Source organism: Crocuta crocuta, unplaced genomic scaffold (assembly GCF_008692635.1).
Source record: "Crocuta crocuta isolate KB4526 unplaced genomic scaffold, BGI_CrCroc_1.0 scaffold175, whole genome shotgun sequence".
In the NCBI taxonomy this organism is placed as follows: domain Eukaryota; kingdom Metazoa; phylum Chordata; class Mammalia; order Carnivora; family Hyaenidae; genus Crocuta; species Crocuta crocuta.
The window spans coordinates 1,528,388-1,600,476 of NW_027530988.1; the positions used below are offsets into that span (position 1 = coordinate 1,528,388).

The 72,089-nt window shown below is 39.9% G+C and overlaps 2 gene segments (V, D, J or C); both read left to right on the forward strand.

Annotated features, from left to right (window-relative positions):
• The first annotated feature begins 5,426 nt into the window (after window positions 1-5,426).
• On the forward strand, window positions 5,427-6,088 carry LOC144236677 (T cell receptor alpha variable 38-2/delta variable 8-like). The segment is given in 2 exon segments: window positions 5,427-5,510; window positions 5,745-6,088. Coding segments are annotated over 2 exon segments (357 nt in total).
• Window positions 6,089-33,205: 27,117 nt separating this feature from the next.
• LOC144236791 (T cell receptor alpha variable 40-like) lies at window positions 33,206-34,846 on the forward strand. The segment is given in 3 exon segments: window positions 33,206-33,263; window positions 33,380-33,615; window positions 34,700-34,846. Coding segments are annotated over 3 exon segments (345 nt in total).
• The last annotated feature ends 37,243 nt before the right edge of the window (window positions 34,847-72,089 follow it).

Consider the following 72,089-nt stretch of genomic DNA (forward strand, 5'->3'; position numbering starts at 1 on the left):
GACTCTGATTATCATGGAGCATTGGGTTATTACACAGTGAGGGCAAAGAGGAATGTGTCATGCCCAATAAAAGCCACAAGTGGCAGTTGTGGCTTGAAAAGGACAAAGTGAACAAGAACAGAACAGAGACCCCTCAGCAATGAAGGTCTGGGTCCCCCTATCAGGCAAGCAATCTAGATCCAGTGAAGTCCCATCCAAAGGCAAGGAAACCTACAGAGTGTGGTGGGGGAGGGAGAAGAGTTTTAATTATAGCCTTGGTACCAGTTAGAGAAGCCGGGCCTGAAGGTCATATCGTACAACCCTCCAGTATTAAGTGTGTTAGATGGATTTCAGCCCACCACAACCTTGAAGACTCTGTGACACAGTGAAAATTATACAGGGTGAATCCTCACCTGAGTAGTGCAAAGAAAGCATTGTCATCAAGATCTGATGTCCTTTGTGGTCATGTCCAAATGCCCAGCTTTGATCCTATCAAGAGGTATGGTAGATAATTCCGTGGACAAGCTGATAACATCCAACATTATACGTGCACAGTGTATTTTTTACTTCTTATGCCGGAGCCCTCTCTGACTCCTCAGAAGCTCACTTAGGCTGTGGATAAACACAGGAGAATTACCACCCCCGCTGGCAAGTCTCAACCAGTGGGGAGAGAGGACCACGGCCTGCCTGCCTTCTAGCAGAGGGTCCCAGAGGGGCTTCCTGTGTGTTAACCAGGAGATCCTGGCAGAATCAAGTCCCAATTTTATGCTACCTATTTTCTCACTCCTGCTACCTCAGATCTTTTCTAAATAAACTACCTTCACTTGAGTCCTTGCTTCAGTCTCTATTTGGGGTAGAAGACAAAATTAACACATTCTTTGAAAGTTTAATAGAGAAAGAACAGAAGAGAGTTCAAGATGAACTTTACTGAGCTGGTTGCTAATAACAGCAAGTGGGTACTTGAGTGATTAATTGGAAACGTAGAAGATGTCACCTTAATTTTTCAAAAGACGGTGAAACAGATCACATATATGAAACACCAGGCCCTGCAGATGTGTGATCACATCTTTTTATTACACAAAAACTTTACATACCTAATTAAACTCTTCTCATTAACTCCTTCCCTACGTCTGCTTACCCTCTACTCTTTAAACCTCATTCTTACTTCTTCCCCAAACATAGCTCTATTCCAGTCTATTCTCCTCATGGACCCATAAACACTTCAAGCTCTTGCATTTCTTTTCTACTTGTTCCACTCACCCAAATTTCCCTTTTATGTGTATCTCAGGCTAGCTAAATCATATTAGTCCTATATAAGCACAATTTAAGGCTCTATCTCCTCCAAAGGTTCATCTCTAACAGAGAATCCTTGAATTCCTTTTCTTCTAATGTCTTGCAATTAGATATTGAATCTAAACAAAACAATTTGACTCGTAGTGATGTACTTTTTTCTTAGAGAGAGAGAGAGCACGCATGTGCATTTGCACGCAACCAGGGGAGAGGGGCAGAAGGGCAAAGGGAGAGAAAGAGAGAGAGAATCCCAAGCAGGCTGCAAACTCAGCATGGAGCCCAACCAATGCAGGCTCGATTCCACGATCCAGGGATCACGACTTGAGCCAAAATCAAGAGTCAGATGCTTAACCAACTGAGCCTCCCAGGTGCCCGTGACTTACCTTCTTAAAGCATTTGCTACTGTTTCAAGGTACCAATATTACTTCTTATTCTAGTCTCTAGGAGGACAGAATTTTGCCTTGTATAGTTCAGCATTCCTCAGTGCTCTTGACACAGTGTCAGGCACATGGTAATTGTTCGATAAAGCTAAAGATTATGCTTAGAATGTATTTCATAATCATCATATATTCATGGCAGTATATTAAGGGGGAAAATCGGTACATTCTAACCTTGTCACAGAAGGTTTCTTTGAAAAGGTAAGACAGGATTAAAGGTAGGATTTTTAAAAGCTGTGATAAAGAGGAGAATAAGGTATATTTTAAATATCAAGTTCTTATCATTGAGTGTAAACAGAATTCTGAAATTTATATAAACAGATTACTTCTAGAACAGACTTCTTGACAAAACCAAGTTCTTCCTGTGTATAGGAGTGAATCAGAGGAATTACCTCTGTTATTATTTCTTCAACCTGAAGAGGGCACCGCTTGCATTCGTTGACAACAGTTATTTGCAAAAGCTTGTCTTCCTATTCCAGAATATATGTCCCTCATATGTATGAAAACACTGGAATAAACCCTTCTTTATCTGAAAAGCCTAGGTCAGATTTCCACATTCCGGAATCACATCTTCCATGGACTTAGGAAGGCCAAATACAAAGAAGCTTCTAGGAGCCACATTTATGATTTGGTGGCTTCAGCTGGGAGAATTTATGTCATTAGGAACCCAGAGGACCCAGAAGGCTCCAAGAACTAGTGTCTATCTTTTGTAGAAGGGACTCAAAGAACACATGAATTTTTTAATCCGCCCTTCAACATTTTCTTTTAATGAACATTAATCATCAAATGAAAAAAGAGAAAAATCCTTCCTAAAATTGATCATCCAAGGAAGAAAGAATTTTAATATTTACTATAATCATGTTAACAGTGTTTCAGATCCACAGGTGTGGTATGGAAAGTATGTATAATAAATCTGCTTTTGATTTTGTTCTGGTTCAACAGGGCTTTGGAGCACAAGGGGTGATCCTGGGTTAGTCTCAGCTCCACTTCTCCCTGCACATCCAGACCGTGCACTTGAGAGACTCAGCCACCTAACTCTGTGCCAAAGGAAGCTCATGGGCCCCAGAGAGCACCTAAGTGCACTGGGACTTTCTCCCTGCATTAGGACCACCACTCGGAAGCTAGTAAATGGTCCCCATCATCTCCTCTGACAAACAAAAATTGTAAATGAATATAAAGAATATAAATAAAACTTAAAAAAAAGATTTTTACAAGTTCTTTTGTTCACTGTATTTCCAAATAAGCAAATGAGATCATGAGAATACTACGCATGAGATGGCAGAGGTGAGTGGGGTGGGAACCCTCAGTATTCTTCAGGCAAGATCCACCCCGCCAAAAGGGAGTATTTTGATGTCTGGACCAGCATCTCCCACTTGGGCCATTCGTTGTTAAAGCACCTTCGTTTCTGCCTCTGTAAAAGTTCTTCCATGAGAATGTGAGAGTAGACATGTGATGTCCACATATTTTTCTCCTAGTTTTTACTTTTTAGAGTCTAACTAGCTAACTCTTGTGAGAAATCCTACAATGGTAGTTGCCAGATGCTGTTGATAGCCCAAGGGAGCAAAGTAGACTTTCTCAGACTGCCCAGATGGGACACTGCTTTTTGTGTTTTAACCTCTTCCTCTCTTCTCTTCACCCTTCCTTTCCTTGCTTAATCACCGATAATCTGGCTTTGCTCACCACCTTGTATAGATTTCCTAAACAACCTAATCACTCTTCTTACTTAAAATAAAAAACAAGGTTTCCTAAACTACCTAATCACTGTTCTTACTTAAAATAAAAAACAAAACCCCCCAAAACAAAAGCAAGGATAATCTAGACATAATATCTATTTTTTTAAAAAAGGAAAAGGCAGCTTTTATGGGCATCCCCATATTTTGCCACTTGAAAGTCCTTTCATATGAATTATCTTATTCCATCCTTAGAGTTCAACAGCCTGATCAGCTGTGGCAGCTAGGGACTGACCAGATGATGGATAGAAGATATTAAAATTCTGATTGGTGGGGCCCAGAGGATCAGGAAAAGATCTAAAACACAGCACAATAGACCTTCTGGCTAGGGATCCCCAAATATCATTATGTGTACAGTGAACACGGGAGGAGGCAGAAAACATTCCCTCCTGAGAGCCTCGTTTGTGAATTCATAGCTTCAGTGGGACTGAGATGGAGACAAGAGACAGTCCATCATCTAGAGTCTTCTATAAAGACTAAAGAAAAAGAGGGAGAAATTGTAAAATAATCACATTTTTACAAATGTTGTATGACCTTGACCAGAAAATAGTAGTCATGGTAGAAATTTAGTCACTAGACAAACAGGAAGAAGGACCATACCAACTACAGCAATTCGCCAGGTTGTGCTTTAAGTTTTCTGATGTTAACAGCAGTGTCAGTGGCAAATGCCTACCACATTTCCCAAGTGGCACTAACAAATAGGTTGGGAGAATTATGGCCACCATGCCCTACACAGCAAGACAGCTTCAAGACAGCTTTTAACTTTCCTTTTGTTCCCCTTTCTTTTATGCAGAGGGAAAGTTTACATAAAGCTGGACAACAGAGATGGCCTTTTCTCAGATTGGATGACAAAAACTCAGGAGGAAGAGAAAATTAATGCAAATGAGTGGTTCCATACATCGTGAGTTTTCCTTTTAGCTCAATTGCCTCCTCATAGGAGAATGCGTGCATGAGGAAAAATGGCGTGCCAATGAAACATTGTCAAATGGGCAGCACAGACTGTTCCCAGGTAAATTTTATACCAATTGTTCTGATTCTTCATTCTCACGGCCATAAGTACATATGCACAAAAGTCCTTATGGGAACATTTGCCACTGGTATTTTAGAGCTCCTTGACACCACCTAAGCCAGATATTCTTTAAAAGTTGGGGAGAGGGCTTCGGTGACTCAGTCAGTTGAGCTTCAGACTCTTGATTTCTCTTGAGTCATGATCCCAAGGTCATGGGATGGAGCACCACATCAGAGTGAGCATGGAGCCTGCTTGGTATTCTCTCCCTCTGCTCCCCTCATCCACTTGCGCTCACGTCTGTGCACGTTCTCTCTCACTCTCTCTCAAATTACAAAAAAATAATTTTAATTCAATTAAATAATATTAATTAATAATAATTAATATGATTATTTAAATTATACTTAAAATAAAAATAAAAAATAAACTCTTCAAGCAAATAACAGTGCAGTTAGGCATCAAAATCCTGGTTCCAATTTCCTCTAGGCTATCTGAGCATTGCTGTTGTCTTTATCATTATTCTGAAGTTTGGAAAGATAATTAAAATATGGGATTGGTCAAAGAATAATATAACCAAAACCTGTGTATGGCAACCCAGAGACCATCAGGATATTGGCTCCAAGACTTGAAAAGAAAAGAAGAGGAGAGGAGAGGAGAGAAAGCTGGCAGAGAAAACTGAAGTCATTACATTAGTTTTGCTTGTCTTTTCTCCACCCACCCCATTCTTCCCTCCTAGAATTACATGTTCACAAAAACAATTTACCAGCTCCCTTGCTTCTTGATTGTTATCTCAGAATAAATTACTGTTCTGACATCTCTTTTTATTTGCCACTACAGCCAAACTTATTCTCTGGAGCAAAAGACAAAAAGCATTGATGAACTTCTTTAAGCAAGACAGAACCAAAGCGCATCTGTCGTACATTTCCTGTTTGGGAGCAGTGACATCACCTGCACAGCTGATACCCCAGTTTCAGATCAGAGCAGGAGACTTTTTCACCCTGCAGGAGAGAGCCGCCAGCATGGTGTGCCCGGGTTTGCTGTGGGCTTTCGTGGCTTCCACCTATCTTGGTAAGGAAGGCACACATTTGCTTTTACTATTATCCAACAGGACTGGGAAGTATGAAGAAAGATCAGATCACAGGCATCTTACCCCCTCATTGGTTCTGGCTGTTGGGGGCAAAGAAGCTGATAGATACTGCCTGAAGTTTGATCAAGAAGAGAAAAGGTGGTTGGGGATGGGATCAGCTTGTGAGTCCGCCTGCCTTATCTCTCTGGTGTGACACCTTCTCCTCTTTCCCACAGGATCCAGCACAGCCCAGACGGTCACTCAGACTCAACCACAAATGTCCGTGCAGGAGGCAGACACTGTGACCCTGGACTGCACGTTTGACACTAGTGACAGTAATTATTATTTGTTCTGGTACAAACAGCCTCCCAGCGGAGAGATGGTTCTCATTATTCGCCAAGAAGCTTATAAGCAAGAGAATGCAACAAATGATCGCTTCTCTGTGAACTTCCAGAGGGCAGACAAATCCTTCAGTCTCAGGATCTCAGACTCCCGGCTGGAGGATGCTGCGATGTATTTCTGTGCTCTCAGGGAGGCACAGTGACAGGAGCAACCGGGAGAAGCTTACAGAAACCTCAGACCTCAGCATCTGTGCAGAGGTTGGGGGAAGGGGGAGGGTGAGTGGTTGGGGTGCTAGGAACATAGAGAGGGAATCATCGACTTCTCCGGAGGAAAAGAAAAACTATTCTATAGAACCATAGGAAACACAGAAAGGATGCCTATAAGCCATAATTCTCTAAAGAGTAATAAAAATAAAAGTAACTGGTCCCTCAGCATGGAATGCCCATCCCCACTCAGCCACTTCACCAGTGTTCAAGGTGTTCTGACGTGTCTCTTCTTGAAGTCCTTGTCCCAGTCTTGCCCAGGTAGCACTGACCATTTCCTCTTTTTTACCTTCGGTTTTCAACCCTAAGCTTATTCTTTTTTTTTTTTTTTTTAAGAGCAAGCTTTACTTACTAGGGACTGAGTTTTATTCATTTCAATGGCAACAGCATTCCTTAATTCACAGATAGGATGTTTTTTTAATTTTTATTTTTTGAATGAGGTTAATTAATTGTTGTATTCCCCTCATTTCCTCAATAAACATGGTAAAAACAAAGTTGATTCTGGGCTAACTCAGAGGAAATGGGGACTATATGGTAGGCAGAAAATGACTATTAATGACAATACTATACTGATAATAATAATAGTAGTAGTAGTAGCTAATACTTACTGCGTATGTATGTGTGCCCCACAATTCTGATAGGTACAGAATATGGATTATTTCACCTAGTAGTTTGAACAAATCTATGAAGTAAGGTATTATTGATAACCCTATTTTATATGAGGAATAAATCTCAAAGAGGCTAACTTGCCTAGAATCACACATTGTATGTATGGTTCATTAATCAGTGGACATTCTGTGTCCCCAGAGGATGGCAAATGCTATAGCCTGTCAATCTTATCAATTTGACAGATACGTAGATATATTTTGAGAAAGAACTGCATAAAAATGGTGCTATAATGTGCACACACTTGTATAACGTGCCCACTGTTCTCACTTTTTCTAGAGTGTAATTGCATACTACCTGATTTCACTTATCTTTGTAGTAAAGTTAAAAGTAGAATGAACAGTATTACCATTATTGTGCTCTTACATAGAGAATTTGTGCCTTAATACTAGTTTATAAGTATTGGACTTGTGAATTTTTAATATTTTTAACTTCTCCGATTTTTCAATATTTTCACTTTTCAATAGCATTTCAAAGTCACTTATTTATTTATTAAAGTTTATTTATTTATTTTGAGAGACTGAGAGCACAAATGGGGGAGGGGCAGAGAGAATGCAGAATGTAGTTTTAAAAAACCCAAATTATCATTGGAAAACCTTTTTTGTAACTTTTTGAGCTGTTTTTCATATGACTGGGTATTGCCGTGAATGCTTTTTTTTTCTTCTGATTTTTTAACCTCTAGTGCAGAACTAATATATTCTGAATCCTTTCCAACATAAATAGTTTTTCCATTGCATGAATTCCCATGGTTATAAAATTTTACATCTTTGGGATGTACCTTAATTAACTCAATCAGTCATTTGCAGATGAGCATAAGTATATTGTTACCAAACCAGACCTATTATAAGTAAAATTGAAGTATTAAAGAAAAATACTTGTACATAAAGCTGTTTTCTAATATGAGGAACAAAGGCAGAAAGAACTGTAGATAAAATTAAATTTCCTTACAACCTGCAGCCCAATGACAAATACTTGAGGGTGGCAGCTTAGGACATTCCTCCAGGAGCTCCTACTGTCTTACCGTTAATACTCTGCTAGAGGGAAAACAACCTTGACAATGGATAGGCCTCCAGGATCCTGTGAGTCTTCTTTAGCATATGAAAGGCCTTCTCGAAACTTCCCTTTGTCTTCCATCTCCCAGCTCCCAAGGATATAATCAGTCACTCTTCACAACCTCAGTACAGCAATTTCTGCCCACAGGTCCTGTCTCTGCTTTAATAAAACTACCTTTTTGCCCTAAAGACTCCTCAAGAATGTTTTCTTAGCCATTGGCTCTAAACTCCAATATTTCCACATCATATACAAGTTAAGAAAGAGCCCAGGTCAAAGTGACTGAAGCAGAAAACAAAAAAATTGTTGGCTAAAGAAATTGAAAAACCCAAGCTAACTACCTCTTCAAGAAGTCTAGGTCCAAGTATTTAAATATTGTCACCCATAACTTGCCCCGCACTAGCCTCTTCTTTACTTCAGCTTCTGGCCAACTGATGGCAAAAACAGCCACCAGCAGCCTCAGACTAACAACCTACTGTATTGGCTCACCCAGGTGTGGTGTCTCAATGGGGTGTCTCGGGATTGGATGGAAGCCCCCAAATGCGGAGTGACAATCAGGTGGAAGCCGTAGACAGTGAAAAGATTCACCTGAGGCAGAACAAAGGCATAGAAGTTTATTGAAGACACCTCCAAGGAGCAGTGGGCAGGACAGCAGAGGAGAGCCTGTCTGCAAGGAGGCAGTGGGTAAGCACCATATTTAAAGGAGGGAGAGCTGGAGGTATGGCTCTTCCCTGTTTTGGTATCTGTGCCTGGTTGTAAGTAGCCCATTGGTCAGTTAGGGCTGATGGATATTTTGAGGTGGGTCATTTGATGGGCCTGTTTCTTTTCAGCCAGGTGGGCCCTGTGACCCTTTCTACAATCCAATGCTCCAGCCTGTTTGACTAAAAGCGGCCTCCACACCAGATATTTCAGGGTAGTCTCCTCATCCCAATACTCTTAATTTAAAACTTTAAACACTTTTTCTTCGTGTTTCTCCATTAGCCTGCATTAGCCTTCTCTCACCTACTAGACTATTTGTCATATTTGTCATGTATTGCATAGATTGTGTTTCCTTCCAGGTAGGGATGATATTAAAGGCTTTTAGCCTAATATTTAATAACCTGTTTGGATTTGGTATGAATGTTGGAATGGACACAAGTTGTGAGAAGGCAGTCATAGTGTTAGAACAGAGTCTGGTGGGGAACCCTTTCTAAGCCAGGAATTTACTGTTCAGTTGGAAATTCCAACCCTCTAATCCCGTGGTTGACTTCTCTGCCGCCAGCCCCCATCCTTAGGCGCTTTCCCTAAATCGCTCATTAACATAAACGAAGACACCTCTATCCTTTCACCAAATGAAATTCCAAGAGTTTTAGGCGCTGTGTGCCAGAAATGGGGACAAAAACCCAATATATATTTCTAATTATAAAACACAAATAGCACATGTGCCATTATTAATCTTAGTCTTTGTTCAAGAACTTGATCAGAATAGAACTTTTGGGTATGGAGACTGCATTACTTAATCCCTTTGCATATTTTGCTTCTTACTAATGTGCTTTGCTATCCCTTGTAGGCTGTTTTGTTGGGAAACAAAAACTGGCAGCATGAGGCTTTAAAGCACTCACCTTCCTCTTAACTTGGGCTTTTATTCTTAGATCTACCCCTCTCTGAACACTTTATTCTCTATACCGCCAGGAATCAGTCACTGTTTTTTTAGAAGTTTATTTATTTATTTTGAAAGACAGAGAGCACAAGCAGGGGAGTGGCAAAGAAAGAGGGAGGGAGAAAGAGTATCCCAAGCAGGCTCCAGGCCGTCAGCACAGAGCCTGAGGCAGGCCTAGAACCCACAAACTAAGAGATCATGACCTGAGCTGAAATCAAGTCAGATGCATAATGGCCTGAGCCACCCAGGTGCCCCAGGAATCAGTCATTTTAAACGTAAGTTTCAATCTCTTGACAGAAGGAAACACGTTCTGCTTAACAGGGAAGCTAAGGCAGATAACCTTACATACTAGACACAGTATCTCAGAATGACAGATTGATAATTTCTTGCACAGAATGTCTGCAAATTGAGAAGAATGAATGCTGTCAGATCTAAGAGTCCCTTGTTCTGTCTTACTTCATTCTGATTCACATTTAAGGAGAGACATTCAAAAAAACCTCATGAATTTCAGTGATATTATCCGCCAGTCTACAGAAGGTACAAATTTAAGAACAACTAGAGGATCACACATACATTTACATTGGCGGTAATTCTGCATGCCAGCAAGGTGTGTTCATGTCTGTAGATCAACCAGCACATTAGATTAATGGCAGTCAAACTTAGGGAAACTATGCGATCACACAGTTTGAAGATGACTTCTAAAATATTTGATTATTACTGTAAATGTTTAAATAGCTGTGGAGGTTATAAATTCCACTTTATTATAAATATTGACATTTTCAAGTAAAATTATAGAACAGCTTTTAAATATATGCGATGAAATCTTAATACTAAAGTAATTTGCTACCCATAAACACCCAATTAAAATTTATGAACACAGTTTCCATTAACAATTGAAGATAACAATAACAATTGCTTTTTTCCTTTCCTTAAAATCATATTTCCATTCATCTTCTGTAGATTTAATATCACACACTTTTCATTAAAAATCTCTTAACGACTCAAAATTTCTGCCGCAAAAACATGTATGAGACCAAAATTATTATTCATGGGGCACCTGGGTGGCTCAGTTGGTTGAACGTCTGACTTTGGCTCATGTCATGATCTCAGGGTTCATGAGTTCAAGCCCCATGTTAGGCTCTGTGCTGATGGCCCAGAGACTGGAGTCTGCCTCGGATTCTGTGTCTCCCTCTGTCTCTCTGTCCCTCCCCTGCCCACACTCTGTCTCTCTCTCTCTCTCAAATATAAATGAACATTTAAAAAAAAGAAATTATTATTCTTTTTATTTCCTTAGACCATATTGCTCTAATTGTTTTTTTTTCTGGGTTGAATTGTAAATACAATTATTAATAATGCACATTTGATGATAACTACTTAAATATACTACTATTTCAAAAAGAATTTTAACCTAAAAGATAAAAAGTTCTTTGCAAATACATTTCTTAATAAAATGACTGGGATCTATAATGATTTGATTGAGGGAGGCTTCACCTACACAAACAAAATGAAGTACTTCTTTCCTTAATACCCTAGAGGTGTTTAAACTGCAGTAGGAAGATTCTTTCATGTGTAATGTGGAGAAGCATGGTTGTGAAATGAGAACCACCGTCAAGTTCTCAGGCAGATCATTTTTAGGAAAGCATACATAGAGAAGTTGAGGATCTAGACATAGATTCCGTTAAAATATCTAGCTGTTCCTTTGTCTGAAGATCACTGCATTAGACTGCTCAAAATATTACTGACTCATTCTCAGTAAGTGGAAGTCTTCATTCAGGAATGAGGATTGAGGAAAATAAGCAGGGAATTTGAAGGAATACATTTCAGTACACCTAATGAATTTCCTAAAATCTGGTGGACATTTCTGAATTGGAAGAGTAGCTACTGAGGAGTTAGAAAGCAATAAGGATTTGGCTCTTGCATGACACAAAATCATTTTGCACACTAATTTGTGTTGGTTTAATATGATTTCAAATCAACTTGGTTATGACTTAAGTGAAGCTGTTTTAATCCACTAGTTTATGACAGACCAAAAAACAAAAGAAATTTTTTTGGAGGAAAGTTTTGATTGAAGAATGAAGGATGCTGTGTCAGAATGTTGTCATATTGATCATAATGACTCTATTTTCACCAATAAGAACTCAGTAGCTAAGCTACTGAGGGGACCCACTAAGGGCTTATCAACAAAAACACGAAGAAGCAACTGTGTCAAGGGTACATTTAGAATATAATTACCAAGGGTTTGTGAGGAGTATATGAGAGTGCTTGGTCTGGGCAAGGGGCCTCTGCTGATCTAAAGAGTTCTCTGAAAAAAAACATGGGGTGATTAGCTTCTGCCAAGGTAAAGACCTGTTTTACCAGCATTGGGGAAAGCCATACAGTGGCCCCGTGAAGATCATCTCATCCCTCAACACCAACTCCATTGTTCCCTAGAAACATGCTCTAGCAACAAGAGACTCTTATTCTGGGGCTTGCAGCTGGACACAGCTTTTGGTGGGCTAAGCCATCTCTCCACAAGTACCAACTCGTATTGAATGTATACCTCAGGGGGTGCCTGAATGGCACAATCGGTTAAGCTTCTGACTCTTGGTTTTGCCTTAGGTCATGATCTTGTATTTACCTGAATTTGAGCTTGTGTTGGGCTCTGCACTGGCAGCTTGGAGCCTGCTTGGGATTCTCAATCTCTGCTTCTCTCTCTCTGTCCTTCTCCCACTCACACTGTCCCTGTTTCCCTCAAAATAAATTAATTTAATTTTTAAAAAAAGGAACACCTCAACTAAATATGGACTTTATTCCTTTTATCTCCCCTTGCCTGGAACAATAGTGTGATTAATCTGTCATTGGTTTGGAGTATATTATTTCTTTATTGGCTTACTAAGAGACATTTTCTTGCAGGCTATTGGCTTGTGAAATTCCCTCCGTGAATCTGTATTAAATATATTGCTGACAAAGACAAAGGCAGTCTCTGAGCGTAATTTCCCTCCTCAAAACAAAACACACATGTATCTTTATCTTGGGAAAGGCAGTTTTAAATGCCATGGCCATTCATTAATAACTTTGTGAAAGAGAGAGTTGTTCCTATCTTGGGAGAAAAAATGATGATTGCTAGATCTTTTTTTTCCTCTATCATGCAAGAGCATTTCCCAGTAAGAACTTACCTGACACTCTTGGGGAATGCAAGTTGGTTGTCAGCATATTTACCTAGCAATCCATAACTGAGAAAGGCTCATATGGTTTACACTCCGGTGTATTGGAGGTTAACCTACAGAAATAGAAGAGGTGTTAAGAGTTCATAGCCTGGAAGAAAAATTAACCCCAAATTGTTGTATCAACCCTACCAATATTTCATTTTGCTATCTGTACATTTATATCTTTTTTCCTGTAAGCACTCGTGGAATCAGCTGTTTTTATTATTAATGTTCTCTCACCAAGAACTTTAATAAAACTTGGACACAGACTCACTCTTTATTTGTATGAGAATTTTATTTTTTTAGCACAGTTAAGGCCATTCTGGTTCTGAATCAGATAAGTACTTTCTGATACCCAAACTATAAAATCTTGGTTCCATATACATCCAGGTTGGACAAGAAGATAGTTGGCCATTTTTTATTTAGTTTGATACCTTGACATTTAAAGACTTCTTTGTGAGAGGAAATCTAATGGACCACATGTCTTGAGACATTCCTAATTATTTTTCAATAGTCTAAATTTAGCAATGAAGATAAACAAAAGTAGATGATTCATTTACAGTAACAGCATCAAATCCCACGGACTGTATACCTTTCTCTCCAACCACATGGCACATTCTGGCTTTGGACAGCAGCTTCACAAAGGCAGAATCTGCAGACATGAAGATTTTGCAAAAAGAAAACTCAAATCCATACCGTCCTTAAAGGGTTTCAGAATTCTAGGCCACGATTACTCTGGGAGAGGACGAAAGTCTATCAAATGTCAGCACAAAGTTCCCTCTTACTTGAAATGACCTCACTAGTGTTGCCCTGGTGTCTTGAATACAAAAGCCCTCACTCAACTCAGTGAGTGCATGCTGGGAATACACGTCATGAAATAACTCAAAAACATGACATCTCAAAGTTCTTCAGGTTTTTCTCCTTCCTTCTTAGCCCTCCCTCCCTTCTTCTTTTGAAGGCTGTACTTTCTCTACCAGTTTCTTGAGTTCTGGGGTTCCTAATCCTTCCAATAAAGGGGAACAGGATGCACCACCTCAAAATGTGCCACTTTAGCATGTGGATTATTATGAGCGGAAGTCAATCAAAATCCAACAGACTGAAAAACTTTTACCTTCCCCCCTTAAACTACCTAAAGGAATTTAGATAGGGGTCTGGCACAGAAGGAGAGGAATTACCAGGGATAACTTTTTATCTGAAAAATCTATTTGTATGGCAGGGCAAACATCTGACTTCCAAATATTTGCTTTTCGTATCATCCTGTGAATGCCCCTCCTCCCTGTTGAAGCCCCAGGCCCCTATCCATTTCCTTAGCTCAGGGTGGCATATGAGCCTCAACTGTTCAATTTGCCCTCGAGTCTCCTATCTTTGAAGCTCCCATGTGCACTAAATTAAATGTCCTTTCTCCTGTCAATCTTATATCAAGTTAATTATTAGACCAACCAAAGGAGCTAGAAAGGAAGAAAGGAAAAACGTTCTGCCCCTAGACTACAGATTCTAAGCCATGTCAAAAAATCCTAACCCCCCAAACACCTATTAACTGGTCTATACTGACAAGTTAGTCGCAGTGGCCCATACCTTTCTGAGTACAGACTCACCTAAGTACTTTAACTTCAAAAGGCTCCAAATCGAGCTCATTACCTCATCACTCCACCTTCTCCAGTGTCCCCATGCTGGTGAAGTTAAGGAAATTATCATTCCATCCAAGGTATTTTCCTCACTACAGCCAGTTATCATTTAAACATGCAAATGTGATCATTTCACTCTTAATATTAACCAATGATTGCCCATTTCCCATAGGACAAAATCTAAAATCATCACCAAGGCTCACAAACCTTCCTTGATCTGAGCTTACTTCTCTGGCCTCATCTCCTATCTCTCAGTGCCAGAGTCCAGCTCCAGCCAGTCCAGGGTTCCCTGAAGGACGGACGGTGTCGGCAAGAGAGTGAGAGAGCCCCAAGATTCTTTCTGATCACCAGGCAGTCATCTCTGTCCTGTCAGTTTTGGTGTCTTTATTTATAGGTCAAATGATAACATGACATCAGAAGATGGAATTTTTACAATGAATAACTCTGTGATAAGATGCTTTGGAAAGTGTACAGAAACAGTTTTTACAGAAGTATTCTTGCAGAACTACCCCAGTCATAGTGAAGTTGAGTAAATCTTTCAACTAAGAAAATAACAGGGTGTTCTTAGTGAAAAACAGGATAACATACACATTTGTTTAAGTCAATAACACTAAGATTAAGTCAAAGGTTAAGTTGTACATAGATAGGCTAGGAGTCATTCTGTCTGGCTCACAAGAAGAAGAATGTATTTGAGCTGGTTAATAAGTTGCTTGTGCAAACTTTTTGATTTGATGCTGAATGTGTAAACCTCATGGGGGCCCTAAATGTGTCAGCCTTTGTATTTGGGTTTATGTTTTAACTACTCTTATCCATCCTCATCACAGGTGCCAGGGTAAGGGAAGGTATTTGTGGAATGTAGGCCTTAGGGAAGGGATTGCTATACGTCATCAATTAGCAAAGTTATATGTATTAACTTATGTTCTGCCCTTAACTATTTCTTATCTCTAAATTAGGCTCTTTGTCTCCAGGCCAGACTTAATTGTAACTTTTGTGTTCTTAACCCCCTTTATTATCTATGCCGTGGATCTACAAGGCCCATAGGAAGAGCCTTTTGACAAACAGCTACAGTGCTTTCATCTAAAATCGCTTTGTAGGGACAGGAATATGCTTTTTCTTATGAGGTATCTGTGTGGGAAATATCGGTCTGATTTGGAATATTATGAGGCTTGGTCAATACCAGCAGACTCATTTCCAACATGAGCCAGTAGTAACAGAAGGAGATACCAGTTTTTGCTACTCATGGCAGGAGGCGGTGCAAATGCTGCCATTTCCTTGCTGTGACTGTGTCACCCAGCGAGGCCGGTGTAGCTCCCAGCATCTCAGCTTCCCCCACCTTGGACTGTGTGTTTAATATCTCCTGTTTGCCCCTCCAGGTCCTCTCTCCACCCTTCTGCACCCTGCTGTGTGCCCCAGGTGGCTCACCTGTAGGGACTGCATCAACGGGCTCTCTTGTCTGCTACTTTTTAGTTGGTTTTGGCCCAAGGGGAGCACCTGCAGAGATAAAGGGGAAGAAGAAGAGCATAAAGTAAGGTCAGGGTATCTCTTCCCCCAACATCTTCCCTATGAGCTTCACATGGGATGACATTGATCCTCTATCACAAGGTCAGCTCTTCAGATGGTCTGTCCAAACAGCCTCTCTAGCTCCAGGTTCCAGTAATCAGTCTCTCTGTTCCACTTAAGGCCTGGACTGATCCTCGTCCCAGAACACAGCAGTATCCCTTATATGTTTCACACACCCTGCTTATACTTTTATAACTAGAGCCACATTAAACTCTCCTCAAATTTTGCGATTTTTGTGTGCACAAGTTTCCTGCTAGAACCTGGACTGACACTGTCTGCTTTCACATCCTAAAATGTGCTTATTTGAACCTAAATGTTACCTCTTCAGGGAGGCCTTCCTAGCACTTTCGATTCAAGAATAAGCACCTGCTGAATCTCCTACACCACCATGTACTTCTCCTGTCACACCCCCTCCATGCTTAGTGACAGTCACTGAGTAGTGTTCATGTCACCTTCTCTAGGAGGCTGCACATTCCAGGGCATTAGGGATTGGGTCTCTCTTGCTCATTGTCTTAACCTAAGAGTTCGACCTGGGATCTGGAAGACAGTGGATTCTCAGTAGTTATTTGTTGAATTAAAAAATAGATTGGATGAATGAGGCCACTTTTAGTCAAAAACAGCACCAGAAAACTATAAAGCAAAATTTGTTGGAAATATAAGAATAATTTGACAATAATAAGTATGGGATACTTTAATATCTATTTCTCAGGGAAATAAAGAGAAAGAGGGAGATGAAAAATAAACTTGCTATATATGTATATACATATATATACAGCCATAGAACATTTACCAAAACATGACCATGTATTATGACTCAAAAAAGCAATAGGAAAGATTCATAAAAGCTACATTCTCTGAACACAGCGCAATAAAGCTAGAAATTAATAATTAAAAGATAGTCAATAAATGAGTTGGAAGGGAATTAACAACTTCCCGTATTCTAAATAATTTCCAGTTCAAAGAACTAAAAGTTAAAACTGCAGGTCATTAAAAATTAACACTAATGATAACACTACATATAAAAATCTGTGGATCTGTTCAAAGCAAAACCCATAAGAAAATGTGCAGCCTTGATACATTTATTAATAAACAGTCAAATAAAGGAGCCAAATCTTCAACTTAAGAAATTAAAAAGAGATAATAAGCAAAATAAGCTAAAATGAAGGAGGGAAAAGTCTAATAATAAAAGTAGGAATTAATTTAAAAGCAAAACAAAAGTTAGAATTTATTAAGCCTAGAGTTCTAGAAAATCTGTTAGGAAAAAAGAGAGAAAACACAAATATACATTAAGAATGAGAAAGGTGATATAAGACCATCTCAGGAAGGAATTTTTAAAATTATCAGTACTTTGTGTAAATAGACCTTGATGACATGGATAAGTTTGAGAAATCTATAACTTTTCATTTGAACTCTAACTTTCTAAACATTTATATTATTTTATAATTCCAAATTCTGCATTGAATTATAAGGGGGAAGAAAAACCCTGAATTCTGTCTCTTCTATGTTTCCCACATGACCAGCAAGTTACTGCATGCATATATATATAATTCCTCATGCCAAGTTGAAAGAAATGTTTGCCATTATTGAAGTCTTTCTTGCCCTTCACCCCATTATGCTCACTCCCAACCACCCTCTGTACCATTGCCACTCCCTTCTTTTAAAAATATCTTTTCATTATATCACTTAAGTATTCAAAATCTCATAATGGTTCCTATTTTTTACACAAACATAAGCCCCTTTGGCTAGCTTTCAGTGACCTCCATCATTCACTCTTCATTTTATCAACCCACCTCCTTTCCCAGAGGCTATTTCTTAGCCTATGTTTTCTATGTTAGTGTCCTTCTCAAGAAGAAAAATCAGTATTGAATGATTCTATCAGTTATAGAGAGTTCAGGCAGGAAAGGGAATTTTAGTGGGAATTTGCCTGAGACAGTAGAGGATTGGGTTTAGGATTTTTAAGGAGAGAAATTATATGGTGAAGCTGTTCCACATTGTCCCACACTGACTGCAGTGAGCCACCTACTTTGAGGCCATAGATACTCACTGTCCTTGATGCTTTCAGTCTGTGCCCAGTCCTGAGCTGTAGCTCTGGCCACCCCTGCTGCAGAGACTACAGTTATGAGGCTTACTGCCCTCACTCTAACTCCTCCTGCAAGGAAAATTCTAGAATGAACAAGAAAAGATAATGGCTTTCACTTTTATTTTCTTCACTGTGAAAATTTTCTTAAGAGGAAAAAGGATTCAAGGAGGGAAAAAAATCCTAATGTGTCTTTTTTGAGAGTATGAGATCTCATTCTTTATGGCCTCATAGTTAAAACCCGTTAGTCTTCCATACAGAATGATTTCGCATCAGTGCAACTGTCACAAATAATTCCTATGAAACACGGACCCATAATTTGTTTTAGATGTGAAGATAACATATAGCATTTATCAATGGATGGAGAAAATAAATAAATGCTTTATAAAAAAATATTCCATAAGAAGGTTTTGACCTAGTTTTTCCTCCCAAAGCATTGACTACAGTAGTCAGTTAATATCCATATAAGCCAGATAGCTATTTATAATGATTTGTGGAGAGATTCTTAGCGTAGGACCTTAAAAAAAAAAAAAGAAAAAGAAAGACAAGAAAAGAAAAAAGGAAAAGAAAAAGAATAATTGGAAAGAGGACACCATACACTATTAAATGAAAACATTACACATATACCTGATCTACAAACCCAGGATACAAATATCCTCAGGTCTCTTTTATTTTTCCAGCTAATTGTTAGAGCAACTCCCTGCCAAATAAGCAACAAGTTTATTTCCCTCTTGAGGCTTTCCCCACGCCTGCTCTTGACCTGTCAGAATGAATAGATTTAGGCAGTGCAGAAAAGGCTAGTCCCACTTCCACACCCACGAAATGTCCCCCCACAGTGGACTCCTGCCTTGTTTCTTGATGGCACCCAGTCTCCCCGATGGTCTTAGAAAGAATACTGGGCATCTACTGATCCAGCCCCTGAAGGGTGACTCCATTTCTTCAGGGTCAACTTGGCCAAGGGATACCTCATGCCTGGGCCCCCAAGGTTGCAGAGCCCTGTATTCATCTTCATAGACATAAAACCATCACTCAACCCCTGAAAAAACAAAGAACGCTGGGTTCAGAGTAATCCTGGCATTCATATGGCGGATCCACACAACACTGCCTTTTCTATCCTCTGAGATCCATAGCCGAGTGATAAATATCTTCTGTTTTGCATGTCTCAGCCCCTGTGAGTCTGATTACACTTACTTTCTCCAGAGTGACTATAGGGTCATGCCCTGACCCTCTTAAGGAAAGATACTCTTAAAAACCTCTGAGAATCCTACAGCTCCTCTCCAATCAAAGTTACCTTCAGAGACTCAAGGGTGATTTATCCCCAAAATGAGACTCTCCAAGGTGACCTATGCCAGTTTTCTAAGAAGGCAACTCATACGATTCCATAGTATCAATCCTTCCTTTTCTAAGGGATGATGACTTCTGCGACTATACAACAGTTTTCTAGGGTTTTCTTCCTGAGTAATAGAACTAACCCAAAGATTATCACTGGTAGACCCCCTACTATGTGCTTTTGTGAAGTGAATTGAGCACAATTTAATACAATGAAATAAAATTATACATTAAGTGCTGGAGGCCGAGCCGGCTCTGGCAGGTCCAGGGGTCCCTGAAGGATGGACGGTGTCGGCGAGAGAGAGAGAGAGAGCGCCCCGAGATTCTTTCTGATCACCAGGCAGGCATCTCTGTCCTGTCGGTTTTGGTGACTTTATTTAAAGGTTCAAAAACAATATGAGGTCAGAGAAAGGAATTTTTTTACACTGGAAGGTCTTTTGCAATGACAATTGCAGAATTATCCCAATCATAGTGAATTTATGACCAAGGAAATAACAGGATGCTCTTAGTGGAAAACAGGATAACATATAGGTTAAGTTGTATATAGATAAGCTAGGAGCCATTCTGTTTGGCTCTCAAGAGGATGAATGTTTCTGAATTGTTTGTTTGTGGAAACTACCAAGGGGGCTCTGTATGTATCAGTCTTTGCATCTGGGTTTATGTTTTAATTACTCTTATCTGTCCTCATCCCAGCTGCCAGTGTAAGGGAGGGTGTTTGTGGAGCGTACGTAGGCCTTGAGGAAGGGACTGCCATACATCACCAGTTAGTAAGTTATGTTCTGCCCTATTTGTACCTTAACTATAAATTAGGTTTTTCTGACATGGGACCAGACTCAATTGTAACTCTTGTTTTCTTTAGCCCCCTTTATTATCTAAGCCTTGGGTCTGCAAGGCCCATAGGAAGAGCCTTTCGACAATCATCCACAGAGCTTTCATCTAAAATCTCTTTTGTAAAGGCAGGAATATGCTTTTCCTTATGAGGTATCTGTGTTCAGAATATGAGTCTGATATGAAATATTGTAAGGTCTGGTCAATACCAGCAGGCTCATTTCCAACATGAGCCAGTAGTAGCAGAAGGAGATACCAGTTTTCATTTCTCATGGCAGGAACTGTGCAAACGCTGCCATTTCCTTGCTGTGACTGCCATCCAGAGAGGCCGGTGCGGCTCCCAGCAATTAAGAGTTCTATCTCCCCGCTAAGGGATTGGAGAAAGCAAATTAGTTTATTGGCCAAGAGAGTAGTATCTACTTCGATATACCCTAGGTTTACCTTTTCCCAGGTCCCATTATGCCTCTACTTGTCTTGTAATGCTCTCATTTGCATTATGCAACAGTTTGCAATCAGAGGTCACTGCCTGGTTTAAGGACCCTGTGTATGTAAACACCTTCTCAAAGTCACAATATCAGTTCTGTATTGTTTTAGAGGCTTTGCTTCCCTCTAATTGTTTTTGCAAAATGTCCATGGCTGCCTTTCCTACCACCCAGGAACATTGGCGCTGTTCACAGCTTTGCTGAGGCACATGGCAAAGTCTCTATCCTGAGTCTGGTGGTCTGTTCTGCCCCCTCTTCCCTGTTGGGTAATGCTTGTTAGTGGGTCTGGGTTAGTTACTAACAAAAACCTGAGCTCAAACAGATTCCTCCACTATGTAGAACGATAGATCCGGTGACACTTACATGAACATCAGTAAAATCCACATAGGCCATAAAAGGTCAGGGATGCTACTTCTTGGTCATTGCGTTTGCAATAATGCTTGTATCTGTAACCTGTGATCCATTTTCTTCATCATTCAGAAATGGATAAGGAGCAATGTATGGGTACAACAAATAAAAATTGAGATTTATTCATACTGTACATTGGATTTGATACTACAGTCCCGGAATATCAATTTTAAGAGAACACAGCAGGACAGCTTGATCTAAAGGCAGCAGTGCTTCTTTCTTCCTATTCTTTTCCTATTTTATCATTGGAACTTTATAGCAAAGGAATATGATTTTTTGGTGTGTAAATGAGAGGCCCTACTGGTTGATAAATACTGAGTAGGAGACCCAGCTTCTTGAGTGGGCAAATAGGAGAAAATATGCTACAAGAGAAAGAACATTATTTTAAGAGAGAGAGAGAGCAAGGAGAGAGGCAGAGGGAGAGAGAGAGAGAAAGAGAAAGAGAGACAGAGAATCTTAAGTAGGCTCCACACTCAGCATGGAGCTAAGCTCAGGACTCAATCCCATAAGCTGAAATCAAGAGTTGGATGCTCAATTGACTAAGCCACCCAGGTGCCCCAAGAAGCGCATTTTAACTAAAAGCTGCCCTGGTCATCCCAAATTCATTAATGTGAAAGTCTCAGAAATGACACAGGGCTTCAATCGTGCTGTGAGTTGCAAAGATACAGAGGTCAGTCCCATTCAGCTCAAGAATCTTATAGATGCTGTGAGAAAAGGAATAAAGCTAGATGCACAAATTACTTACTTTGCATGTTTTACTGTGGCTATTGCAGCAAGAGTGAACGTGCAGTAGGAAACAGTAAGGACACTATTATCTGCCAGAATTACTCCAGCAGCATTTTAAGTAGCTTTTGTGAAATAAAAGCCAAGGGAAAATCGTAATGGCTAATTTGGCAACTTTTTAAAAAAAGGAAGAATAAGAGAGCCGTTCATAATGAAGCTTGTCTTCTAAAGCAAATCAGATTTTTAAAAAAATGTTTTTAAAGCTTATTTTTGAGAGAGAGAGAGAGAGAAATAGAGCATGAGTGGGGGGGGGCAGAGAGAGGTAGGTACAGAATCTGAAGCAGGCATCAGGCTCTGAGCTGTCAGCACAGAACCTGATGCAGGGCTCAAACTCACAAACCATGAAATCATGACGTGAGGCAAAGTCAGATGATCAAGTGACTGAGCCCCCCAGGCACCCCATAAAGCAAAACAGATTTTTAATAACTTTTCACCTTTTTAATTGGGGTTGGTGCGGGGGAGAATGGAAAATAGAATGTATATAAGAGCCCTGAGCATGGTGGTGTCTCACCTCCGACCAGTTGAAGCTGAGGAAGATGGCGAAGTACTACATAAACAACAGTAGTGACTGTCTTTGAATGTGGAATTTATTGTTTTCTGTCCTCCATGGTTTCCACATCTATGGGATAAGGTCAGTAATTGAGCAGCTTCCTCAGTTTGAGGAGCGATTTTGGAAAAATAAGATATTCACTGCACTACTAATCAACAAAACTCTACTAAAAAAGTAGAACAAAATCTGTCAAAATTTGGCTGTTTCTTTGCCACTTGATCACTAGCAATTGTGACCCAACATGCTTGTGAGGCACTTTTCACACTGTCCCAAGCTCCCTACCACATAGAATGCCTCCTAAAGACGTTGCAGGGTGAATCTCAGAAAAATCTAATTTTTGGATCTGACCTAGATTTGCCTCAAGACTGAGTGTCCTTGCCAATCTGAAGAACATAATATTTTTTCTTATTACCCACCAGTTCCCTCTTCTTCCTCCATTTTTGTTTGTTTTAATTTTGCTAAATTGTGAAATCTACATAAACGTTGCACTTTTCTTCTAGATAAGAACAAATTTCACTGTCAGAAAAATCATCCTGTAAGAATCAGATTTACATAAAAATAATTGAAAGCAAGCTTTTCCGGTCCACAAGAGAGATGGACAAGCCTTAATCAGTACCCTCAGATACCAGTCTCATCAGATTTTCCTCCCAGAACTCCCAGAAAAATAATAGCCTTGCTTCAGTCAGGACTTTAAGTGAAAACATTCCAGAAATAACAATACAATGTAAAAGCTGATCTTAACATTTCAATATTCAGAACCTCTTAAGCAACAGCACACTTTAAAAAAATGAAAAATCTTATTTTTCCAAATAGCCCCAGAATCTTCACAGGCTAATCAGCATCCACAGCAACTTCCTGGAGGGTTAAGAAAGGTCAGCTCCAGCCATCTACCGACCCAAAGCTCTTCAAACCCCTCACAACCTACAGCACGGACTATAATAATTTCTGTATTTAGACAAAATGAAATTTCACATGAAAAACTGACTTAGTTCTATCTTCCTCTAAGCAGAGACTCCACTCTTACAGATTAGGTTAAAAGAACTTTGACCTTGAATTTATAAATGTTCATAATGCATCTTGAATTTCAAGTTTTCTGAACCGCTACCAAAGCAAGCTTCCTTATTAGTGACTTCTTTTCAGGAAATTTTTATTTTGCATTTAGGAACTCACTCTCTGCATCATTATAATCAAACAAGTGTTTTATATCAGATCTCCTATAACCTTTCTTTAACATTGAGCATCATGTCACCATGCATTGGTTTGACGTTGAAAACAGTTTCACAAGAAAACCACTTGTGACAGAAAAAAAATCATTGCTCAATCCAATTGAATTTACTGAAGGAACTTGAATTCCTTACTTGATTCACTTGAATCCTCAAACCTCATCCTTAGTATAGAGGACTTGGATTCTGAAATTAACTTTTGAGTCTTCTCAGGGTCAAGAATATAAGCAAACCCCAAAACAGATGAATATGACTCAGACATTGATTTTATTTTTTAAGGTTTATTTATTTATTTGGCGTCGGGGGGAACTCAAGCGTGCATGAGTCGGGGAAGAGCAGAGAGAGAGGGACACAGAGAGAAGGAGAATTCCTAGCAGGCTCCCCACCACCAGCGTACAGCTCTATGCGAGGCTTAAAACTAAGAACTATGAAATTGTAAGATCATGACCCGAGCCAAAATCAAAAGCCTGATGCTTAACCAACTGAGTCACCCAGGCGCCCCTGACTCAGGCATTTTAAAGATAGCCATTAATTTGATTTTTTTTTTATAGTTTATTTATTTTTGAGACAGAGCGACAGAGCATGAGTGGGAGGGGCAGAGAGAGACACACACACACACAGAATCTGAAACAGGCTCCAGGCTCCGAGCTGTCAGCACAGAGCCCAACCCAGGGCTCAAACTCAGGAACCATGAGATCATGACCTGAGCCAAAGTTGGACGCTTAACTAACTGAGCCACCCAGGGGCCCCTAATTTGAAATTTAAAACATGAAAAACTAAGCTCTTCTCACCTCCCTTACCGATCCTGCAAAATTTATGAATACACAGATTTTTAATTTTCTTTTCCCAGGATCACTTAGTTTCAATGAAAAGATATCATTACGTGTTACCAATCCAGGTGTTCCAAACAGAACCAATTGATTTTAAGGGTGTGATGGTATAAGAAGAAAATATTGTCAGAGCTGAAAACATCACCAACACAGCAGAGCATGATAAACCAAGTACGTTCACCCTGGCGGGATCTGCATAAGCGTTTCTGGTGATGTGAATCTCAGCGTCCAGTAGATGCTATCAGTGACCAGAGCTTTTACTAACAAGAAGATGCATAAAACACTCAGAACTTCATCCTGGTCAGATGCATCAGTTACCAAGTCTGCTCATTCTAAGGATTAGGAAGAGAGAAACTTTTCTCAATTATGCTATCTATGTTTTATATTCTTCCACTCTGTCCCATAGGTTTTGGTGTGAACTATTCTTTTTCTTTGTTTTCGACATTCTTGGTTATTTTTAATTTTGACTATGCTCCAAGGTTTATCTAGAGATTCATTTCTTCAAGAGTTAACATTTTTACTTTTTTATTTTTTTTTTAGATTAATTGGATTATGATCAGAGAATATGTCCATAAAACTCTACTTTTCAAAAAATGTTAAGGTTTACTTTGAGGGCAAGTACATAACCATAATTAGTTTTATCTGAAAGCTATGAATTTATAAATGCACATATAGCTGTGTACTCAACTTTTTTGATTGTATCATTAAATTCTTTTATGCCTTTGTTTTGTTTTCTATTGAATCTGTCACGTTCCTAAAGAGGGCTGTTAAAATCTTCTATCTATTTTATCAGGTTCTTCTTGCAAATTGCTTTTTTTTTTTCATTTACTGAGCTTCTGTGTTTTTGGTGAATATGGGTTATGACTTACATCTCTCCATAAAATCTATTTAGCACAATGCCCAGAAAATCATCTATTTCTTCTTCATCTTGTGTAATAAATAAAGCCTACTATTTCCCCCCTCAATATCCATTCTGCTCTCTTTCCCTCCCTTATTCAGTCCCAGAATAAAATCTGTGTGGCCATGACTTCCTGGAAGCTAGATATGGCCATGAACTAAGTTCTGGTCAATGAAATGTAAGTGTATGTGTCATGTGGCAGCCCCAGGAATTTCTCTAAGACCCAGCATGCAAGCTCTTCAGTCTCTCCCAGCTATCTTGACTCCCAATTCCTTTCTTGCTGCAGTTGCTGATCCTCTGAGATTCAACCATGTCTTCCTCTGTACCATAGTCTCTGCACTATGTACCTTACTTAATGAGGTCCCTTGACTGGCACAACAATTCTCAGTTCCCAGCTGCCTCCTATGAACTCCTTCAGGCAAGCAAAATTTTAAGAAATTTTTGAAAAACAGTATTTAAATAGACCACATGACTATTTCTACTCTACTGTGGCTGAAAATGTATTATTTTGCAGAGCTGGGTCCTCTCAGAAATCCAGACAGAAAGCAGAAAAAATTCCCTCTGCATTGGATAGCCACTACCATGTGGTTTGTTTGTTTGTTTGTTTGTTTGCTTTATCACCAGCATTACTAACTCAGGGTTTTAGACTCAGGATTCATTATAAAAGCCTCGCTGAAACTTCAAGCTTTGCTCTTGACATTTAAATTTTCAAAAGGAAAATAATCATGTACCAGCATCTCGCAACTCAAAAATGCCTTCATTTTTAGGATATCTTCTCCTCTTAAGGCTTTTAAAGTCTATTTTGAAACACGAAGTAAAAAATTTGAATCTTTGGTCTCATTGGATCATTTTGCAATCTCCCTTTCCTGGATCAATAAATTTCATCCCCAGAATTTATGACAAAAGGGTTATAGGGGGAAAAATGAATTGTAAAGAAGGAAAATATGTCAGATGATGTTTGAAACTCTTATCCCACTGCATACAGAATTGGAGATTCTAATAATACAATAGCATGAACACCAGACTTGATGTCAGAAGGAATTTGCTGATATTCAGACTTTTCTACTATCGGTTCAGTGTCCTTAGGCAAGTTACATAATATACGTAAGCCTCATTTTTCTTATCAAAATATGTGGAAAAATAATATCCACTTGCCAAAGTTTGTATGACATTTAAAATGAGATGGAATATATGTCAAGTACACAGTACAAATACCAGACCTTCTAGAACAATGTTTACTGAAGGAAACTCACAAAGAAAAGGAGCAGGTCTGTGGTTTCCCCAGCGACAGCTCACACACCCCTCCCTTGACATCCTGGGGTGCCAAATGACGTGCTAGAGTGCTAGCGGGGCCAATACCAGACTCTAAGAATGAGATCCCAGTCTTGAGCCATGCAGATTTTAAGCTGCTTTATCGGGAAGCACCAGGCCTTATCCCAGCATAGGGGTTGGGCTCCAAACTATGTAATTACAGCAATAGAAAGTGATGGAAACTGGCCTCAGTCCTCATCTATCACCCCAACACTCTTTCAAAAGCGATTGATTTAAGCGCTGGGTTGGAGCTCTTCAGGAAGCCAGCTTTCTTTCTGGAAGGGCGGCTTGCAGGGAATCCATTACCTTTACCTCTAAGTCTGTGAAATCCACATGCACCATGCCTAGCACAGAGTTGGGATAAACGGTATAAATGTAAAATGAATGTGTGTGGCCACGGGGCCAATGTGTCCAGTCCCTTCGTACTATAGGAAGTATGTTTGTTCTCAGATTAAATAATGTATCCACAAGTGATTTATGGAATGTCCACTCCATACCAGGCTTTCTTCTAGGCACTTGAGATTTACCTGTTAATGAAATGCTCAACAGTGTCAGATTTATGAAAACTTCATTCCAATAAGTACATAAAGAGTAAGTTATATAGCACTTTAAAAACATGTCTGTGGAGACAAGCATCAAGGGTAAAAGGGGAGAGGGAATGCAGGGTGGGGGTGGGGCACAGGAAGGTGATTCTCCTTGTAATTTTAGGTATGGCAGTCAGAGCAGGCTCACATGTAAAGATGAAGGAGTGAGTCTTGAAGATATCTGGGGCAAGAGCTTTCCAGGGGGAAGACAGAGTCCAGTTCTAAGTTAGAAGTTCCCAGTGTATTCAAGGACTGGTCAAATGAGGAACCACAGGAGAATTTTGAGAAAGGAACAATAGAATCTTACTTCCATTTAAAAGTCTCAGTGTGGCTGCTGGGTTGAGAATAGACTACAGGCATCAAGATGAAAGCAGGGAAGATTGCTGTGTAAACATCAGAACCAATGGTGCCTGATGTTCCCGTGAGCTCGGAGGCTTCTTCTACAAGGAAAGCTGCTTCAGGAGTGGCTGTTATTTATGCTCCTGCTGATGGAGAAGTGGAGACATGTTTGGTAGCCTCCCCGGGAATCCCCGGACTGTGGATGATCTGTGAGTTTGGAGAAAAGGATTAGAAGGAGTCCTGATTCCAGATACCAGAAGACTTGGGAAGACATCTCCTCCAGGACAAATATTAGAGTCTTCTTCTGTTGTGAAAGGCCTCTCACTCAAAGTTAGGTATGTTAAGGACCTTAGAAAATTGTCCCATGATGATGAGGGTAACACGAAACCTAAGGTGTTATGAAGCAGGGGGAAAGTAAAAATGCCTCAGTGAGTGGCTTGGTAATAAGGATTGCTGCCATCTCATTACTCTGAACTGGGGGTGGAGGGGGTGAGTGATCAAAAATGGAGAAGAATGCTCAGTCCCTGACCTTCCAGGAGATACAGGCCTGTAACAGGACTGTCTACAAAATTGGTAGGACCCAGTGCAAAGTGAAAATGCAGGGCCTCTTGTTCAAACTTCTTAAGAATCTCAAGATGGCAAAAGCAGAGCATTAAACTAAGCATGGGGCCTCCTGAGCATGGGATCCTAAGAGACTGTGCAGGTTTCACACCCATGAGGCTGGTCCTCAGCTTTAGCCTGAATTTCCATTAGTCAAACAGATTGCCCAGATACAGGTGATACAGACAGGAGCATGGGGAAGAACTTGCATTAATTTGATAATGGTTCAGCCACACAGAAGACAGAATGAAAGCAAATTAACTATGACATATGGTATGGCACATAGCCTCTTCCACATACTTCTGAGCTGGTGAGATGCCCTGTTCTCTTGGCATCTGAAGACTAATTATAATCCGTTTAACTAGGACCCCAGTGGCACAGACCAAAGTAGTAGAAGAAATATATCTGCAAAGGAAAATACTATAATAAAGGGATTATTAGTCGAAACAAACAAGAAGCTGAGTTTTACCACGAGCTTTTTTTATGACTTCCAAGTGAGAAGCATCTGCTGTCCTTCCCCACAGGAGCTTTCTAGGCAGGTGTTGGAGAAAGGTCTTTGAGAGGATCTGACTGGTGGCCCTGGGCAACTGGAGGCTCCTCATCCCCTCCTCTGTCCTTGGAATGTATGTTTTGCCCCCCCATTCCCACAGTGGGGGCCATTTTCAAGGATGCAACTTAAGAGAGCAATGAGTTGTTGAGACCATCTGGATTGTATACTTGACTGAGCCCCATTAAGACCTTTATAAATTTTAAGATTCTGACAGGTAGAGATGGAGATCTATCGTCTGTAGCCACACAAGACCAGCCTCATATGTAAATTCCCTTGCTTATTAAATCTGTCACCCACAAGCCTGGAGTGGTCTGCCTCTTTCCTCAGCCCCTCCCTGCCCTCTGAATATGATGGTTTGTGAACCACTATCAGAGTTGCCAACCTTGTCTCTCCTGATAACATTTTGGAGTTCTCCCCTCACAGAAGAAACTGCATCATCATAAAATTAATTTATCATAGCCTCCCTGGGGCTGTCTATTGAAAGTCTTGGTTGTCTTCTCTTCTAGGGCAAGGAGCAAAGATGTAAAGAAGTAACCCTTAGAAAGAGTGTATGTTCTAGTTAAACTCCCAGGCTCTGAAAACAAATATTCATTCGCTCGTTGATTGATTTATTCATTTATTTGACCAATATTGAGCTTCTACTATTTGACAGACCTGTATAATATCTGAAGCCTGGTGACTATCTATTGAATAAACTGTGAACAGATACACAAGACTTGCAGGCTCAGGGAATGGAGAAACAGATCTGGTGTTGAGCAGTGTGTGACTGTGGATGATTTATTTAGTCTCTCTGATCATTAGTTCTCTCATCTGTAAAGCAAGAATGACAATAGTATTAACATCTACTTTTTATAGCTTTATGGATTAATGTATGCAAAGCCTCTGGTTCAATGCCCAACCCTTAGAATGCCTCAGGAAATACTAGCTATTGCCATTATTATTATTTTCTATTGATTTAACTAGACACAGAGGGGGCAGCATGTGTTTTACAAACCAGAACTTCTTCCTTCTAGTCACTAAGTCAATAAAAATTATAGGAAATGCTCAAGTTCATTTCCTATCCATGGTAGGGTGCCACCCTGTTTTATTTTGTTTTGTTTCTTCCTCCAGTGCAGAAATAATCGTGTGTCTTGGCATATTTTAGATGAGGAAGATTCCTACATGGAATCACACGTCCTTGTATATTCATACCACCAAGGACCCATCAGATCTAGTGTGTCTCATATCTAAAAGAGAAATCATGGCTAAAAAGAGAAAGTCCCCAAGGTAAAAAAGAGGGATGTGCAAACACTGGTAGAAGTTAGCAGCCTTAACCCTCACATGTGCTGTGTGGCACTTCCAAGACAGCGCAGGTCTTGGGAGACAAACAATCTACCATCCTTTTTCCAAGGAGAAATTGTGGCTCACTTAAGGGCAGCCATGATCTGTGCCTCCACCTTGATGCCTGAGACGTTATTACTCTGTGGGAAGCAAAATGAGGCTTTAAAAGTCTGGCTGGTTTTGCCATTTCTCTTACCTCTCATTTTATTAATTGAATTCAATGCTGTTTCTACTCATTCTAATAAAAGCTTTGTTTAAAATGTGGGGGTGGGGGGGAAACCTTGGTTTTTCAGGAAGAACCATTGGAGACTCAGTGACCCAGACAAGGGACCTCTCTTAAGAGATACACATAACATTGAACTACACATACCAAGCCAGTGACTCCCCCTTCCTCTTTTGGTATGTCCAGTATCCCAGAGAGGCCTGACAGTGCCTTCTCTGATCCATCAGGAAAATGAAGAGAAAGATCACAAAGGTTTTCAGGTCCATCTGGTTAGAAGCAGAACTTCCTTTCAGCTACAGAAATCCTACAACTAAGTGGCAGGCTGCCGGGAGCTGCACCGGCCTGTCTGGATGGCAGTCACAGCAAGGAAACGGCAGTGTTTGCAGCTCCTGCCATGAGAAATGAAAACCGGTATCTCCTTCTGCTACTACTGGCTCATGTTGGAAATAAGCCTGCTGGTATTGACCAGGCCTCACAATATTCCATATCAGACCCATATTCTGAATATAGATACCTCATAGGAAAAGCATATTCCTGCCTTTACAAAAGAGATTTTAGATTACATATATCTTTGCTAATTGGTGAAGCATAGCAGTCCCTGCCTCAAGGCCTACATTCCACAAACACCCTCCCTTACACGGGCAACTGGGATGAGGCTAGATAAGAGTAGCTAAAACATAAACCCAGGTGCTAAGACTGACACATTTAGGGCCCCCATGATAGTTTCCACAAATAAACCAATTCAGAAACATTCATCCTCTTGAGAGCCAGACAGAATGGCTCCTAGCTTATCTATATACAATTTAACCTATATGTTATCCTGTTTTCACTAAGAGCATCCTGTTAATTCCTTGGTTGTAAATTCACTATGATTGGGATAATTCTGCAGAATATCAAAAACTTGTTATCGCAAAAGGCCTCCCATTGTAGAAATTCCTTTCTCTGACTTCATGTTGTTGCTGAACCTTTAAATAAAGACACCAAAACCGACAGGACAGAGATGCCTGCCTGGTGATCAGAAAGAATCTCGGGGCTCTCTCATTCTCTTTCGCTGACACCGTCCATCCTTCAGGGACCCCTGAACCGGTCGGAGCTGGCTCGGCCTCCGACAGCAGGGAGAGCTGGGTACTTTGTGTTTCTAATGACATAGAGAGAAGGACCAAAGGAGCAGCTAAGCACAAACCCCACGGGGGTCCAGCAGGGGCTGGGTGTGTGCAGTCATGGGTGAGCAGTTCCTTTTCCCTTGACACAGAGCCCTGTAATGTGGGGGCATTTCTGGGAAGGTGGACAAAGCTATGATTGGCTATCTCAGGTAAGAAACATTGTGAGATGATTGCTTTTTGGAAATGGGGAAAGGAAAGATTTATCACAGCCCGGCCCACGCCAGGCAGGAAACAAATTATTGTTTAATGTTAGCTCATTGATCGAACCTACAAGCCTAGCAATGCAGTAAAGGAAGTTTTTTTTTTTTTTTTTTACTATCAGTTATTTTAAAATATGCACCATGTGATTTTCTGATAATATCCTTGTAATTAAAATGTCCATATAAATCAATAATAAAAACGGTAAGATGAAAAGTACAGCATAGGGAATATAATCAATAATATTGTAATAACTTTGTATGATGACATTGTTATGTTGTACACCTAAAACTAATATAAAATTGCATATCAACTATATTTCAATAATTGTTTTAGAAACCATTAATATCCTGGGGGGAGGTGAAAATGCACTTCACAAAAAGAAGTACAAATGGCCAGTCAATCTATAAAGAGGTATGCAAATTCTTTGGCCATCAAAGAAACACAAGAAATTACAATGTGATTTATTTTTCCACCTATCAAAAGAGTGCAGATTATGTACACACACACACACACACACACACACACACACACACACACACGATCATGGAATTGCTTCTCATTCCTTCTCTGTTATTCCAAGGACCTCCCCCAACCTCTCCCTGAATGGGTACCACAAGTCTTGAATCACCCACTCTATTATCAGAAATTAAGACAGCAAATGCTCAATTCTTAAGCCCAATCACATCTAGCCTCAGTGTAGGCTTATGTACTCAAAGAACAAATTATCCAGTTTTGAGAAACTAAATTAAATGGCATCAGGGCTGAGGAAGAAAGGACAGGGAGGAAAAAGCAATTAAGAAAAACAGAACAATGTTAAGTGCACAAACCATTTCGTAGGAAGGACAACTTCAATAACGTTGCACCAACCTTCAAGTCCAGGTGAGAAGGGGATGAATGTACCATTGGCATAGCCCTCTCCTAGAAGAGCAAGCCAAAAACTATCTTACATTACTACATGTTCAATACAAAGTTTTGCAAATGTGAAATAGCGTGATAACAGCAGCAAACAATAGACAGTCCTGAAAAGTTATTCTTCCTGTACTGTATTGTTAAATTTTAAAAATTTGAATGCTAAAGCCTTTAATAATACAATTAGAATACTAATTAAATTTTGACTACAAAATTGGGTTTATTCTTGTATTATTTACAAAGTTAATTCTACTTTGTTGATGTTCCAGTTCACCTTTAGCTTTGGCCAAATACTGACGTAAACATCTCAATGTTGAGCCTCTGGCCAAAATGTGTTTCCAGTGCACCATATCTTAAGAAAATAATGGAAGGTATGAATGAAGTTCATGTAAGCATACATTTATCAGCATTGTTTATCAAAAGTGGGAAAAAGAGAAACTACTTTATCTAAAATACTGATATAGTTGTGATGTCTAAGTTCTAGTGGAAGTTATTCTCCCTTAGAATATGTATCCAGAACACAACAGATTTATTAGGGATCTAATAATTTAGATTATTAGAACGAATTTATACCCAACTGGTCCCTTAAGATGAGGATAGTAGTGAGAACAAAGAGTAGGTTTTTGAATCAAAAAGACTATTTTATAATTTGTTCATTAACGTGTCACAAGGAGGCGCTGTTCGCCAACACTGCCATCACTCAGGCATGAATTCTGAGCACAGCTGGGATCCCTTTGTATCTTCCCTCCCTCCAGTAGACCAGACACACTAACAATGAACTCTTCCCTGGGCTCTCTCATTCTGATCTTAACGTTTGGTAAGTACATTTTACTGAAATGTTTTTTTAAAATATTTCAAAATAATGAAAACTTTCTCTAAAAGATAGAACTCTGGTCAAGTTCATGAAACAAGCACTTTTTTTTCTCCTTACAGGAGGAATCAGTGGCAACTCAGTCAAACAGACAGACCAAATTACTGCCTTGGAAGGAGCATCTGTGACCATGAACTGCACATACACATCCACACAGTACCCTACGTTTTTCTGGTATGTCCAGTACCCCAACAAAGCTCTGCAATTTCTTCAGAAAGAGACGTTGGAAAACAGCAAGAACTTTGGAGCCAAAAGTATTAAAGACAAAGCCTCCCCTATTATGAAATCCTCAGTCCAGGTATCAGACTCAGCGGTGTACTACTGTCTTCTGAGAGATATGCACAGTGTTAAGGGCATCGGGGGAGCTGTACAAAAACCTCAGGGGCCCAGGTGAGGTATGTAGTGAGCCTGGGAACCCCAAGCGGAGGAGCCTTGTTCTCTCATAGTCCTGTTGGTACATTGTTAGAGGGTAAAGAAAAGCAAAATCAACTGCAACTGCCTCTAATTCCAGTGTATTCTTTAACTGAAAAAGACGTGTGGGAAAGGAAAATTATCCATCAAGCAGAATAATTTTTGTAGTGGAAAGAGAAAATGTGAAAGTATAAGTGAAAAGTTACAAAGGAAGGACTTCATTGCTTTCAATATAATCAGGTCTTCTGGATCATTTAAATTAATTTCCAAAACACAAGAAAGAATTATCAGGCATAGTGTAAGAGGTATTGGGCAAAATCTTTGAAAGCCTAAGGGGAATTAAGGAAATCCCAAGCCCATAAACAAGGAAGAAATGGATTGATATTCAGCAACAATGTTTTTGAGCATGTTATTAACAGATAATGTGCGTGCTCTTAGAAAATAATGCAGGAATCATTATGAGCTAGAATGAATTCCCTAAAAATATTTTTAAAACAAACTTGTTAAATTTAAGGTACTTCTCTAGACTAAAATTGTCTCAAATGTTTGTCAGACACTTGACTATTTTGTTTCTCATTAGATCATTAGGAAGATAAGTAATATCATACATCACTCATTGAGTGATGTATTTATCACAGACCCTATTGTACTATCAATAATAATAATAATAGCTAGCATTTATCAAGTGCCTAACATGTGTGAAGTATTGTTTTAGGTGCATCACATACATTCATTCATTTAATCTTCACTACAACCCATGAAGCAGGCACAACTATTAGTCCCAAGGAAACTAAGGTACAGAGAAATAGCCTAACTTGTCGACGAACAGAGTTAGAAGAAAGCTGACATAGAAATACAGGTAGATTAGACCAAAGCCTGTCCTCTTAACTGCTAGACTTTGTTAACTCCCAGTGTTATCAGCAATTTTCACCACAAACTACAAGTTTGGTGTTGTTATCCCCATTTTACAGGAAACCGAAGACTGGAGCATTGTGATAACGTCTCAGAACCCAGAATCCAGCAAGCGGCAGCGCTAAGACCCAAATTGAGGCCTATTAGGCTTTCCAAATCATGTCTACTTTTCCTGTTGCCCCTATGCGTAATGCTACAGTCTGTGGTCCTCGGCTGATATAAAGATTCAAGTGAGAGAACTCTCTCTATTGTTGTTTCATATGATTTTATCTTTCATCTTTCCTGTTCGTATTCATTTTATGTGAATTCATATAAAGTGTGCCCATCAAATGTGTAAATAGCACAATATAGAGATAGGTAGTTAATATGTTGGATTATATTAGATGAACTGAAATCGCCAAAATAAAATGTCATGGGGATAATTGTGTATTTCTGCATGTAGCTTTATAAAAATCTATTCTGATATGTACTATGGAGCACCATGGATTGACAGCATGCTTTGTGGAAATGATTTGGGCATGTAATTTGCTCAAACTAGCTCGAAGAAAAAGGGATTTGCTGAAAGGATACAGAGGAGTCTCATAAAATCTATTTGTGAGAAATACAGCTGAGCCTCACAAGAAGAATATCATCAATTGGCTATTCTCTCTGAATCTACTTCTCTCTGAATATATAATCAGTTCTCCTCTTAGGAGACCAGATTCCATGGTAAGCCTGTTGGTCTCTATTCCACAATAACCCGAGTTTGAACATTCCCAGCTTTGCCAAGGGATGACTCTGGTTCAAACTCCATGGGGTTTTACAGCTCTAATAACTAACACTATCTAACAACTGTTTGTATGCTCTTAGTTCAAGTTCATAAGCCCAGTGTTTACCCAGATAAGCTACAGCCAGAGAAAGGCCACCTTGATACAAACAAGACTTCTAGATGTGTTCCTTGAGGAGCACCTCTGATGGAGGAGCTAGAAAGGAGTCCCCGAATTAAAACATGACTTCAAGTTCAAAATAACTCAACAGAGGGGCGCCTGGGTGGCTTAGTCGGTTAAGCGTCCGACTTTCGCTTGGGTCATGATCTCGCGGTTCGTGGGTTCGAGCCCCGCATCGGGCTCTATGCTGACTGCCAGCTCAGAGCCTGGAGCCTGTTTCAGTCTGTATCTCCCTCTCTCTCTGACCCTCCCCTGCTCACGCTCTCTCTCTCTCTCTCTCTCTCTCTCTCTCTCCTAGAAATAAATAAAAAATATTAAAAAAAAATCCAACAGTGTAATAAAACCACTGAAACAATCATAGGTAACAATCACAGATGAATAGAAACTAGATGAACAAAGTGATACTCCAGCAGGACATCATTTGAAACATATTTGGACAGTCGTGGACAAAAAGGAAAGATCAAGATTAGGAAAGGAGTCTGCAACCATATGATATGGAGAAACAGGGCTGTCATGTGAAGAAACAAGAGATATTTATAAAGAATACCTTTAAAAAACAACAGAACGGTCCTCAGGTTTTGTAAAAAGGTATAAAGTGGCACAGACAGGTTGTCATCTACTCTACTTGATCTGGAACCACCGGCTGAAGCCAAAGAATCATCAGACTTCTCTTCCCCACCTTACCCATCCCCACCTCACCCGCTCCCCCACCCCACCGACAGGACTCCCAGCTGGGGGATGCTAACTTTGGTTCTAGATTTGTCTTGAACTTTTTTTCAGAGTTTGACCTACATAACAAATGACTGTGCATCTTGCCACTAGGTGGCAATGTGGGCATTTTAAAGATAGATCTGTTCATTGTGCGGGTAGCCCTATAAATAGTGCAGACATGTACATTTGTGCTGTCTCTGATGGGCTGGGAATCCCATTTGATTTCTAAAGTAAATGTACAGAAGTTATAATAATAAAAGATTCCTTTGACCAACTAACATATATTCCAAATCGTGTAACAGAGACCGTGTGAGCCTTAGCTGCAGCAATAATGGTGAAGACCCAGCAAGTTTTGCTGGCTACTCTGTGGCTTCAGTCCATCTGTAAGTTGGGGAGTTTGGGATATTGGGAACAGGAAGACTAAGTGGATATTTTTTCAAAATTCTGAGAAGGGGAAATAAGGGGACTCTGAGTGGCTAACCTGGAGGACCCTCTGGGAATGTGTAAAGGAAAACATTTTGTAGAAATGTTACAATAATAGTAACATTCTGTGTTTGACAATGTCTTTGAGAATAGGGGTAAGTGGCAAAAATGGAGTGGAGCACAGTCCCTGGTCCCTGACTGCCCAGGAAGGCGATTTTGTCGTAATCAACTGCAGTTACTCAATAGGAATGACCACTCTGCACTGGTTGCAACAGAATCCTGGAGGAGGTATTGTCTCCTTGTTTATACTGAGCCTAGAGATGAAGAAGAAAGGAAGAATACGAGCCACAATAAACACAAAGGAACTTCACAGCTATCTGTACATCACAGCCTCCCAGCCCAGAGACTCTGCCGTCTACCTCTGTGCTGTGGAGACACAGTGCTCCATAGTCATCCGGAGCCTGTACCCAAACTCTCAAGCTCAAAGGCATCATTTGCCCTTGTTATTGTCTTTCTAAACTTGTCTGTCTTTCTCATTGGACAGATGATGTCAGATTTAAAAAAAATTTTTAAATGTAACGTATTTCCCCCTCTAAACCATTTCTAACATGTAAAGCATCACCACCAAGTGTTTTATCCAGGACAACACATGATCTATTATATTGGAAGCAGAATATGCTTATTCTGGAGCTAAATAGCCAAGGTACAAAAACACTGATTCTGCCACTTAACTAACTGGGATGATCTTGGCCAAGTTACTCTTTCTCAGTTTTTCCTCAGCTATAAAAGACAGAAAAGAGTGTATCTAACTCCTACATGTGAGAATGACACAAGGTAATACATGTAATACATGTAAAGTGCTTAAAACAGTCCCCAGAATATAGTTAGTATTATGTAAGTGCTAACTATCATTAGTACTAGGTTTAGATGGACCATGAGTTTGCTAATACTCACTGATGGGTTAACACCTTAAATCTTCAGAGAAATAAATGGAATATAAATAACAAGCACCTAATAATATTTGTAGTTTCCAAGTTACTTACTAATAAAGCCCAGTAGTTATCAGACTTTTAAAATTGTATTAGGAAAAACATATCGTGGTTTTAGAAAATCTAGTAGAAGGAAGATACTATGATTTGGTTTCTGTATGGAGACAGATGGGTAAGAGCAGTCAAGGGGAAGTTCAGTGTCTTCCTTTGGAGAAAACACAGGTTCTAATTTTCTCCCTGGAGATCCCTAATGGAAACTTGCGTTTATAAAAATTCATGAAATGGGGCTACTGGGTGGCTCAGTTGGTTGAGCATCTGACTCTTGATTTCGGCTCAGCTCATGATCTTATGGTCATGGGATTGAGCCCCACGTTGGGTCCTGTGCTGGGTATGAAGACTGTTTAAGACTTTCTCTCTTTCTCCCTCTGCCCATCTCCTCTCTCTCTCCCTCTCCCTCTCTCTCTCTCAATCTCTTAAAAAAAAAGAACCAAAACATTCATGAAATAACATATCAACCAATGGGTTTCAATCAATGGTTCTCCACCTTTCTTTCACCAAGGATTCCTTACATTATTTCCCACCACTGGAATTCTTATGCTGAAATGTATTACTGTTATCATTGCTCTTGCTACTTAACAAAATTAATTGCACATATTAACTCATAACTAAGTCTTTTTATTTTAAAGTTAAAAGTTTTTTGATCAAACTACTACCTGCACGTATCTAAAAAGTTATTAGTGCTGCAAACGTCTGTTCCCCTATTTCTCCACCCCCCAAAACAGCAATACCTAGCTCTACTCCCACTTTCCAATGCAAGTCCATTTTTAACAATTTCTAAATTATATGTTTTTCCCTTGATTTATCAATATTAGGCATGATCTATTTACCTCCTTTTATGGTAACACTACTCTCACCTTCTTAACATAGTTATATCACAACATGGAGTTAAACCAAAGTCAGTATACATATGATTCTGACTGTGTAAACATTGTCACTTTCCAGCCTAAATGAGTATTATGATTACATTTCCTTTCTGGTACCCTTTGTGTTTAGCTAATCATTACCTCATTTTTTCATTTATTCTGTATCAATTTCCTGTTTTTTTCTGAGTTCTTTGGCAGAGTTCTAAAAATACTTGTTGATGGGGGCACCCAGGTGGCTCAGTCAGTTGAGCATCTGACTCTTGATTTCAATTCACATCATGATTCCAGTGTTGTGGGATCAAGCCCTGCTTTCAGCCCCATGTCATGCCCTGCACTGAGCCCCAATGACGAGCCCTACATGGACCCTGCTTAAGATTCTCTCTCCCTCTGTCCTGATCCTCCCACTTGGATGTGCTTTTTCTCTCTAAAATTAAAACCAAACAAGAAAACACTTGCTAATACATTTCCCCCCCAGTGCACATCAAGTTGATTATCTATTTTTTTCTTTTTTCCTTAGAGATTCCCTCTCCCTAGACCTCTATCCTTTGGCCTGTGTGAAGTGATGGCTCTTTGGACCTGGTGCATAAATGTTATTCTACGACCTTTTCGTGTCACTCACCATTTTTGCTATCTTGCATCTTGAATCTCAAATATCTTCATTTCTTGGTTTAATCCTTTCTTTTGCTAAAACATATTCTCCAAAACCTCTGTAAAAAAGCATGCAGAAGATTTTTTTTTTCAGCCAATCTTCACATATCTAAAAACATCTTTATTCTACCTTCATACTTGATTGCTATTTTGACTGAATATAAAATTATAAAATTATGGGTTGAAATCCCTCAGCATTTCCAGTATTTGAGTAGAAAAAGTATTTTTATTGGCTTTTTTTTTTTTTTTTTGAGAAGAAGTTTGGAGAGCACTCCATTCTCCCTTGGTATTTTGAGGACATCATTCCCTGATGTCCTAATACCCAGGATTGCTGTTAAGAAAGGTAATGCCATTTTGAATCATTCTCTTTTATGACCGTTTTATTCTCTCTGAACAGATTTAGGATTCTGTCTTTTATTCCTAATATTCTAAAATTTCAATTCAGCAAATATATATGAGTAACTAAGTAGAAAGCATTTCTAGGCTCCATGCATATAATATGCCTGAGACTCTGGTGTCTCAGAGGAGCTTATAACCTAGTAGGATCTACTGCTCCTCCTGTAGTTGTGTTCACTTCATACATGTCCACACTCCTTGCCCTGGATGTGACTATCACCCGGGGAGGTAGACAGGCACAACTTGCTTTTCTGAGTCTATCGCACCTATAAAAAATTTGATAAAAAAAAATATTTCCTCAACATTAAACGAGAGTTCTCTTTATTAAAAAGCCAAGTAAAGTGATGTTGAACCATTTTCCCTGAGTGGGAGTAGGAACATCCTTTTTGTTTTCTCAGAGATGCTGGGTACATAAATCATATTGTTTTATTCACTTGTTAATTTAATAAGTATTTATGGAAGGGATTATTAGGGGCTAGGTATTCTTCAAGACTTTGAGTACACACTAATGAACAAGACAAGCAAAGTCCCTCTGACCATGAAACTTATATCAATAAGGTACAGAGACATAAAAATACAGAAATAAATAAGTTCAATAATTCCACAAATATTTAGTGAGCACCTACCATCTATCAGATATGTTCCAAGTCCTGAGGACATAGCAGTGAACAAAATAAACAAAGAATCTACTCACATTGAATCAATATTCTAGTGAAAAAAAGAATAAGGTAAACCGGATATTATAAATATTCAGAGGAAAATAAAAGAGGATATTATGATGGAATGAGAGTGGGGAACACTTTCATCAAGTGGTCAGGGAAAAAAATTCCCTGAGGTGATATTTGGGCTAAAACTCAAGGAGAATAAAGTCCAGGTCATGATAAGATATGGGCAGAAAACATTCTAGGCACAGGGAAAGCAAATACAAAAAGCCTTAAGATAAGGGAAAGCCCAGTATATTCCAGGGAGAATAAGAATAAGAAGGGAGAAGCCAAAGCACAGTGAAGGAGCCAAGTGAATGAGATGGCTCCTAGAGGTGTCTTGTAGAGCCTTACAAAAAACCATGGTGAGCTGGATTTGGGATTATACCGAGTGTAATGAGAAGCTGTTCAAGAATTAGAAATAGGCCAGTGACATGGTGTTATTTATTTATTTATTTTAACAATATGACTTGGCTCCAGTATGGAAAGTAGATAAAGAGAGAAGAGTGGAGGAAAAGCAAAAAACAAAAAATAAGAACATTTAGTAGAATGTTGAAATAATCCATGCAAAAAATGATGGTGGCTTAGACTAAAATGGGAACAATGGAGACGAAGAGAAATATTCAAACATGAGATATAGTTGAGAATGAAATTAACAGGATTTGCTCATGGATTAAATGAGGGGCATGACAGAGGAAAAGGATCATAACCAAGAATGACTTCTTGCTATGTGGCCTAAGCAACTGAGTACATCTTGATATGAGTTCTTGATATGTAGAAAAGACTGGGATGTTGAAGAGAAATCAAGATGTGTGTTTTATTTTACTTTTATTTTTTGAAAGAGAGAGAGAGAAAGGGAATGTGTGCCAGAGACAGCAAAGGGAGAAGGAGAGAGAATTTAAGGAGGCTCCATGCTCAGCTCAGAGCCCAACTCAGGCTCTATCTTACAACCATGAAATCTGAAGTGAAATCAAGAGTCAGATGCTCCAGTGCCAGAGCCACCCAGGTGCCCCAAGATTTGTGTTGAGTTTATGATGTCCATTTAGAAACCCAAGTAAAGATGTCCTAGAGAAGTTAGATCAATTATTTTTTAAGCTTAATAGAGAGGCCAGGGATAGAGATAAAGCTTCAGGTGTCATTGACATGTGGGTGGTATTTAGGGCCAAGAGGCATGATGAGATAGATTTGCTAGGGAGAAAATATAGTGAAGGATGAGAGCTTGGGTCAGACTGGAGCACTCCAGAAGAAGGTGAGCAGAGAAGAGAGAGAGAGCAACACAGGGGCTTAGAAGGAGAGGCCATAAGGCAGGAGAAGGCCAGGAGAGTCAGGAGAGGAGACTGTCTAACTGTGAGAAGGTACTGATCTGCCAAGAGGTCGAGTAAGATGAGAATGGAGAGTGGTCAATTGGCTGCAAGAAGATTCTAGTGCGTATGACAAGAACGGTTTCAGTGAGTGGTGGAATGGAAGATGAATTGAAATTGGTTGAGGAGCTAATAGAAGCAGAAAAAAATAATTCATTTGAGAAGTTTTGTTGGGAAAGGAGCAGAGAAGTGGAATACTAACTGAGGAAGAACCAGAGGTGAGGGAGCAATTTGTTATTCTGTTGGTTGGTTTGTTTTAAAAATAGTTGACAACAGAGTATGCATTCAGAAGACAAAGCTATCTGAAGGTGCTACTTTATCGTTACCACTGATAGACACTCATCTCGAATTCATAAAACTGTAGATATTCAGGATTAAATCACTAAGTAAATACAAGTGATTCACTTGCAGAAGAGTGACCTCTGGGGATTGCCTAACATTCTTACTTCCAATTCAAATGTATTTTTCTGCATCAGCCCTGAGGTTTGAGCAACTCAGGTTTAAGACCTTTGTGTTGAATTAGCATATGGCCTGGATACATTCCTTATTAAGGCAGTACCTGAATCTCGGGTCAGCTAACAAATGTATGAAAAACTAAATGATGACTGCGGAAACACCAATGTTATGTCAGCCAAAATGAAGTTCTGAGGGGAAAGGAGAATTTTTAATCATTTCCCCCAAATCTCATGACATTCCTCTCTTTGTCTAACTAAATTCAAGATAACACTTCAGAACTAGATTTAGCTTCTTTGTTACCTCTGCAGTTGGAAGGAAAGATATGTAAAGAAATCATGACATAAGCAATGACAGCTACCTCAGTGTCTGTCACACAGGTGACCCAAAAACCCCAGGTCCCAAGACTCTACCAGCAGTACTTCTCCATTGCACGGCTCTGGAGGGCACTATTCTTACTTTATTCTATGTGACAGTACCTTTTAGACTTTTTCTATACAAAGGCCAAGTCAGCTAGACATTGTTTACCCTAAGAACATAGCCCATAAGCCCCAATAAGATCCTGAAAATCTATAGCATGGGTGTGTACCCATGAATTTCAGCTTGTGTTTTCCTTTCCACTGGCTCCTAGCCAGGTTTGGATTCGATTCCTGTTAAATTAGATCCTTTTTTAAAAAAAATATTCTTTCAAAACAGAAATTTGTAGGGCACCTGGGTGGCTCAGTCTGTTGAGCATCTGACACTTAGTTTCGACTCAGGTCATGATCTCACAATTTCATGAGTTAGTGAAGAGCCTGCTTGGGATTCTCTCTTTCCCTCTCTCTCTGTCCCTCCCCTGCTTGTGCTGTCTCTGTCTCTCTCAAAATAAATAAATAAATAATAAAAACAGAAATTTGTGATGACTTGAAGCATGTTTGTATGCCTGTGTATGTGAGATTCAATGATATTTTATAGCAATCAAATATTGCAAGTTTGACTTTTGAAGAAGTCAAACTTTGGCTTTTCGCAGACGACATGATACTTTACATAGAAAACCCGACAGACTCCACCAGAAGCCTACTAGAACTGATCCATGAATTCAGCAATGTTGCAAGATACAAAATCAACATATCACCACTTCTAGCTTTATTCATCACCTGGAAAACCAGGATAATAATAAAAACCTCACCTTTATCAAAAGATATTAGTTATAATGTTAGATGATGTATAAAGATTTATTTTTTTAAATGATCATGAGAGCTTTATTTAAAAGAAAAGAGAAGGAGATAGACTGTCTAAAGATAGAAGAGTTGATTTAAATTTTTCAGCACATCTGTATAATGGTTATAACCACTAAAAATCATCTTATTTGGATTTCTGCTTCTAGTCAAGATGGAATGACACAGACCAGATTTGCCCTTCCACCTGGAACAGCCAACAGAAAGCCCCAGACAAAGTACATGAAGCAACAGTTTTTAAGACACTGTGTACCAGGCAATGAATGACAGTGATCCCCAAGAGAGAGGAGACAAATGAGGTAAGTCCTAGTATTGCCCCAGATTATTGCCTTTAAGAGAGTTTCCAGACCATGGCACAGGGGGGAGAAATTGAGACAGAACCTGTTTGCTTCCCTGCATTGAGGAGACAGAGCTGAGATTGGAGGAGCTACAGTTCTGAGGACAGGATACCAGAGAAAAGAGAGGTGTGCAGAGAGGGGTCCCTGAAGGTCTGCAGAGAATCCCCTCAAGTATTTATCAGGGTTCATCAGGTCTGTGGAAACTACTTGAGGCCAGAGAAAAAGTCATCCAAAAGCATTGGAGGGAACAATGCCTCTTCAAGTATATCTAGAATTTAGAAGGGAGTTTATTGTTTGGCCATATACATCTTGAGTCTTTTTTTTTTTTAAATAGGTTTACTTAAAAGAATTTTTTAAAATTTATTTTTGAGACAAAAAGAAAGCACGAGCTGGGGAAGGCAGAGAGAGAGGGAGACAGGAACCAAAGCAGGCTCCACATTGACAGCAGAGAGCCCAACACGGGGCTCAAACTCACAAGCTGTGAGATCATGACCTGAGCCCAAGTCAGATGCTTAGCCAACTGAGCCACCCAGGCGCCTCCCTCTTAATTCTTTAGTTAAAAATTTCATACATTTCATTTTCTCTGTCTCTAGACACTAATAATTGTTGGCATTTCAAATAAAAAAATCATTTTATATAAATATTTAGAAAACAGCCCTGTTGGCTTGAGATAAAGAATAAAAGCAAAAAGAAATGATACCTATGCATGGCATTGGCAAAAACAGTTACTAGTAAACCTAACTGGTTTTTTTTTTCCTGATATCAATAATACAACTGCCTTTAAAGGCTAGTTTTTATTTCTCATCCCTGAATTCATTTACATATAATTCATGTCAAGTTAGGATAAATTTAAACTATGTAGACACTTGTAATAATGTGGTTTTGTAGGATGTAAAGTCCTTATGCTTAAATCAGCTTCAAATTTCAGCTTTACTCAGCTTTGAATGATCAAGTTCATTATACCAACTATTGTAACAATATTAAATTGTAAAGTATTTTCCATAATTTCTCTCATTCTTTATCCTGTTAAACGGAGAATTCCTAGTTCTTCAGAATCTTTCTTTTATTCCTGTAATCACCTTTGTTGTTTTGTCTCTTTGGACATTCTTTTTTACTTTTAAGAACCATCATTGATGGCTTCCACAAAGAATTCAAACGTGATCCCCACACTGACAGTTCCACATGCTATGAATTCTGCCTTCCCAAGGCAGTTATTTTTAATAACTAGATTTCCCAGGATTCCTTGCAGCTGGGGTGTGGACCTGAGCCTTTACTTGGGAGATGAGCCACGTGAAGAACAGTCTCCACAGGGACATCTTTTTCTTAGTTGGGGGCTGTAGAGGCAGTTCTGTGGCTGGTGGCACTGAAGGCAATTTCCTGATCTGGACATTTAGCATCACCATCAAGTGGTCCTGTGATTGGGACAGAGGCAGTGACCTCCTTCCCGGGCTAGTTGTACAAATGACTCTGGCTATTGCTCCTAGAAGTCAGGGCCAGAGCATTTCCCCAGCTTCCCTGTTGATTCTGTGAGTCATATAATATCCCTCCCCAAATCCCTATCTGCTTAGACAAGGCAAAGCTGATGACACTTTCTTTCTTGTCATCTATCACACAGACAGCTCACAGTGTTTAGTCTGTGGCTTTCATTCTGATATACTTCAAGCTGAGTATCAGTGCTGCTTAACCATCTCACTGGGGCACATTCAGTTCATCTTAACAAGGAACAGTTCATAATGCTTTACAGTGATTTCTGGTCCCTTTGCCTGGCAGGACTGTGACTATGCAAAGGAACAAACTCGATTTTGAGGGCTGGCCTAGGACATGTCATGGAATGAAAGCAGAGTGGCCCTCGTAAGCTCAGTTCCACAGGCACCAACCTCCTGAATGCTAGAGAGAGCCTTCCTTTGCTACAGACATGGGAATGAGATGACTGAACGCTTTCCAAAGCCTTTTCTTCTTGGAGTGTTTCTTCACAACCTCACTAAATATCTTCACTAGATTTCTTTTTGACTCCCAGAGTCAGTTAGAACCTTGGATACAAAGGACCTTTGAATTTCAAGTTTAATCAGGGAAAATTTTCCTCATCTAGTGGGAGTGAAGAGGCAATTCAAAGACTAAATTTAAAGCTTACATCATGTCTTTCTTACCAGCTGATATCAAATCGGTTTCCAGTCACTTAGCTAATCCTTACCCATTCTTGTAATCTTGAATTAAATGTCATTTCCTCAATGAGCACTTTCCTGCCCCCAATCTAAATTTGTTCCCTTTGTTTTATTGTTCCAAAAAACCCTATAATTTCTATGAAAGAGTGAAACAGGTTTTACTTTATAGGCCTTATCACAATTTCTATGTACTTCTCTGTGATTATCTGTGTAATGAATAGCTGTCTTTCCTATCAACCTCTAAGTTCCACTAAATGCCCTTTGTTCAGAATAGTGCCTGGCACAAAGGAATGTGATAGCTGATGAATGAATAAACCTGAGCCATCAGGCATCTCTCTTACTCTGCACTGGACTGTTCTGTAAGTGGGGATGCTCCCAGTGACACATCAATTAATTCAAACTCTCAAATGCCCAAAGAGGATTGGAGACACATGAAGCAGTATTTCTGGGTGTGAGGCTGTAGTTCAATATGAGTGAAGACAAAAAATAAAGAATTGAGAATTCTCAAAAAATAGAGAATACACACAAGCACAGTAAAATCTTGGATTGTGAGTAATTTGTTCTATGAGTGTTCCGCAAGATGAGCACACATTTTTAATACATTTTAACTTGATAAATGAGTGATGTCTTGCAATACGGGTAGTATATGATGCCAAACGTCACATGATCACAACTGAGCCATGGTTCTCTCTCTCTCTCATTTGCTCGCTGCGTGATTGTGGGTGATTGTCAATGCAACGTCACATTTCTGCAAAATCCTCAAAAGGAGGCAAAAACAAGTGTCACTGTATAGGTTCCTTGTTAAAGTTGCACAAAAAGAAAAAGATTCCACTGAGCCAATAGATAGCAGTGATTCCATTAGTGATAGTGAAAGTTGTCCTACACACTAACTTTCTTCTGTCTCATCTTCCTTGCAACAGCCACAAAGGTTTTCAAAGATAAATTTCAGGTTAATTTTGTATTTTTTTATATTTTATGTTTTCTTTATAATTTTGTGTTATAGTATTGTAATCATTTCTATATGAATATTTTTGCATTATGGAAAGATTCATCTGAGTTTCCATTATTTCTCACGGGGAAGTTCTCTTTGATATTCAAGTGCTTTGGATGACCAGCATGTTTCTGGGATGAATTATTCTCTCAAACAAAGATTTAAGGTAAATGTCTAAAAACACAGCGAATATGTTTATATGGAGAGGGGACACAGTATGAACGTTATACTAATCATCTCCAAACTTGAACCAGGCTAAGGTAAGAGATCACAGCTGACCAAGCCTTAAGAGACAGTGGACAACCTTGGATTACTGACAATGAGATTTGGTTACTGTTCCACTAATGGGTAAGAGGGAATTTAGCTTTGCCTAAAGATGGAACTTTGTCTCAGCTCCTGGGAAATAACTTATAAATCCTTGGATTTTCCTGAATCATAGGACTATCTTCATTATAGATGGTGGGCCTCTCAGATCACACCTGATAGTTTCTGCTAACAAGATGATTCAGCATGGGGCTGGACACACCCCATAGTCTCAGGATAGGGGGTTGACCCTGCCAAAAGGACCAACCGTATCATTTATGGTAGAGGCTTTGGGTTACATCGTATCAATTAACCCTGAGACTGAGTTCAACCACATGGGCAATCAATCAGTCCTGCCTACATAATGAGATCCTAATAAAAATTTGGGACACCAAGTTCAAGTGTTTCCTGAGTTGGCAATACTCTGTGAATATTTGTCACATAGTGATGTTGAGAGGGTAGCCCCTCTCTGAGGACAATGGAAACTTCCAAGTTTGGACATCTCCCAGACTTTCCTATGCATCTTTTACTTTGGATGTTTCAATGTATTCTTTTTCTCTTCTTTCTTTCCTTTCTTTCTTTCTTTCTTTCTTTCTTTCTTTCTTTCTTTCTTTCTTTCTTTCTTTCTTTTCTTTCTTTTTTTTTTTTTGGTAATATAAGTAAACATAAATATAATAGATTTCAAAGAGTTCTGTCAGTCTCTCTAGAGAATGATGGAACCTAAGGTGGTTTTTGGAAACTCCTAAACTTGTAGCTGTTAGAAGTAAGAATAGTCCTATGTAGATGCTTTCGTTTAACTTTGTAGTTGATTCCTAGCTCTGTGCAATTGGGGTCACAAGTTCTGGGTAGACTTGTCAGTCCGGAGGTCTATACCCTCAACCTCACAGCATGACCAAATCTGGGCAGCTTTGTTTTGTATTGAGCAATCCCATGTGGATAAAATAAGGCATCTGTGGGATGCCTAAACAACTAATCAATCATATCGAGAAAGTGAAAAAAAGTTAAAAGTTGACAATATAGGCAAAGCAACTGAAAAGGGAAGTAAATGTCTACACATGTCATTTGGAACACATGTGTATATGAGAGAATTACTTTTAAATGTTCTCAACACATGTGCTGGCAACATCTAATAATAATTAGTATTTGTCAAGTGCTTACTATTGAAAGTCTGTTCTGAATGTTCTACATATATTAACTAATTTAATTCTCAGAACAACCCCAGTTATCAGCCCAGTTTATAGAAAAGTGAGGCAGAAGGAGACTAAATAATTTGTGCTAGGTTATGTACTCCCAGGATTTGAATTCAAATCATCTGACTCTTTAGTTTGTGCTCTTAATCAGTGTCCCATATGGCTTCTCAGAAGGTAATCACTTATATTTTCTCTGATCTTATAGAAAGGTGTTAGTAAGCTGGTTATCTTAATTCCCAACTTTAATCTTCTTTGTGACAAAGTAAGATTTTCCCATGAGCAGGTGTGTATGTTATTTCTAATAATCCCCATGTGCCCCATGACCCTTCTCATGTTAGGGAGGAAGTCCTGATTTCTTGAAGGGAGGAGAAAGAGCATAATGAGCACAAAAGAAAAAAGAATAAGTAAATTATTTGCTTTCAAACTTCAAATCAAAATTTGGAAACTTTCTCTAGAAACAGTACAATGAAATAAAGGAGTTTGAGTTTGGGTTATGTCTTTCGAGTTTAAAAGAAATCTATGCCTTAAAAAGATCTCTGAGAGTACAGGTTGATACAAAGAGTAATGAATGCAGGCCCAGATGTCATGCAGACTTTTGGTCTGTGGGAATTCCTAGGGGTGATGAAAGCAAGAAAGTAAGACATTGGTGAAGATCTCTGTGTCCTGCCTCCTTACCCCTCTCCTGCCAATGGGATGGGAAGTGCAGTAATGAAGCCCCCAAAGCAGTTTGTAAGAATCTGAGAGTGAAGGACTTACAACTAATTCTTGCCAGAAAGCCTTGGTGACAATATCTTTGCAAGTTTCCGGAGATGGCTGTGTAGTAGTGCCACTGGGCTCAAAGAACCCAAGACAGCCTGGTTCTGCCAGGCTGAGGTTGGAGCAGATGAATTTTCACATGTACACAAAAAGCATGGAAATTAACTGGGAGAGACTTAGGGAATCTGGAGTGGCTTTAATTTTAGGAGAAGAAGGACACAGAACATGTGGATCGACCACCAGAAACCTACAGGGACTCACACATCTGGACAGATAGAAAGAGTAATGCCGCAAACCAGACCCAGAACTCCATCTGAGCACATGCCAATGTGGGCCAGGTGTCCCCAAGTGATGTCAGGAACATGTCAGCCCTCTAGAACTTAGATGTCATTCCAAGAAGGCGGAGTGGGGGGATGACGGGAGCTGGTGGAGAAAATCCTGCACAGCTTTCAAACATTATGATCTAATCACGAAAATCCTATATTTGCTTAAAGTAAGTTTTCCGATACCAGGCAAACGGTTGCCAGAATTAGAAACTCAGTTGTTAGAGAAAATAAAGCTGTCCTGGTTTGTACCTCAGAGTCAATTGCAAAATGTTTACCCACTACATCTGTACTTATCAGATCAGCCATAGTCAATAGCTTCTCTGCTCCTACACGAATGACAAATGGATGGCTTTCAAGTGTATTACACCCTGGCTTGGGCCTACCAAAGCTTATGTGCTCTTTCTAAGACCAGGGAAATCAAAACACTATGACAGAGAAATGCTCACCTGGATACTTACTAAAAGAAATAGTTTGGGTTGGTATGGAATTTGGTATAACCCTCAAATACGGGAACCTGTTACTAGAGGCGACGGAGGAAGACATAGTCCCTGTTACAGGACCCTGCTGACAGCCAAAAGAATGGAGGTGGTGATTGGCAAACAGTAGTTTCAAAAAGGCACAGAAACAAACATCCATCGAGAACAGTAAACACAGAAGATAATCCATTTGGACACTTTTATATGCAGCATTTATGGGATTTAAAATAACATTCCCAAGTTAAACTGAAACCATTACTATGTAAATATCACAATGAACCCAAATGAAAGAGTAAATACCAGCCTTGCAAATTGGTCTCCCTTAAGGGCACTCAAAGGCTAGGACTGCACATTGTTCTCTAAAGAAATGTCCTCCTCTCTATCAATCTTCTCTGTTTTGACAGCAAACCCATGGACTGGGCATATGTTTTGGAATTTCTGAACAACTGACTTTCAAGGTCTCACAACACTCATTCTCCACCTTTTTAGAAACCTCATAGGAGCCACTGTTGCCAATTAAAAGCATCATAAATCTAACCCCAAAACTGTATCCCTCCAAAAAGAGAATGGACGCCCCCATTTCCCACATTGTTGGCACAACATCTTGTCGGTCCTTTTGTTGAATTGGCTATGCCAGCAAAAGATCATCAATCAGCCGGTGTCACCAAGCACAAGTACAGAATGGCTTAATAGGAAAATGGAGTCTTTTTTTATTCCCCGTTGTCACCTAAAATGTAAGTTCCTTGTTGATCTCATCACACTCAGTTATGTTTTAGCAAAGTGTTGAAAAGACCCAGCCCGCACATATTCTGGAAGTTTTGAAATTATGTCTCAGTGAACAGATGTATCCCTTCTCCCAGCAGCTCTTTGTGGAAATGAATTTTTATGAGCCCAAAACATCCTTGATTCGACCCTGAATAAAAGTTAAAACTAAATACTCCTTTAAAAAAAAGAGAGAAATTTGACAGAAATGTCAAGAAGTTATTGACACAAGGACATTTGAGACTGAAAAACACTGGGTTAACAATAATCCTTTGTTTTTTAGGGAAAAATTTATAGTATAGGAGAAAGATGAAAAGCACAGCCTTCAGGTATAGACAGTCTGCATTCAGATTGTTCATATTTCAGTTCTGTAACCTTGAACAAATCATTCCACTTCTCCCATGCTTCAGTCTTTTTGAGAAATTAGGAGAGTAAGTAATAGGTACCTCATAGAGTTGCTAGTGCCTGGCACATAATAAGTGTTTGGTTAATGCTAAGTATTATATGCATATAGGTAAATGAAAGAAGCAGTTAATGATTAATTACATGCCAGTGACTATAAAACGTAAGCTAAATCCATCCTTTGTATTTTATATTGATAACAAAGTTTTTCGCTTATCTGTTCACCAAAAAAAGCAAAGAGCTTTCCTATAATATTGAAAATATTATCCTAATGGCTCCAAGGTTAACTAGGAATGTGTGTTACAGAAGCCTCACTTGTTGTATGTGAGAAAACACCGATTATTTTAATAGTAAACTATGCTTGCCGTGAGTGGCTGTTCTGACTCACTGGCCTGCAATTAGTAAAAGGTTAGACATGACATTGCTGATTTAGGTCTAATTCATTCAATCAGTATAGAAGGACTGAGCAGATTCACCTACATTTTGTAACACAGCTAAAGACATTTCTCACTGTAAAAATAAATTTTTAAAAAAATAAAATGATTCTAACAGATTTACTTTAAATCACAATTCAATTTCTCCATTTGAGATGACAACAATATCTTCTGTGACAGCATTCAACTTGCTTTCAGATTTATTCAGTGTTTTTCTCAACTTCAAAAGTACTTGAAAATCCATAAGGGAGGGGAAAAATGTCTTTTTTCATTTTCAATAGTTACATTAAGGATACTTTTCATGGGCGCCTGGCTGGCTTAGTCGGTTAAGAGACCAACTTTGTCTCAGGTCATGATCTCGCGGTTCGTGGGTTCGAGCCCCTCAGGTTCTGTGCTGATAGCTAGCTCAGAGCCTGAAGCCTGTTTCAGATTCTGTGTCTCCCTCTCTCTCTGCCCCTCCCCCACTCGTGTTCTGTCTCTCTCTGTCTAAAAAATAAATAAACTATAAAATTTTTTTTAAAAAGGATACTTTTCAAAAGTATTTATCGTGTCTTCAACACGGAACTCTGGCAAGTACTAAGAGTATGAGAGTGATGAGGCATAAAAATCAATGCCCTTCCCTTCTCGTCTTTCACTGTGTGCAACAATCTGATGTGTCCTTTCCCTAAACTCTCTGGCTCCACCAGGGTGAGAAGATGTGGCACGTGTGGCTGAGGACTGAGGGACCAGGAGCTCCTAGGCCTGGGGGCGGCTTGGCTGGTCTCCTGTGGCCTGGAGTCCAAGGCTCTGAAGGGGGAAAAGGGAAGGAGGAAAAGAGGGAGGGCCAGTGCTGATTACTAGGCCTTTTCCCCACTGGGAGTAGATGATTAGCAGACATCCAGATATGCTCCTTCTTCCTCACACCCTCTTTTGGCTTGGCTCTTAACTCTTACTCAGCCCTCACTAAACCCTGATAATAAATGTCCAGAAGAGCCCACCCAAACTGAGTGAGCCACCAGATACCACAAAACAGCCTCCAGAGAAGACCCATCATCCCCCAACAGGAAGCCTGCTCCTCCTATGAGGCCTGGGAACTAAAAATGGGCACAGGGGTGCTTGGGTGGCTCAGTTAAGTCTTCGACTCTTGGTTTCAGCTCATGTCATGATCTCATGGTTCATGAGTTCGAGACCCACATCAGGCTCTATGCTGATGACTCAGAGCCTGCTTGGGATTCTCTTTCTCCCAGTCTCTCGGCCCCTACTAATGCTGTCTCTGTCTCCCTCAAAAATAAATAAACTCAAAAAAATACATAAAATAAAAATAAAAATGGGCACAAAAATGACAATTATGAGACAAGTTCAGGTTATAGGCCAGAAACAGAGAGTAAGCTTGATGTTTAAATATCTGAATTCCTGAATCTTATGCAGCCATTGATCATACTCTTAATCTGATGTCACTCCTCAGTAAGAGAGGTTCTATCCCAAGTCCCATTCATTGCTGGGCAGACCTCCATCTTTTTAAACATGGAGACCATTTTAAATCCAAAATTTTTGCAAATAGTAATAGATTTCCCATATCCACTGATTGAAAAATAAGATTATGAATGCAGTAATATTTTTAATAATTTGGTTTTTTACTAATCACAATACATCCATATGTTTTTTAATGCCAGTTTTTTGCTTTTTTATTTTAAAAAATTTTTTATTTGAGATAGAGTAGAAGCAGGGGAGAGGGGCTCAGGGAGGGAGAGAGAGAAAATCTTAAGCAGGCTCCATCTCAGCCCAACTTGGGGTTTGGTCCCACAGTCCCAGGGTCATGACCTGAGCCAAAGTCAAAAGTCTAACACTTCATCAACTGAGCCACTCAGGTGACCCCATGCATGTGTATTTTTAACCTAGAAGGACAAATATGTATAAAACAAACTTATCACAGTGTCTGACATAGGGATATCACTCAATAAAGGGTAACCACTAATGACTGTTTTTGTCGAAGTTTATTCAATCCATGGGTAATGCCTGGTGCACGGGCAGATTCTCAGAATCCTTACAGTTCCTTAGTAACATATAACCTATATACCAGTTTCCAAATTTTCCATAGCAGTAACTCTGTCTGATTCATACTTCAACACCATCAGAATTGAGCACCATTATCTTGCTTATAGACAATTCTTGATAAATTAATTGAATTGAATCTACTTCCCTCAAATGTCATGACGAGTTGAAGCATCTTGGCTTTTTCCTTGGCATTTTTAAACTTCTCCATTGTTTTAAAAATATTTACAGGTGTCTCTGCCTAAAGAAGAAGGAGAAGGAGAAGGAAATGGAGAAGAAAGAGGAGGAGGAAGAGGAAGAAGAGGAAGAAAGAGGAAACTGACCCTAATGTTATTAATAAAAACAAAAGGAAAGTCTTTTTGGAGAAGAAAAGGTATGGCAGTGTTCTGCCAGAATTTGTTCTCAGCAGAAACTGAGCATAAATCTACTTGGAGAGCCAGGGTGCTAAGAAGGACTCAGCTTCTGGTTACCCTAAAATCAGTAACAAACAAAATTGGCCTGATGGCCTCTTGAATAATCTGAGTTTTTGTCCTTTTATAACAGATTGGTTTATGTCCTAAAAAGTAAAAAGCATTTATAAACAAATAAGAAAATTTAATACATCAACAGAAAAGTGGACAAGTGTCATGAAAAGGTAATCCATAAAAGAAAAAAGAAAAATGATTAATAAACATTTGCAAATGAACTCAACCTCACACATAATTAACCAAATACAACATCAAATAACAAGGTGTGGCTTATTTTTACCACAAATTGATGGAGGTTTGGGGGTACAGATTCTTCCTAGAATATTGAGGGTGTGGTAAAACACACGGCCATACACTGCTAATCAATATGAAAACTAGTACAAACTTCTTAGATGCTAATATTTACTGAAACCCTTAAGAAGATTCATATTAATAACGTAAATGCTCATGAGTACTAGACTAGCTTGCTAAATAATGGAATATGCCTATGTGATAGTTTGCAAAATTGGCCACAGTTGCATGTGCCTCCCTGAATCCATGCCCTTTGCAATTTTGTGGCTCTTCCATGAAGAGGTAGACTCGTTTTCCCCACCCCTTGAATCTGAGCTGGACTTATGATTTGCTTTGGCCAATAGAGTGTGGCAGAAGTGACAGTGTGAACGTTCTGAGCCTATATCTCATGAGACCTTGCCTGCGTGACACTTTCCTGCCTGCTCTCTTGAGACCTCTGCTTTTACTATGTGAATAGCCCAGGCTAATCTCTTGGAGGATGAGAGACCATGTGGACCATAGCCACATCAGCCCATTCCAGCTGAGGTCCTCGACAGGTGAGAGAGCCCAGCCAGGATCAGCAAAGTTGACTGGCAACTGATCACAGTGGACTTCAGATTATAAGTCTAACTAAGAGTAGAAGAAATACCCAGTTGAGTTTCACTTAAACTGCTGCCCCAGAAATAGCACCTAATCTAGAATATCATGATTATTATGTAGCTATTAGATTATTGCTATATGCATTGGCCTGGAAGGATGTTTATGATACATTTATATATTGGAGAAGAAAAGCTAAAGAATGTTGCTTATGGCAAGATTCGATTTTCTGCAAGGGCAAAACAAAATAAAACCTGTACACATAAAAGTCTATAGTGAGACATGTGTGGACATGAACCACTGGTTGCCTTAAGGTGGGGGTGGAGGGGGAGTTTGGCAGAAGAGGAGGAGTGTGGGGGGAGGAAGTAGAGGACCAGAAGAGGCTGACTTTTTTTCCCCCACCCATCTCTGTCTTAGATGATGGTAACAGCCAGCATGAATCATTTTTGTAATTTAGGGATTTAGATTTTTTTAAATGTTTATTTTTGAGAGAGATAGAGAGAGACAGAGAGAGACAGAGCACTAGCAGGGGAGGGCCAGAGAGAGAGAGGGAGCCTGATGCAGGGCTAGAACTCACGAGCCATGAGATCATGACCTGAGCCAAAGTCAGACGCTTAACTGACTGAGCCATCCAGGTGCCCCTAGGGAGTTGGATTTGTTTTTAATGTTTTATTTATTTCTGAGAGAGAGAGAGAGGCAGACAGACAAAGAGCGTGAGCAGGGGAGGGTCAGAGAGAGAGGGAGATACAGAATCTGAAGGAGGCTCCAGGCTCTGAGTTAACCGTCAGCACAGAACCTGGTGCAGGGCTCGAACCCACAAACCATGTGATCATGACCTGAGCTGAAGTAGGATGCTTAACCGACTGAGCTACCTAGGCGCCGGTAGGGATTTGGATTTTTAAGAAAAGTTATAACGACCAATGTTGAAGTGAAGAGCTAAGGAGTGCTTTGGAAAACCTGAAGCTTTCTGATTGAAGACACAAAGGTCCAGTGGTGGAAAGAACATGTACTTTGGATTCTGAGCTTTGCTGCCAGGAAAAGAGAGAGAGAAAGAGAGGGAGAGAGAGTTAGTTTATGTGCTTGTCTCATTAATTCTATTCCTGCAAATTTAACTCCTAGGAATTAATCTAAATGTGCATAAATAATTATACAGAAGTATTTCATTGTATACTTTTTATTATGTCAAAAATTGGAAAAATATAAATATCTACCAGTTGTAAAATGGTTAAATAAATCATGGCAATTTCTCTACAAATGCAGCCATTAAAGCTGTATTAATAATCTGCAAATACTCTAAGTTGTAAAGAAAAAAATACAATATATGCAACTGAATATACCACATTGTTACAATTCTGTAAACGCATATATATAAAGCTAATACACAAGTTAACAAAGCTTATCTCTGCATGTTTGATTTAAAAGGTGTTTTTATTTTCTTCATATTTTTTCCTGTGCTTTCCCAATATATATAATGAATATGCATTCCTTTGAAGGCAGAATAAAAAAACATACTATAAATATTTTTAAAGAATCCTGGGGGAGGGAGAAAAGGGGCATAACAGAGAAATAGGTGAGAAAACCCACATTTTGTTTCACCTCCAAATGATACCAAATTAAAGACTGCCAACCAGGAGACAGTTTTTAGAGGATATGAGACAACATCGATGATAGTATTGAATATTTATATATACTAACTGGAATGATACGTCGGGGAGAAATTGATACTATTAAGGGAGAAGCTAATATTATAAAGTACTTGAGTTGGCAAAAGTGACAGAGTCCAGCGCACAAGCGAAGAAGTCAGCCTTAAGATGAACAGAGATGATTCATCCATTAAATGGACAGAAAGACAGAGAACACGGCTTTACGTGCGACACGGTTGGTGGACCTGGGGTGAGCAGGTGAAGGAGTTGTGCTCCATTCGGTTCTATTTTCTTAGTGAACCGAGAAGTGAGAGTATTAGTTGAGCCTGAAAAGTGGGGAAGGAGGTGTGAGAGAGTCTACATGCTGCCTAGTTTTCCTCTTTCTCACTTCCACTTGCAATATAACAGAAAACGCCACATTCAAGAAACATTTTCTAAGCACTCTTAATGGTTATATGTCGTTTTTTTTCTTTTTTTTTTTTTAAGAAGAGAAGAAATAGGGTTGTAGGACAAGCTTTCTGACCATACTGAGCTTTAATGTTTGTTGATGAAATAAAACACATAAGAGATAATAAGGGAATAATCCAGCCAACAAGAAAATGGTTTTCAATCAGGAGACTTGCTAAATAAAAATGATGCACCGTTTACAACACGTGTATCCTAAAGTAGTGGACATATTTCTATTGTCTAGTTATCCTTCTGAAAGCCAGTGTGGGAGAATCTCTAAATAAGATGAAAGAAGAGGGGATTATGAGGGGCACCTGGGTCAGTCAGTTGAGTGTCTGACCCTTGATTTTGGCTCAGATTATGATCTCATGGTGCATGGGTTCAGGACCCGTGTTGGGCTCTGTGCTGACAGTGCAGAGCCTGCTTGGGATTCTCTCTCTCTCTCTCTCTCTCTCTCTGCCCCTACCTGACCCATTCACATGCTCTCTCTCTTTCCCTCTCTCAAAATAAATAAATAAACATTAAAAAAAAGAGGGGTTTATGTAGGTAAAGGATTAATGTCAGAGTGGGTGCAAATTCAGAGCCGGGGTGCAGGAAGTTACATGAAGGCTGATAGAGTGATGTCTGTATCTAGAAACAGAGTAGCCTGAGTCAGCTGGTGAGGAAAGAACCAGGTCACACCTCGAGGGTCTCCTCTAGGAGGATCCCTGTTGGGAAGGAACGGGCCTCCTGGGCACTGGCAGAACCCGTGCTTGGGCAGCTTAACAACACAGTTAAGTCTAGGAGTCCACAAATGACCCCTGACCCTTCTCACATTTATTTGTAGTAGTCCATTCTCTAACCAGCAGCTGCCACTCTTTGCCTCCCACCAACCGCACAAGCATCATTGACTCCTAACCACCCATCAGATCTTAATGTACACAGCAATTTTCTGGGAAGCCTCTTCTGGTGGGGATCCTCTTATGAGGCTCTCTACCTACCATACCAGATCTATGCCGAATGAGATCAGCGATCACATGTGTCTCTTATTTATAGTACCTCCAGCACTTAGTACAATATCTGCATGTAGTGAAAACTCCAAAAGGACTTGCTGAGTCAGTGAAACTCAATTCTCAATAAGCTTGCAACACACGCAAGCCTTGGCCTGGAAAATGTGCAATTGTCGTTTTATTTAATTAATTTATTTTTTAAAGGAATAGTGTTTTTAAAGTTTATTTATTTATTTTGAGAGCGAGAGAGTGCAGCACGTGTGCCCACTCAAGTGAGTAGGGGAGGGACAGATATACAGGGAGAGGTGGAGAGAGAGAACCCCAAGCACGTTCCACACTGACAGTGAGGAGCCCAACTCGAAACTCTAACTCATGAACCAGTGAGATCATGACCTGAGCTGGAATCAAGAGTCCAATGCATAACTGACTGAGCCACCCAGACACCCAGGAACTGTCATTTTAGAGACAGGTCTGAAGGCATAAAGGCAGAAGCAAGGAAGACAAGATCAAAAGGCAAGAGTTTGACAAGAGGTGCCATTAGCTGGTCCTTCTAGAAATCCCATTTCCTCTTCTGGGACAATAGTGCCAAAACGCTCCAGAGACTCTGAATATGACCTGTCAGAATCCAAAGCAGAGGGGACATTGTCAACAGTGGAAGGCCCACCTGGTTGTTCCAGTCTAGACTGTGATGCCCTTCATCTTCCTGACCCCAAGCTGGGACTGCGTCACAGCTCAGGCTCTGAAGCCTCAGAAATACTGGGAGGTTATATTTGCCAGTGGTTTGGGGCCTCTATAATGAAGAATTAACTTTCCCAAAGAGAAATCTGGCCTTTTCATCAGCTACTGGGAGGTGATCTCAAGGCCCTGGAATGTTCTGCCTCATAGAAATATCTTTGTTGGTCTGGGGGCTGGATACCATCAGTTTAACAATGTGATTTATGATGGGGGCTTTGGAACAATGCTTTATGAGTTTCTACCTCCAGAGAAACCAAAGACTAAAGGTATTATCCAGAACCTTCTGGAGGGACTGCAAGGCTAACGGTCAGCCACATGAGCAATAGATAGGATCATGCCTTAATAAAAAATTCTGAATCTCTGAGCACTAAAGGCTCAAGTGAGCATTCCTGTGTGTGTTGTCACATATCATTGACAGGAGGATATAACACAATCCAGGTCTTCACATGGGGAAGAGGACTAGAAGTTTCACTTCTAGAACCCTCCCAGGTGTCACCCTATGCATCTCTCCCTTTGGCTGATTCTGATTTTTTTTTTTTAATGTTTATTTATTTTTGAGAGAGATAGAGTGCGAGCTGGGGAGGGGCAGGGAGAGAAGGGGACAGAAGATCTGAAGCAGGCTCTGTACTGACAGCAGAGAGCCTTACACGGGGGTCAAACCCATGAACCATGAGATCATGACCTGAGCCAAGGTGGGATGCTTAACCAACTGAGTGACCCAGGCTCCCTGCTGATTCTGATTCTTATCTTTGGCTCTAATAAAACTAATCATAAGTATAGCACTTTCCTTAATTCCATGAGTCATTCTCTAAGACTACCAAACCTGAGGGACTATGGGACTCTCCAAATCTGTAGCCAGCTGGTCAGAAATGAGGGTGGCCCAGCATCCCCAAACTAGCAATTGGTGTCTGGGGTGAGAGCAGTCTTGCAGAGGCCTATGCCCTATGCCTTTACCCTTACCTACCCTGCCCTACCACCAAGAAGTTGGTACCAGAATTCATTGCAGGGCCGTTCTGAGGGAAGCATGGGAAATTGAACCAATGGTACCTGACACTGACATGGAGTCCCTAGGGAGCCCATCAGGAGAGCCCTCTGCTCTCTTCTCTGATCCAAGGGTCCTAGAAAGTCTCCGGGAACCATCAACTCCAACAACAATATCTGTGCAGGAAAGGAGCTGTGATTCTAGTCTGAAAGAACACTATCTGTGTTATTGATTAAGATTCAAATGTTACAAACAGCTTCCCGGTAGGGGGAAGATTTATCTTTTTCTTCTGTGTAATTAGAATGATTATTTGACAAATGGTTGCTATTCAGTGAACTTCCAAAAAGGCTAAATTCATCAATCCCAGCAGCTCACAGTTCCAGCCAGAGACCTGTAACACTGTGCTCCCAAGGAGGGCAGACAGCAGAGCAGTAGCCAAAAAAGCCCCAGGCTGGAGACACCAACACACACACACACACACAAAGACACTGGGAAAGAAGACACTGAGTGGTTTCCTCTGGGACTGAGGAGGAAACTGCTGATGCTATTTGGAAAGCATTCCCACCCCTGGGCCCAGAGAATAAAGACAGGAATGGTGTCTTGACTTCCTTCTTGGCAGCATTCTCCTCCCTGAATCTAGTACCGGAGATAACTGGGCAGCAGATGAAAATGGTATTTGCTCAAAACAAAGCAAATCATTTTTTAAAAAATGGCCTGCTGTCTGAGCTTTGTCTCCCTGTGGAACTCAGAAACCAAGCCAAGTCCTCAACCAACCAAACCTAGCCAAACACACTGGCTACATGTCTCCAAAGGGATATTTCTGACTCCATGCCTGCCTTTCCCCCATCACACAGAAGCAAAGGGAGCCCAGACAAGCAGTTAAGACAGCTGTTCCCACAGCTGGCTTCACCACAGGCCCCCAGTCTCCTCACACACACAGGCACATGGAACCCTTAGGTTCTGCCGGCCTAGTGTAAACCATTCTGTCCAGTGCAGCCAGACCAGTCTTCCCAACCATCTCTCTCCTTCTCAGAACTGTCCCAGGATGCCTCCTGAGGCTAGGCTTTCCCTGAAAATACTTTCCCACTTCCACACGCAGGCCATTCCACTTGCCTCAAAGACTCTCCACGTGCCATGTTTTAGTACTAAAAACTTAACCCCGATGCACAACCTATCTGAAGACCGTGTCCCCCACCCTTGCCAACTCTAAAATCTTAGAACAATTGTGTTGCTTTAGATTGCATTTATTTGTGGGTAGGTCACAGGTATTGTTAGATGCCAAGGATACAATACTAAGGAAAAAGTGTATCCGACAATTGGTTCCTTATTGTTTAACAGGAAAGATAGGCTAAACGGATACATAAACAAATATATATGCAAATTGGGATGGGTGTTATGAAAGCAATAAACAGGAGGCTGAGAGGAGATTGAAGAGTGCAATTTAAATAGGGTAATCGGGAAATGCCTTTCCCTCCTGGGGAAGCAGTGGGTGAGGGGGTGGAGAGAAGTCAGAATTGTTATACTAATGAACATTCTACCACTGGGAAACACAGAACAAGGAGGAAGGAGTTTCCACCCAACAGACGCCTATGAACACATCAGTCGCACGGCGCAGAAAAGGTGAGACTTGCTCCCAGAAGAGCCGACACTACTCCATAAGGAAGGTCACTTGGATTTGTTCTAATCCACCACACCTCCAGTGTCACTCTTCCTAAAATAAGATGGTGTGTGTTTGCACCATGTCTGCCTAAGAAAATTGTATTCTCAGAAGAATAGAGCACAATTCATTGATTTTCAGGATCTCCAAGTTTCTCTTTATGATGGTACTCTAGAGAGCTGTGCTAACTGGCCAGAGCTCAGACTACACATGAGTGGATGTCTAGTTAGCAACTGAACTTTCATGACCAACCAAGTCCTAAATTTCCGTTCAGCTCAGCATCTCGTTAGTGTGTGCCTGGAGTTAGAACTCCAGCATAAAGGATATCATCGCCATCTATAATTGCTACCTTTTTAGCAAAACCCATATGGAACTTGAGAGTATAAATCTGAAAATTCCAAGGCATTTCCTCTCATTTTTCCAGGATAGTTGATGGAAGTCAATCTGAGGACAGCAACTAATGTAGTGTGACATGATACAATGTTAAGTAACCTTGTTTTTCTTAGGCAACTTTTTGGAAATCTGTGTGATTTCCACAGATTTATCACATCTAAACCAAAATGGCTCTCTCATCAGATGCCCAATACAGGTTGATCTACAGTACAACTGAGCTGCAATGTGGACACAGAGCATCAGGACTATTCCAGAAAGAGAGAGAACCACAGGATGGATGAGTTGCATTTATTTAGTAGTGGCTCCTAGGAAATGTCCCCTTTCTAACAGCTATTATTTCCCTCAACACTTTGTTAGCAAAATTCCACAGCCATCTCGGAGAGTCCTTGCTTAGAGGCACAGCTAGGAATCTCTAGTATGAGCCTCTCTAATGGGAATCCCTGTGGATTGAAGCAGTATTTGAGGATAGGAGATAACTTCAAGCTAAGGGAAACCTGTAGCTATTCATTCAAAATACATTTATTGAACATCTACCATGTGACAAACACTATGGTCAGTGCCAATGTTATAAACTTGAATAAGACATAGTCCCTGCCCTCAAGGTAGTTACAATCTTCTTAATGTTTACCTATTTTTGAGAGAGAGAGAGAGAGACAGAGTGTGAGTGGGGGAGGAGCAGAGAGAGGGAGACACAAAATGCAAAGCAGGCTCCAGGCTCTAAACTGTCAACACAGGGCCCGATGCAGGGCTCCAACCTACAAACTGTGAGATCATAACCTGAGCCAAAGTTGGATCCTTAATCGACTCAATTATTACCCAGGCACCCTGGTAGTCACAATCATCTTGACATGCCAAGCACAAAAATAAACTATAATAAAATGTGTGAGAAAGAAAATATGGGTGGGGCATTATAAAAACACAATAAAGGAGGCTGCCTTGTTTATTTAGGGATTATTGGCCCTCCCCAGAGATTGTTGGTCTTCCAGTACATTTTCACGGTGAGATGAGAAAAAATATCCTTCAAACATAAAACATCAAAAAGTTAAAGACTCAAAAATGCTGAGTGATCACTTAAGCCTGTTAAAATATCTTCAGTTGCAACAAACACATGATACTAATCCCTCTTATATCCTTATATTGAACAAATCAGATTAGAAATCAAGGCACGGTCACCAGCAGACTGATGAGAGGAACCAAGGAAACACACAATGATTCTGGCACTTCAATGTAGGTGATAGATATTTCCTAAAGTAGATGCACCACACAAAACCTCGCAGGCTCAGTGTCATACTAGTCCCTAATGCCAAAGAGACCAGTCTGAGCCTCAGATCACCCATCATCTGCGATCACAGGCTCAGATATACTCATTCTCAGAGGGTGTGGAAACTGAACATCAAAACTGGGAAACTGAGGAGGGGTCTGAGTTTGGGCTTCCCTGGACGGGTGGTATATTAGCCTGCCAGAGCCATCATAACAAAATACCACAGACTGGGCGGCTTCAACATAAGAACTTTATTTTTCACATTTCTGAAGGCAAGAAGTCTAAAACTCAAGGCAAAGGCAGATTTGGTTTCTCCAGAGGCCTCTCCCCTTGACTTGCAGAGGGTTGCTTTCTTGCTATATCCTCATGTGTCCCTTTTCTCTGTGCACATCAGTGATGACTTCTTCTCTTTTTATAAGGGAACTGACGTCCTTTTGGAGTAGGACCCCTTCCTTATGATCTTATATAATCTTAATTTCCGCTTTAAAGGCGCTGGCTGCAAATACAGTCACATTGGGGGTTGCAGCTTCAACACTTGAATTTGAGAGGACACATTTCTATCCATAATAGGTAGGGACAGTGCCATTTTCTTCCCAAAGACAGTCCTCCCGTAGGGCCATTCACAGAGAGAAAAACAAACTCCCAGTTCCTCTTACTGAAAGCCCAGGGGTCCTGGAGTTACTACATCCAGTAAATGAGAGAGGAAGAAACTTAAAACAAAATCCCTGAGTGGCACCTTGGTGGCTCAGTCAGTTAAGCATCCGACTTTGGCTCAGGTCATGATCTCATGGTTCATGGGTTTGAGGCCCACATCAGGCTTTGTGCTGACAGCTCAGAGCCTGGAGCCTGCTTCTGATTCTGTGTCTCCCTCTCTCTCTGCCCCTCCCCTGTTCATTCTCTGTCTGTCCCTGTCTCTCAAAAACAAATGTTAAAAAAAATTTTTTAAATCATTCCTTAATCTTTGTGTTCATGTGACTCATCATATTCCTCCTGCATTCAAACACCTGCCCATTACCAACTGCACGTTAAAATGGTAACATCAAAAAATTAAAGATAAATAAAATAAAAAGAAATAAAATGGTGGCTGATTGGCAATCCCTGTTGTAGCTTCTTCAAAAAAAGTACCTGAGAGGAGCACTTGGGTGGCTCAGTTTGTTAAGCATCTGACTCTAGACTTTGGCTCAGGTCCTAATTTCATAATTTGTGAGTTTGAGCCCCATGTCAGGCTCTGAGCTGACAGTGCAGAGCTTGCTTGGGATTTTCTCTCTCTCTGCCCCTCCCTTGCTTGCTCTCTCTCTTTCTCAAAATACATAAACATTTTTAAAAATTACCTAGGAAAATACTTCTCAAAACCAAGGTCAGCTATTAGGTCCCATTTTGGCTGGCATGGGACACATATACAGTTATACATTTTTTATATTTTTTAAATAAATGACACATGCCATACTAGTACTCTATAGCTGTGTAACAAAGTATCACAAATTTAGCAGCTTAAAACCACACACCTTTATTATCTCACAATCCCATGCGCCAAGAGTCTGGGCACAGCTTAGCTGGTCCTCTGCTCAGGGTGTCACAAGGCTCAGGGTGTCAAAGTGTCAGCTGGGCTGCATATTTCATCTTAAGGAAGAATCCACTGTCATGCTCATTCAAGTTTCAGGCACAATTCATTTCCTTCCAGCTATATGATGGAGGATCCAGCTTTATTATCTATTGTCACCTGGAGGTCTCCCCTATTTCCTAAGATTGCCCTGAACTCCAGATGGTCTCCTGCATTTACTTTAGGCCTTGTTAACATGGCTGCTTACATCATCAAGCCAGCAAGGAGAATCTCTCATTCCAGTCAGATAAGACAGAATTTTTTCTAGTGTAACATAAAAACAAAGGGATGGCCCATCACCTTTGCATATAGTATTGGTTAGAAGCAGGCCATGGGTCCCTCCAAAACTCTAAAGAAGGGATTATCCAAGGGCATGGACTCCAGGAGGCAGGGTTTTATCTCTCTACCACAGTCCACCATCTGAACCCCAAAATTCATATCCCTCCTTCTTGCAAAATACATTCACACACACTCCCAAAGACCCCAAGAGTCTCATCTCATATAGCATCAACTCATAGACAAAATCATATCATCTAAATGATGTCCAAGTCCAAGTGCAGCTCCTGTGTGTCATCTGTTAAGTACAGCTCCTGGGGCACAATTCCTCTCCATCTGTCAAGCTGTGAAACAAGTGATCTGCCCCCAACACATCCAGATTTCAATCTTTAATCAGACATGACCAGGAAGGTACAGGTTAATAGCTATAAACATTTAGGTCCAAAAGAGGGGAAAATGAAAGGAAGAAAGGACTTGTTGAAATGCACCTGGGCAAACCTTAAAATTTTATTTTGTGGTTCTCTTATTTGAAAAGATAAAATTTAAATTAGTGCTAGTGTTGAAGTATAACTCTCAAATGCTAGTCTTGGCACTGAGGCCAAGCCCTTGATGAAGTTTCAGTTGATAGCTCAACTGAAGTTGGCCCCTATTAATATTCTAGCCACCCAGAACCCAGGGAAAGCTGAATGAAAAGTAAGGTCTAAGAATTAGGAGACCAACTTAGGTAATCAGCAGTCAACCTATATATGAAAATGAGCACCTTCATGGGCACATCACAGATACACACCAAAAATCTGTCACACTCAAACTCCAAGTCCCACGGTGAGATTTACTAAAATGGATTACCTCCCAGACTGAAACCTACAGGTAAAATAGCTCCTTTTTCCATCCCTTAACGTCTTTTATTTACCCTGTTGGTCACTATTAGTAATTCTGCTTCTGGTTATGATTTATTTCAGAGCAGTTGCTTTCATTTTCATCTTATTTTTTGACCCAAGTGTAAATGTTAATGTGGTGATACTGGAATGTGTGCCCCCATCCCCAGGGGCCTCAGTGCTCAGGACTGAGCACTTTTTGTTACAACTCCTAAATTCATTCTAATGAATGAGGAACTACTGGAGAACCACTGGCCTAGAATACTTTAAGGAGGTTGCTCCTCAGTCTGGCCTCCAGGGGGCACTCTTGCCCACTAACACAACTTTCAGAACAATGAGAACAAGCTAACACTATCTGGGACAGGTGAGAGGCTTGAGCGTAGAACAAAAAAAAAAAAAAAAAGAAGAAGCTGAAAATTAGAAGCTTGAATACTACTGAGGTAATTGAGTATGAATCTCTTTAAAAGTCTCCTAAACTTGAGGAAACTCTGTGAGCAACTCTTTTCTTCTCCTGCAAGTGCAATTTTCCTAAAGCCTGTCTTCTACCCACTCCCAGGCTTGACACCTCTTCATTGTGAGAAGCTCCCCATTTCTTTATCATGTCCTTGGGTAAGGTGCACTTTACAACAATGGTTATAAAGATTCATTCTTTATAACAAACCCCTATCAGAAGAATAACTTGGTCAGAAGAAGTTGTTACTTATCTTGAGCAGGTCACCCTAACCTTTACATGTACCCATTGGTACTCATATCATCTTTGACTTCTCTGGAATGACAATTCTAGCAGCCAGGACCTCAGAGTTTTCTGAAATATTTCTCAGAAACAACATGGATAAAGGCCATGGATCTTTTCTGATTTGTATATTAAGATATATGAGGGTAATGGTGAGTTGTGGGGTTGGGGTTGAACTACATGATTAGTTCAAGGAACTCAGGAAATGTCAAAGTAAACATTCAGCTGCCTACCTATCTGGTTAAGAGTCGTAGTGGACTCTTGGACAATGACCTTTTATGAGAAAACTTGTTTAATTTCCTTAAAAAAACAAAACATTTTTACAAAGAAATTAGAGAAAAATGATACTAATTTTTAAAAATGCAATGGGTATGAACAAATAATCTCCAAATTAAAAAAACAAGCACAAATATGAAAAGATTCCAACCTCATGATAAAAAATGCATTATAAAACAAGGAAATAATATTTTTTCTCTACAAATTGCTAAATATTTTTTAAAAATAATTAGATGCAAATAATATTTTTTCTCTACAAATTGCTAAATATTTTTTTAAAATAATTAGATGCTGATGTCATAAAACAAAACTCTTTTTGTAATTTTTTAAAATGTTTTATTTATTTCTGAGACAGAAGGACAGTGTGAGCAGGGGAGAGTAAGAGAAAGAGGGAGACACAGAATCTGAAACAGGCTCCAGGCTCTGAGCTAGCTGTCAATACAGAGCCAGAGGCGGGGCTCGAAACCACAAACCGTGAGATCATGACCTGAGCCGAAGTCGGACGCTCAACCGACTGAGCCACCCAGGCGCCCCAACAAAACTCTTAAGAACACTATAGAAATGTCATTTTGTACAGTCATTGGAAGGGTAATTTGTTAATATATATAAAAGATTACTTCACTCAACAATTCTATATTCAGAAATTTAAGCTTAAGAAATAATCAGAAATAGGGGCACCTGGGTGGTTCAGTTGGTTACGTGTCCAACTTTGGCTCAGGTCAGGATCTCACCATTTGTGGGTTCGAGCCCCACATTGGGCTGTATGCTGACAGCTTGAAGCCTGGAGCTTCTAGTCTGCTTCAGATTCTGTGTCTCCCTCTCTCTCTCCACTCCTCCCCCATTCGTGCTCTGTCTGTTTCTCTCTCAAAATAAATAAACATTTTTAAAAATTTAGAAAGAAAAGAAAGAAAGAAAGAGAAAGAAAAAGAAAGAATCAGAAATAGCAGTTGCTGGGTGGCTCAGTTGGTTGTGTCAGACTTAGGCTCAGGTCATGATCCCATCATGTGTGGGTTCCAGTCCCATGTAGGGCTCTGTGCTGACAGCTCAGTGCCTGGCACCTGCTTCGAATCTGTGTCTCTTTCTCTCTCTGCCTCTTCTCCACTTTAGCTCTGTCTCTCTCTGTCTATCAAAAATAAATAAATGTTACAAAATATTAAAAGAAGATATAATCATAAATATTGACCACAAAAAGCAAATTTCAATAATTATTCAAGAATCAATATTATACAGATCATGTGTTTTTACTACAATGAATAATGTTAGATACTATTGGTAAAAGCCAACTTTAAATAAAAAGAAATCCACTCCTAAATAATTTATGAACAAGAGGCACCTGAGTGGCTCAGTCAGCTAAGTGTCTGACTCTGGATTTCAACTCAGGTTATAATCTCAGGTCATGATTTTGGCTCAAGTTCACGAGTTTGAGCCCTGTGTCAGGCTCTGCACTGACAATGAGGAGCCTGCTTGGGATTCTCTCTCCCTCTCTTTCTACTCCTCTCCCACTTTCTCTCTCTTACTCAAAATAAATTATTCAGTTTAAAAAAATAAAATTATCTATAAACCAGAAAATAAATTATAACAGATTGTTAAAATATTTAACAACTGAACATGAAAGGTGTAAATTTTAAACTTGAGCAATGAACCTAAGCAGCACACAGAGAACTTTTTATACCTTAAAAATATATAAAAACTAAAAGATTGAACATAATGACCTAAATATTCAAACAGAAATTTTAAAAGAGTAAGAGTAAACAAAAGTAGAAGGACAAAAACATTAATTAAGGTAATAAAGACAAAGAACCAAAGGAAAGAATCCATTAAAAATGGTTTGAAAAGAATTAAAACATGGGCAAATCTCTTATAAGATTTATCAAGGAAATTAAGAAGACAAAAAAATATGATATAAAGGGAAATCATAACTATAGACACAGTAAAAATTTAATAATTATAAGAACATGCAAGGAATAAATCCATACAAACTAATGTGAAAACTTGAACAAAATGTAAAACTTTCTAAAAATTATCGTACAGTAAAACTGAAAAGAAAAATGAAAACTTGAATTAAATGCGCATTAAAGAAATTTAAATCTCTATAGATACATATGGTTTCACAGGCAAGTTACAACGTATCCAAGCCAATAATTCCCATACCTGTACTGAGAAAAATAAAAATAGCAACACTACTACTCAACACATTTTATGAGACCAAGAGGACCACAACGACTTAAATAAACAAATATAGATGATGAATGAAAATTATAGACCAACATTACTTATGAAAAGCAAGGACAGCTCCTAAAAATATTATCAAACCAGCATTGGATATTAAAAAATAATGCTAACACACTATGATCATTTAGGATTCATCTCGGGAGTATAAGGAAATTTTAATATTAGTACAACATACCAGGCATAAGTGATATTAACTATAAAATTCTCTCGCTAAATGCAGAAAAGTCATCGGTCAAATCTAACATTATTTCTCATTAAAATCTCTTCACAAACTAGGAAGAAAAGGGAACTTCCTTAACCTGACCAAGGGAATCTTTGAATTTGTTTTATGAAGGGAGATGTTAAAAGCATTCCCTTATAATTTTGAAAAAGTCAAAGATTTCCAATAGTATTCTTTCTAAACTGTATTTCACTAAACGTCTTACTGACTGCAGTAAAATAAGAAAAATGTTAGAACTGGAAGGAGAAAACACATCTATCATTAATCACAGAGAGTTGATTCCATCGCTGGGGGGAAAGTGTATAAATGGGCATAGAATATCATCCCCTCCCAGAAAACGAGGAAGCCTGCACAGGTTACAGAAGCCATGTCACAATGACTCAGGAGCCAGCCTGAAAAGATTTCCCCTGGTACAGATTGGACCATGCCCACATCACTGAGACCATGAATCCAATCAACTGAAACACATCAAGTATGTTTTTAAATCCATAAATGTTCATAGAAGAATCCTCCTTAATTACTTTTGGGGATGTATCCTGGTTGCCTGGAATTTGCTTTTGGTGTTTGTCCTGAGAAACACCTCCATCTCAGGCAAGCAGGGATGGTTTGGTCACCCTAGAGGGGAATTGGCTCATTATCCTGAAAACTGATAAAATGAATGGAAAAAATCCTGCACTTAACCTCAAAGTTGGTCAAATATTTGACAAGGAAAAATTATCTTAGTAGAAATACTACAGTTGATTAGTGAAGTAGAAATAATATAATTATAATATCATCATTTTGTAAACCAACTCCTAATAAAACAATAGATCTAGTCATTGCTTATCAACAACAGTCACTGAAAATGTGCATGCATGTGCACATGCACACACACACACACACACACACACACAAGACAATCTGAACTTAAGCGTCTCCCGAGTAAAGTAAACAACCCATGATGTCTGGATTTGCTTTAATCTAACCAGAACCTGAAGAGGTATAGATGTGGAGGGGGATGAGGGTGTAGATGAACAACGTTGGCCATAACTTGATACTTGTGGAATCTGGACAATGAATACATGCTCTTTCATTGCACTATTCTTTCTTGGGTAGATGTTTGAATTTTCCGTAATTAAAAACTTCAAAATAACATAGTTAAATACAAATAAATTTTCAGATATGCGAAGACTTATATTTATAATACCCATCGATTTTTATTTAAAACAGTCAAAAGAGGAAACTAAACAATGTCAAACAGTGATGTTCAAATATATTAACTTGCACTTACACAGCAGAGTAGTATGAAGCTGTAAAAATCACATTCCATATACAGTTGAAAGACATAGTGGCATATTCATACATATAACGTTAAACACAAAAAAGATTTTTTAATTTGATCCCAATCCCATTACAGTATGCATATTTACAATAAAAAATACTGAGAGAAATACTGAGTAAAATGTTAACGGCATTTATCTCTGGGTAATGAGATTAAGGTTGGATTTTTTGTCTACTTCTCCCTTTTGGTTATGTCCACATTGGACAAGTTTTCTTTCATGATAAACCATACACGACATGTTATCGATCAGTCAGACAAGAGAGGCCTAGAGGAAGAGGCAGGACGCAGACACAGACAGCAGGAAGTGTGACAAAGTGACGTGTGCAGAAGGCCCACTGCCAGCTCTATAGAGGCAAAGCCACAGAGCCACCCAGCTCCAGTGACACTGCAACGGGCCTGGCAGGTGGCAGGCAGAACCAGAGCCATTTCACCAGTGGAAGGGCCCCCAGGATGCAGTCCGGAGCGCCCGCTCTCCTGTGCACAGTGGTGGCCTTCATCCTCTTTGGTAAGGAGCCCACCACCCCCACAGCCAGGGCCCGAGGGAGGGGGTTTGGGAAAGAAGTTAGAAGACAACTTGACTGTGCCTTTTCCACTTTGTTTTCTGGGTGAAAACCTGGCTATTTGTGACAGCCTTCTTGGGAGATATGACAACAGCTAAGCTGCTTTTTTCTTCTTTTCTACAGGTTCCAGCAATACGCAGAGTGTCACTCAGTCTCCAAGTTCAGTGTCCAAACAAGAAGGAGAAACCGTGACCTTGCATTGTAGTTTTACACTCAACTATAACTACTATGTGATGAGCTGGTTTCGACAGCTTCCCAATGGAAAGATGACTGAAATCATCTATCTTTATTCTAGTAGTACAAACAGTAAGGAAGGACGATATTCTGTGTCACATCAGAGAGGAAACAGAGCCATAAGTCTCACCATCACAGGCTTGATGCCTACAGACTCAGGCACCTATTTCTGTGCTGTTGGCGAAGTTCCACAATGAGAAGAGTGACAGGGAGAGCCTTACAAAAACCTCCTGGGCTCAGCATGAAACAGCCACCTGCTCCAGAAGCTTAGGAGAAACAACCCACAGACCAGGAAAAGGAAACAGAAGGCAGGGTGGGTGGCACTGGTGGATCTAGAGAGGAAGCTGATGAATGTTCTAACAACAATTTTCCCACATCTGGTATCAAAGGAAGAGTTGTGGTTACAAGATCCCAGCCTCAAGACCATTTTCACCTCAGAATCACATAGCTGATCAAGATATGCACCTGTCTCTTCTGCTGCCCAACAGTCATCCCCCCTTTTCTGGTGGCCACACCTGGATTTTTCCTGGATAACCAGTCCATGCCTCCTCCTACTCCATATCTGGGTTTAGGTGAGGCTGACTCCAGCCTTCAACACCCTGGCTAATTAACACAATTGACCTCTGACCACAATGACTCTTTCAAGGATGGGTACCTGACCCAAGTCTACATACCAAAACTTAATATGAAACTCTTGGAAATCCAGCTGGGGAGGTAAGAAGCTAGGATATAACTGTAGAGCTGCCCGCAGCCCACTTCCCA